At 31.1% G+C, this 60,948-nt stretch overlaps 1 protein-coding gene across 1 annotated transcript; it reads right to left on the bottom strand.

Annotated features, from left to right (window-relative positions):
• Window positions 1-1,080: 1,080 nt before the first annotated feature.
• On the bottom strand, window positions 1,081-40,378 carry LOC130894941 (uncharacterized). The gene is made up of 6 exons (XM_057801994.1): window positions 39,984-40,378; window positions 31,184-31,407; window positions 17,419-17,531; window positions 8,249-8,426; window positions 3,133-3,402; window positions 1,081-3,069 (listed from the first exon to the last, which is right to left on the bottom strand). Exons 2-6 carry the CDS (start codon window positions 31,385-31,387, stop codon window positions 2,650-2,652), a joined length of 1,185 nt encoding a protein of 394 aa, XP_057657977.1. The 5' UTR covers window positions 31,388-31,407; window positions 39,984-40,378; the 3' UTR covers window positions 1,081-2,649.
• Between the last annotated feature and the right edge of the window lie 20,570 nt (window positions 40,379-60,948).

Genomic DNA, 60,948 nt, shown 5'->3' with positions numbered 1-60,948 from the left:
TGTATAAGTTGAGTGGTGAACCAATTCTTGAATTTTATCAATTGAAGTTTTAGAAGCTTATGGAAAAGCATTTCTTTTTGTTTCAAATAAGGACGCTTATTTGTGATTTCTACCAATAAGCTTAATAATTTGTCCTATTGAACCATTTTGGTTGATCCGGTTGTATATTTATGTTGTGTGTGAATATTAATACAATATTCTTTTACCAATTTTAAGGACACTTATACTATATTATAGATGTTAAAATAAAAAAAAAATGTTTTTTATTAAATTTATTTTCAAAATTGTGAAATGAAAACAATAACAACATAATGTAATGGCGTGATGACGTTTGAAACAAAAATCAAATGTAATTTAATTTTTACATATTTATTGGACTAGAATATTACAAACACTGATTGGTATTTTATCTATTTTTGAGTAAAACAGATCTACTTTATTTTAATTACGATTATTAAGTACAGTGGCGTATAACCCCAGCTACGCCACTGGTTAAATTCATGACCACAGCACAATAAACACAAGTATTCAAGTAAAAATCGATTCGACAACCAGCATTACAGATTGTAATGGGTATTGCCTGTATATCAGTGATTTCAATGAAATTGTAATAAGAAAAGTAATTAAATTTTCTTTTTTATATATTTTTCAGCATTTAAGTAGTTTGTATAAGATTTTGAAAGTTTTTTCTACCTTTTTTTTATCAAAATTTACAACTAGATGTCGTGGAATGATGAAATCATTGATTCCAGAAGTATATTAAAAACTTTTTTTGATAAAGGCAGTAATAAAATATTTAAAAAACTATATAAAAATTAGTGTTAAGCTAATATTGGACAATATGAATGAGCCGAAGAAACTAAAAATATATTTATTCATTATACTATGTGTTTTTTATACAGTGGTCGTTAATGTAATTATAAATAGTGCAAATACAGGGTTATTCAGAAAAAATGAGCATAAACTCCTATACTAATTATGTATAAGATGATAAATTGTGAAATTCAGTGTTTGGGAAACTTACAAATAAATAAATTTGAATTTGTTCCGATTGGTTATATATATATATATATATATATATATATATATATATATATATATATATTATATACAATAATAAATAAAAAATAGTCTATAAACATAATTTACAATATGATACAGTTTTTAGGAGAGATGATATAAAAATTTTTAATTGGATTCTAGAAAATTTTGGTTGGCCAAAAGTGTCCCGAAATATACATAAACTATTTACAAGTTTCTACAAAAGTTTTACTAAAGGTCATTTCAGGATGACGTCACAACCAGCCGCCATATTGTCTCGGCAATATGGCCGACGTTTCATGTTACACGAAATGACTTATTGAAAAATATCAGGGTAGTCATGAAACAATTTTATTCAATATTTGTGTGTGTGAGTGTTCATACTGCCACTGCTCTTCGCTAAAAAAGGTTTTATATCTTAAATATTTCAAATTTCCATTTTCAATTGTAAAATATAAAGACGATAAAGATTATTTCTTTGAATATATGAATACCCTGATATTTGTTAAACGCTTATTGTTAAACACAGAAAATATAGGAGAATTCGGTTCGATATTTCAAATGGAATGTTGCTTTATATTTATATGGTTTACTGCTAGTAGATAAACGTATATTTTGAATGAAAATATATAATGATAAAACTTGTAACGTGCTAGATCCTCTATTTCTTCTATTACCCACATTTTTGCAGATATGGTATGGAATAATTAAGCAAACAATTTATTGATATATAAATTGATAATTATTGTATATTAATCATAATATTCAGATTTGAAAATAATAAAATAACGATTTATACACTTTGGTAAACTATAATTTCATACGGTAATACGACATGATGTTTCTAATAGTGGAATTATTTGAATTAGTAATAAAACGTGGAATGCTGGTTGCCTAGCCAGTAGGTATTTCTGATAATATAATAAAAAACAAGATTTTGACAGCAAACGATAAAAAAAGAAGACACATAATATAATATTTTTTAAAATTGTTTTTGTTATTTTATATTAATCCTGTTTAATTATATTATATTATTTATTCATCTATAATGTTATTTCAAATAAAAAATATCGGAAATTCTCGAAACAAATGTTTTTTTTACCTATAATTTAATGTACAGGGTGAAATACTTTCGTATTGTGAAGTTACCACATTTTTTTACAGATTTCTCTTGTGTTGATTACAAAAATGTTACTTGAGGTACAGGTGTTAGTACTAATTTTGCAAAACTCAATATATTAGCTGAAGCTCAATGTTACCCTTGCTTTTACTCACTATTGTGGCAAGTAGGGTTAAAATAATGGCGAATAGTTACAGTTAAATATGGCAGTGACTTTTACAGCAGAATTTATAGGAAAAAAAAATTGTTTCGGGAATTTTAAATATCAATTTAATTACGCATTTATTTGAGGACGTACTGTATAAAGATGTGTGTGTGTGTGTGTGTGTGTGTGTGTGTGTGTGTGTGTGTGTGTGTGTGTGTGTGTGTGTAAGACAACCCAAACAGAAAGAAATGGCATCAAATGGCGAAATAACAAAATGTATAGGAAATAATTGCACTATATTAAAATTGCCATTGTCGATCGCAAAACCGATACAAACCCCTTATTAAGTCAAAGCTAATTCGGCGCTTAGTTGCGATAAACGCCTCGGATCCCTTCTACCCCTATTCGAACTTCTGATACTCGTATGATTGCTATAACCCGAATCCGAACCTAAAGCGGAATCTTGCGAATAAGGTTTCGGAACGGGTCTGAACGTGGCTAAATGTCCAATCACCGGCACCGTTTCGTAAGGACCGGGCGTCATACACTGTATCCTTTGAGTTATACTGGGTATTTGTCGTCCTCGAGTCGGAGGATGTTCGACACTTCCTACTCTGGGATAGAGTTGAAGTAGAGCGTCTAACAACATACCTTCGTGGAATTCTTGACGTCGTCTATCGAGACTTCTGTGACGTTTATTACCCGGTACGGGCGGGAGAGGTTCGTGTGGACGTCGAAATCTTGGTATATCTCGACGTATACACTGAAAAAACAATTTAAAATATATTAGTTATATTTATTTAAAAATAAATTCGTTACGACTTACCGTTTCGGGTCGATATGGCGGCGGGGGTATATCAAGTCTTCTTCGTTCCATTTCGCCAGCAAGGGATAATTCGTCCTCGGCGAATTCGTCTTCGCTGTGAGGGGCTGGTGTTAATTCACTTTCCGGATCACTCAATTCTTCGTATACTGGATTATATATGTCCTGCGAACAATACGGATCAGGTCCTGGTGAAGAACATAAAAAAACCGGCGGGTGTTGTGATATGGGATAGCCGCTAGGATAGTGAATATTATTTTTAACGTCGATCATCTGAAAAGACGCAAAAAAATAAATATTCGGTTTTACGAAAGATGTCGTTAGTTAATTGGGAATAAATATACTATTTAAATCGAGAAAACGTCATATTTCACCTTTTAAAACTTACAATTTATCCGAATAAGCATTAAATCATTATATCGAAAACATATTTTCGATTTAAATTGATTTATAAATTAGAATTAACCGCCACCTGTCAAAAACCGAACTTATCGTTATTTAGATCGTATCTTTGAAGGGTTTAAAAGATATTGTGAAAGAAAACATCATTCAAAATATCTCTCAATGATATTAGCAATCAATTAGACAACGTGCAGTTCACAATTTCCAAAAAAATTACTGAAAAAACCTCTACCAAACGTTAAATCCAAATTTGGGTTAATTCGCACGTGGGATGCCCATACAAAACAAAAAGTTAACATTTTAATCAATTTATTGTTCAAAAGCATTTTACTTTTTTCAGTATTCATATATTTTTTTCTTTTAAATTAAATATCAAAACGTAGAGAAATATTCATAAGTACGCCACTGCTTATTATATAATTTATAAACAACATGCTTTTTGAGGTCATTTCTTTTACTTATGAATTAACCATTCAAAATTTTTTTGTTCATTGATTATACCATTGATTAATATATCGTTCTATTAGATAAAAATTTAAAAATATTGTAAATTTTAATTAATTTATTCATAAATTAGTCATACACTTGTTTTTATTATATTTCAAATGTAATGGTCCTACTAATTAGCGCCAGTAGATATGCAATCAGTGTTACATACGAACTAATTATCAAAATTTTATTATTTTAAATATGTCAGAATACAATAATATTGAATTTCTATGTAGAAATTGATTTCAAAAATATTTTTCTTTATTTTATACTTTCAGCAATAAGTTAAAAAACGGTACTTTTGCTTTTAGGAAGAAAATACCCTGTGCAACTGTTAATTTTAATATAAACCAAAAGAACTTGAACTATATTGGTCTGTGATTATTTTTATAATTATGTTTATTGAAAATAACGAATTATATATACATCAATATATATATACAAGGAGTATTAAATAAAGAAAAACAAAAATATATATCTGTGATCTGTAGTTTATCAATTACCAGATTACTTATTAAAACTAGATTGTAATTTTATACAAAATAAAAAAATAAAACTCGAGTTTAAATTCCAAAGATTCCATTTTTAATTTATTTATTAGAGATTTATTGTTTAAATAATCTGAACTAAACAATTGGGTCAACAAGCCCCAATACTTATGCAACTAACAGTATGCGATAAAAATTTGAAAATGCATTATAAATTATAAAACTACTTAAAAAGTAACAATATATGATAAATTTTACTTATTATTAATAAAATAATGAAGAAATTGAGTGATAAATTATTAAAAATGATAAATAATCTATTTTCTTATTGTTACTAAGGGACCATGGAGCAGACATTTTTCCAGAAAATTAAATATGTCTACTTTCCACGGTAGTTTAGTATGTGGTTGTTTGAGTCGTGTCTGGACAAGTTTAGAGTGATGGCGATGTGTGTGAACTATTGTTTAATTTTTTATTAATTTATATCTATTCATCTTAATCATTTAGTGTTTTATTATTAAAAATTGTATTTATGTGCAGTGAAAGTGTTGTGAATAAAAGTGTTTGGATTATAATTAACATGAATTTCGGCGAGTTCCATTTTCTTTGAAAACAAATAAACATTCGCAAACTTAATAAATAATTTTAGCAAAAACTTTCTATTAAAAATCTAGTTTACAATTTTTATATGATTCAAAATGATATATCAATATATATAAACGTTTTTAATAGAAAAATTTAAATAAATTGTCTAAAATATAGGTTAGATTTCGCATGGGTAACCCTATCGTACAAATATTACTTGATAATAATCCAATGGCAGGTTTTAATTGCACAAAGAACGAAGCACACATAAAACACAAAAAGCAGTATAGATTATTATTAAATTAAAATGAATTGTATGTACTTATGAGTTCAGTTTCCTCTATAACGTTTTTATATTCTTCGTCCTTTCTTCTACAAGAATCCATTGGCTCACTATACAAGGTGTTTATTGTTACCAGCGGATGACACTAACAACAAAATATTACCAGTTAGCTTAGCTGTAGTCTAGCTATAATTTACCACAAATACCTGGCTTTTAAATTTATCGCGTAGGTGTCTTTGGACGATTAGATAATTTTATATAAGATGGAGTTTTTGTGGATTCAATGAAAAATAATTATACGTACTGATAAACGATGCAAATATTTCTAATTTTCTTTTATTCTATTATATAGATTCTATATCTATTTATATACTAAAATCTTTACTTTCAAATATTTCCCTACATTTTGAACGTATTTCAACTTATTCAAAATAACTTTATAATTTCTCTCATTTCTTTTTTTATCCTACTCTATGTCTACAGTTTCTTTCTCATTTTTTTACAGATTTTAACGTTATTTGTGTCGAGGATATAGCGTGTTGCCTAAAAGGTAGGTGATTGTTGTAATGAATGTCAAAAATAGAATATAAACGTTTGATTTTCAATTTTTTATCATGGCAGGAATAGATTCAATAATATTTTCAATGCTTAAAAAAAAGATAATTTTATACGAATTACAGTATATTTTCATATATAAGAGAAAAATTAATTTTAGATTTTAGTTATATTATTATAAAATTAAAAATATCTCACTTTTTTCAATATTCTATTTTTGTTATTCATTGAAATGTTGTCATATTTAGATTTTCTCTTTCAGTTATATTTTTTGCAGTTTATAGGTTAGGACACGTAAAAATTGTCATGTTTTATTAATTTTCGTCTATACGAAGGTAGTACGACAACTTATTCGTTTTGAATACAATATTTTCGAGTCTAAATTTTAAATATATTCATATTATTTATAAAAATACGAACAGTAGTGTGAATTTTGATGATATAGTAGTTTATATTGCATTATTTGAGTTTGTAAGATATATATATATATATATATATATATATATATATATATATATATATATATATATATATATATATATAACGTTTTTTCAATAATATAACATTTATTTTACTTGTCATATGTCATATTTTTTATTAGGGTCAAGATTTAGGCGAAAATAAATTTCTTTCATTACCTAACAGTGATTAGAAGTGATTATTCTTGATGTAGGAAATGAATTATCCATTGATAGTCATGATATCAGGTGTGCACGTCCTTAAATATTTTTGAACGGTTCAAAATAAACCAAAACGTCCTTATTGCGATGATTAGGCTCAAGATTTATGCGATAATAAATGTCTTTTAGGACATAACATTAATTAGAAGTGATTATTCTTGATGTAGGAAATGAATTATCCATTGGTAGTCATGATTTTAGGTGTCTAGGTCCTAAAATATTTTTGAACGGTTCAAAATAAACCAAAACGTCCTTATTGCGATGATTAGGGTCGAAATTTAGGCGAAAATAAATGTCTTTTATGACATAACGGTGATTACAAGTGATTATTCTTGATGTAGGAAATTAATTATCCATTTATAGTCATGATTTTAGGTGTCTATGTTCTAAAATATTTTGATACTGTTCAAAATAAACCGAAACGTCATTTTTTACGTTTTTTTTTGAAATTAAATTGATCAAAATAAAAATAAAAACGTTTAAAATGTAATGACTTGAAGAAATTAATTTTACTGTAAAAATTCTTCATTGAATGAGTAAGTTAGATCGAAAATTACAACTGATCTTGTCGTAACTGATAGTTACGAGGCGAAAAAAAAAACAAATAACAATGTTTTCTTCAATAATATAGCATTTATATTCATGAAAAACATGACAATCATTTCGTATTCCATTTGACGGAGAGAGAAATTGAATTTTTATTAAAAAAATAAATTTTGAATCGAAATTACGATGATTAGGGTCTTGATTTAATTAAAAATAAACATTTTATATTACATAACAGTAATTGGAAAGTGTCGTAAGTCTCAAAATTCTTTTATCAAATCCGAAATAGTTCGAAACGTCAATTTTTACGTGTGCTCTGAATTCGAATTTATCAAAAAAAAACATACTAAGAAGTAAAAACTTGTTTTTGAATTGTAATGAATTTTTGATTTAGACTGTTCATGAAAGAAAAAATTAAAATATTTTCAATATATTCTACAATGGTGTCCATTACTGGTCTGGAGGAAAAATGAAAACAAAAAAATTTTGAATAATAATAATAAAATATTAACGAATAGTTTCGATTAGAAAATTAATTTTTGTGTGCGATATTCTAAATCTGATCACATATCTATCTCTCGGGACAATAAAGACTCGTAATTTTTTGAAAATCTTTCTCAAATTCAATATTTCAATACGAACAGTTTTCACAAGATTTTTTTTTAATTACGAGGACAAGGCTGTCGGGTTGCGCTTTTTTCTTCATAATAATCGATTCAAATCGATTATTACGGGAAATTAGTTACTCTATAAACACAGATACTAAACTTGGGGTTGCTCTAACGTAGTGGACTTTCAAGTTTGTATCATGGGGATAGTTTATGTGATTTGTGAGTTAATGTAAGTGATAAATGTGGTAAAGGCAACCGCTCGCCGCGAAAATGGTTCGATACGGTTCGCGATTTTAGTGAAAATGGTTGAAAACATGGTGCAGACCCATTGGATTATGGTGCGGATGATGATTATATCTAGAGGTAAGTTTTTACTTCATCTACGTACGATACGTACAATTTCAATAGTTTTTATGAAAATTTTTCGAAATTGTTGACTTTTTCGTAAAATTATATTTGATTTTTATTGTTTTTACTTACCTCTATCGATGGGGCGACGATATGTCTTCCTGCTAGTTGGGGATGATGGTGGTGGGTGGGTGTAGGCCTCGGTATAACATCGTGAAGATCCTCGTAGATACCGGCAGCCGCGTTCACATCACAGTTATTTCTAGGGGAATTTTTACAAGGGAGAAAATTTTGTACTTTCCTTTTGTGTCTGTAAAAAATTTTAATTAATAATACAAGATTATTATTTTGTTTTTGAATTGAAGCAGTGGAAAGATATACTAGTGAATTTGGAATGTGTACAACCCCCATTAAATTGAATCTAAACTTTTCATGTCACACTTTTTAGAAACGATTCTCATCTTCAGAGTACGAAGATTTCTGATAGACAATCAGATTAATATGAAAGAATTTTTATACAACGCCCTTAAATATTTTATCTTATATCTTTTAACTCGATCTTCAGCTTTGCGAACAAAAAATAGTCGGATAGGTCTAGATCAGGGATATATGGTGGGGAAAGACGTTCTTTGGTAGCTGATTCCACAGGCTTGCACTCCGCCAAAAGAAGCAACGTCTATCTGTCGAGTGGGTTTTGCACCGAGAATCTGTAGAACTAGTACAGATAAAACAAAATTAAGTCGGCGACCTCCTTTCTATGCTTCAAGTTTCCGGTCAACTTTGTATCGCTTATAAATCGAATTGTTTTCTTCTGTATTAAGTCGAGCGCCTTTCGAGGTATGCTTGGAAGTTGAGCTCCCAATGTGCAAGCAATATTGACGAATTTGGACCTTGTAGAGGATTAGAAGCTGTAGATTTTTGGTCTTGAAGAGGGCTCCAAGTTTTCGTGAAGTTGCCTTGGCTAAATCGTCCACGTGACTTTTCCAGAACATTTTTCTTACAGCCTGGTTCTTTGATCAGACTGTTTCCTCCCCATTGGTGATGATCTGTTACTGCCTACGGTTTTAGGTAGTAGCCGGGTCGAGTCCTTGATGTACAAGAGAAACAGAGTATATGACAAGATTTATCCCTGGGGGATGCCTCGTTAAGCTCAAACCTTTATGAGGTGTGTCCATCCATAACGACTTGAATGGATCGGATTGATCCCAAGCAGCTTTTCAAAACCTTTTTTATATGATAGAGAAAAGAATTTTGCATAGCAGACTTGTTAGTTCAGCAGCGGAATTCTTCAATACGATTGGTGGTATTCCATCTGGGGCAATAGTTTTATTGATGTTCAAGCCTTTGATAAGTTTTGCCACATCTATTTCTGGGATAGATTTGGGTTCTTGACGGGCTTTTCTAACTCGGATTTAAGGGTTTATTTTCATAAATGTCTTCAACCAAGAATGTCCAGCCTTTTTGTAAGGATTGCACTTTCTGGTTCTTGGGTTTTGCGACCCTTATCAGCGTTAACAATCTTAGGCTAATTCTTGGTGGATTGGAAGTGAAATTGACTACTTTTGTTATGTGTAATCTTTAGAATACTTGTTTTGGAAATGGCGGTCTTTGTTGCAATACCTTTTGTTTTTAGAATAATTTTTTCCTCTAATTTGATGATTTCTTGAGGACCTCACGCACGTGTATCATCTTCTAATGATTCTATGATTCTCGTTCCCACCGAATCAAGTCTGTTGGTGATGAAGTAGCTTATTGAGACTTAGATAACGACGTATATATATTAAAAGGTCTAATAGTGAAAAATTTTTGATTGAAACGATAAAATCCATGTGCTAAAATAGTAATTACGTACGTTCCGGTTCATTATCATTAAAAGTATCTATTACCACCCCCCAGGAAGTCATTAAGCCGTCGGAAAAGCTAATGGCTCTTCTCGCTACTACCAGGATTATCATGGCTGTTAGAAATTGTGGAAGTTGCGTTTTCCTAACTTTCCCCGACTAATCCCGCACTCCGATGTGCATTGTATTCAGAATTCGTTCAGTTTCCACACACATACAACACAAAAATTTTTCTAGTGTCCAATTTAACGAAATTTATAGGGCTTTTTGTCGTTTTTGTTTATCATTGTTTTCTGTCGTTTTTTTTTTTCATCTCTATAACATTCAAGATGTTCTGCTAACTCAGTAGGCGTTTAGACATAATTCAAACTAACGTTCCGAATACAAAACTTCTAATTCCGTTAAATATTTCAAATGTGTTTACTAGAATTTTTCTTTGTTCTCAAAAATAAGAGAACGGCTTTTCCTTCAGAGATTTTCATTCACATAATTCAAAATTACTACCAAAAGTTTAGTTATATTCTTACAGTATATTTCTCGATATATTTTGATAGTTAATACGAGATGATGACGGGCCCGAGATGAATTTAGAAGTGTTTCTTGTTTTGTTACAAAAGGTCTAATCTTTTTTTTTAAATATATACTTATTGAAATCATGCTGTGGCTATGTAATCTTCAGTACACGGTAATTTTGGCCTGTCCAAACCTTGTATTACCTCAGGTATACGAGCATGGACCCAGAAGTACCGGGCCTCACCTAGAGATGGTGGTAATTGCTTTAAAAGTACCATTGTATTAGAAAGTACACAATCTGTACAGAAGACACCACGTTCTTTAGTATTGGTTTGGCAGCCATCAATAGTTTTCAGTGGTCATCGTTACGTGGCCTCAGCCCAACCAATATAAAAGCTGCACTTGATTCTACTCTGGGTGATATTGCTATTTATCTGTGGAAATATTCATAATTATTGTTACTGTTGTTACAAAAACGCCTGGACAGGAGTGCTGTCCAGGTCCTGCTTCACTACGCTTCTACCGAGTCGTAATCTTCTTTTTGAGCGTATAGATCCTGGTGGATCGCTTTTTAGATGATGAAGCTTTACATAAAATTTGATCGCGTATTGTTACGATTCTCCACGACGTGGCGTTTCGACAAGACTTGACTTAGATGAGCAAAAAGCAAAGTTTGAACTAACACAGTACGTGTATCACCCTCTAAAAAATCATATATTCTTGAAGGAATCATCGTTCTTTCAGTAACTTATAAATGCCCGCCTCCCTGTAGACGTTTAGAATTACTTTCTGAGAATGTTCGCTCCATAAATCATACCTGCCGATCCCGGATGAAATTCGAAACCTTAAACGTGGACGAAATCGTAAACATCCGCTTGTCTTTTGCAAAGATGTGATACCCACACCATTAACATAAGAAAAAAACTCCGCTCGGTGTGTTGGGAGAAATAAAACACTGGCCTTCCTCAAGATCGTCTTACAAAAATATTTTGTACCTTGTCAGATACATTACAATGCCCGTCGGGAGTTACTCGACTGAATAATCGTTGCGAAATGATTGATCGAGGTGTAGATTTCATGTATCGAGGGGGTATTTTTCGCATCCGATTGTGTTTAAAGACGTTTTTTTTAATCTTATTTTAGTTGGTATTATTTTTATTATGATGAGGATTAAATTTGAAGCTCAGCTGGGTGAATTATTATTTAAAATGTCACAACACGGGTGCGACTACTTGTCATATTTCGAGGTATATTTAGTTTTAAGATTAGAGTTCTATTAGAAGTTACTCATTAGAATTCCAAGCGGGAAAAAACGTCGAAACGAATGATGATATTATAAGTTAAGTTGACATTTAGTTATAATTCCTAAGGGGGAATTTATGACGTCTGAATGGTTATAGTGTGGCGGATTTATTACTTAAAAAGATCGAGCAACAAGAAATTTGGTTTAACACTCATCCCGTATAACAACGGCCAAAATTAATGATTTAGAGTTCGAAAATCTAACGCACCCGCCATTTTCGACTGATTTAACCCCCTCGGATTATTTTTTGTACCCAGACTTGAAAAAATAATCGGTGGTCAAAGATTTTCCAACAATGGATAAGAAATGATACATTTTTTTCCAAATTTTAATGTTTTCTTTGTTGCGCCAGGTACTTTAGTTAAATTTTTCAAAATTTGTACAAAATATCTTTCATTGCGACCACCCTATGGTACAACTCCTTATTTTCAATTACCAATAAGGTATAATGAATACCAAAATTCAATTCTTTGACCAACCAAATTGGTAAGTGTCTAAAAACTTTTCGCAAGTCTCTCATTCCGTCATTATCGCTGTGTCGATGAAAGTTTATATTTTTGGAAAATATCTTATTATTGAAGAAAAAAAAAATAAAATAAAAAAAGTTTCAAATTTTCTTAATCTTAAATAACCAAAATAAAAGTGGAATCCAATTGTCTCTTGAACTAAATACTGTTCGCAGAAATTAACAAAGTTTTATTTCGAGAGTATCCAGAAAATTAAATCCCAAGTAAAAAAAATCTCAACTCAACATCTCATTTCCATCTAAGAAAAAAGAATTAAAAAGTTCGTTTAATTCGGTCCTCGGATACTTGTTATAATCACAAACTGAGGAAATTCAATTTTCAGACAAAAAGATAAGTCCCCATCCTTCGCAAAAGGAAAATTAGGTTTGCAAATAGATTCATAACCCTCGTGATCAAATTATCAAACTCTCTAAATGCAAATCTCATAATTTCGTCACCTAGAGCCTGATCAGGTGACTTAGTTCTCGACAGTAATCCCCAAATTATCGGACTTAGAGTATAATTATTTAAGGATAAACGCCAATAATATCCTTGAAATTTCACAACCATTTTTATAAGTTTTTATTCGTTTCACCTGTATATTTGTTAAAACAGCTACCGAGCTGCAACTGTAGAAATATTTAACGAAGTAAATAAATGGTCAGTGAATCGCCGTCAATAATTATATCTGCTGCCGTCTTCCTTTTGGATCCTAATGGATAGATTGGTTGTTAAGTCAAAAATAAATAGATTTCTCACTAGGGTTGCAGCTTACACGCAATAACACGCGAAAACAACGATAATGTTGCCAGTGCAAGATCTTGCATGAAACATAAATTCATCTACTTATGCTTTTGAGCAAGAAATATTGCGTTTTGCAAAGCATTGCACGTTGTATTGCATCGTGTCAAGCGACTTTTAGCTGAACTTCATCTGTGCACGTTTTTGAACATGAAATATTGCGTCTTGCAATTTAATGCACGTTGTATTGCATCATACCAAACGGCCTTTAGCAGAACTTCATCTACTTATGCTTTTGAGCAAGAAATATTGCATCTTGCTTTGCATTACACATTGTCTTGCATAATGTCAAGCGACTATTAGCTGAACTTCATCTGTGTACGTTTTTGAAAAAAAAAATATTGCGTCTTGCATTGCAATGCATGTTATCTTGCATCATGCAAAGCGGCCGTTAGCTGAACTTCGTCTGCATAAGTTTTTGAGCAAGAAATATTGCGTTTTGCAAAGCATTGCACGTTGTGTTGCATCATACCTTTAGCAGAACCTCATCTACTTATGCTTTTGAGCAAGAAATATCGCGTTTTGCATTGCATTGCACGTTGTTTTGCATCTTGCCAAGCGATCTTTAGCTGAACTTCATCTGCACAAGCTTTTGAGTAAGAAATATTGCATCTTGCATTGTATTGCACGTTGTCTTGCATCATGTGGTATCAAGAACACGTTCGATTTTCTTTGAACCCAGTATCATTTCTCAAAAAAATCAATTTCTAAATTTATTTCCACATTTTCGTCTTTATTATTTTTGATAAATAGCACCGGTGGGCCAGTTAGCTGGTATTAAATATATTTGACTTAATCGTTTTAAGACCACCAGATATCTTGTATTCTACAGAATTGGATTAAAATATTATAAAACGTGACATTCTGACTGTCTCCCAACAGCTGGTTTTCGTTTATAGATCGTCAACGTTTATACCAGAAGTTATATACATTCGACAGAACCGTATTCGAAAAAATTATATCAAGAAATAACTTTATTGAAGTAAATTTAAGTATTTTGTCATTTGTACTATCCCTGTATTTATATACACAAATCTTAAATTCATTAATAAAATCTAGTATGGTATACACAGAAAATTAAAGATGAAGAAGAAAATGGATACGAGACGGAAAAAATATCAGAAATCAGAAAAATTTGTAAGATAGTAAAGTAAAAGAGGTTGATGCAATAAATAAAGAATTAATAAAAAAGAAGAACAAGTCTGAAGGAAATTGTTGTTCAAAATAGTTCAAAAATTCGTATTGATTATAACGAAATTAATATTTTGAAAATTTATGACCAGGACTATATACTAAGTGTTTTTCCATGGCGCGAATTATGATGCACATCTCCGTTTTCGAAATTTTATGCGAGTTCGAAAAATTTAAGACCAGATATAAAAGTCGGGAATTCATGGATAAAGTGGTAAAGTTAATAGTTGTTGGATTTTGAAGGGTTCTTGGGATAGAGCGTGTTTGTGGCCGTAACTCTACTCAAAAGAGAACGAAATTTATGATCCAAAGTTTAGAGGAAACAATTAAAACGTTTTACGAAAATCCGAAAGTTTGCTGAAGAATTTTCACAGTTTTTCAAGTATTTTCCCAACTCGAAAAGAATCGGATCGTTTATCATCACTTTTATTTCAAAAATTTCCTAATTGTCTAGAAAATCTGTATAATTTTCATATATTTTTTTTCAAATCAGTCAGTTTATAATAAATATTAACGAATACAAGAGTAACTTGAGGTAATCCGATACGATACGTTACTGGAGGGTGAAATAAGGGACACTTTGTATCGCTTAATCAGATGATTGATGGTTCCCATCAAGAGAACTGAGATAATTAGTTGCAACCCTCGTAGTTGTATAATAAAATTTTGTGAATTCAACTGCCCGAAATTTTACAGTCGTAAATTATAATACAGAGTGATATTTCATTAGCGTGGGTTTATTGCCTTTCAAAAACAAACTGCTCGATACTTAATTTTTTCCTTTTTCGAAAAATTTTCACATTAGCCGTCCAAATGGTTGAAATTTTCAGAATAAGATTGAAAATTTAGTACAACTCTTGTATATTGAAAATCAATTGTAAAAATTATCAATTCTATAATTATTTCGTAACGTCAACTTGCATTTGTAATTATAAAAATTCGTGTTTCCGTATAAAAAAATTTTTATGCAGTTACGATTTATTCGGATTCAGTCTCATATTAAATATAATTTTTTCATTTAAAGTAACCGCGCCATCATTGTTCAGACAACAATGAAAAATATAATAGAATTTTCAGGAGTGACTGGATATTGGACTGGTACAGTAGATATTTCCGCATGAATGAACGCATTGTGTGACATTTGCGAATCAATTCTACATGTTTAATGAAATTTGAAAACTCTTTCTATTTTATTTTGTTTATTATTCTCTAATGTACGAGGTTGATCCCAGATATACCTGGCCCACACGTAATCTCCTTTTAACTTTCCCCAGCTACTCAAAATAGCAATTAATTACTAACATCACCATATCGTCGATGAAAAATCTTCTATCATCAAGTTTCGGAACAGAAAATAATACGAGGGAAGTAAATCTAGCGAATAGGGTGCATGGGGTATCAAATCAAACTTTAATTCATTCATTTTGACTATTGTAATAACGGATGTTTGAAACAACACTTTTTTCTTAGCCAAAAAAAGACCGATTTAGCTTAATTTCTCCTCTTAAACGTTCCAATAAGTTCGTATGATACTCGCAATTGATAATTAATGAAAATTATCCCACGCAGATCCCAATAAATCCACTCCTTGCAGATGGAACGGTCTTTGTAGTCTTCGGAGCTGATTCCGTTTTTTTTAGTCCATTGTTTTGATTGTTTTCATGTTTCGAGTATGAAGTGATGGATCCACGTTGTGAGCAAATGCGGCACCCATATTGAGCACAGCTTTTTCATGTCAAAATTTTCAATTGATATGCGATGTACCGTACTTTTTGAAATATCAACTATGTCTGCTAGCTCGCGCAATTTCAGTGCGCTTTGTGGATTTCGTCGTCACCTCATTCGGTCGTCCACTGCGATGCTGGTCCTTTACGGCCTTGTCTCAACCAGAGTAGAATCTAGTTAAGTTTCTATATTGGTTGTGCCTTTCAAATAAAAGTATGATATCACATAACGATGACCAATTTCTTTCAACGTGGCGTCTTCAAACTTTAAACAATTTTTCTAGGTCAGGCCGGGTACTTCTTGAACCACCCTCGTTTGATTTGATATTGTGGTATTATATTTCTAGGACAAAGTGTATGAAAAATTTTTCAGAAAATGTTTATAAAGATGCTATCAACCGTAAAAGATCTTTCCGTTTTTCAGCTCAACGACAAAAAAATGACAGCACCAGAGATGACCTAAATCAATTAAAATTTAAAATTAACGATAAAAAATAATCTGAAAAAATTCGAGTTTTAGTGCCTTCCCGGCATCGTTTAGGTGGTCTTTGACGGCCTCGAGTGGCATACTTTAGATAAAAAATCCCTTAACTTGTTTTGGTTTTTGTCAAATTTACTAAGTAGCTTGTTTGCTCTAATTCTTAGATAAACTTGTTCCACCGATACATTTTTTTATATTCCAACTCCATAGTACAGGAAATGTTGTCTCGAAAAACATGTAAGTCCGGGAAATATATGATTTTATCAACTAAATTCCGCATATTATAACTGAAGCTTTTCACACATCAAAATTCAGCTCATGAAAAACTTTATTGGCATTGATTAATAAATGAGTCGAAGAAATCTGCCGTCTCACGTCATAAAAGCAAAAAATTTTGATCGACAGTGTTTAAAATTTGGAAATTTGGAAAACACATAAATTTAGAACAAAATCAATCATAATATGAAGGAAATTTTTCTTTTTACAAATTTGGAGAACCTCACAAATATTTTTTCGTAAAAATGTGGTTTATCTAACTTCCCCGAACTATCTTTTAATGATTAAATTAGTTAATATATTCTGTTCATCCCTTTGATGTCGATAATATTAAATATAGTCCTTGTTTGGTTAGAATTTACAATCGATATAGAAGAACCATAAGGCGAAGGAAATGTAGTTAATACTTTTTCTTCTTTCGGGAACCGGATGGAACGGGGAGTTGCTATAGCGATAACTAATTAGAGAGACTCGTTTTATAAAGATACATTTACCCCGCCGCCGCCGCCGTCGTCGGTGTCATGCTCCATCATGAAAACGTTCTTTGACGCATATCAGATCATAAGAAGGAATCGACAAATTTTTAGTCTTTGCATTTTTTTTTTATAAAAAATACAAAAGCTTTCTACGTTAAATAAATTTAATAACGACACACCCTATACTTACTTCCAAATTAATATAACTGCTATAAATACAAGAAGTCCAAGAAGTACGGAACATAAAACTATCACAGCCGATGTCTGGAGAGAAGGACTACTTCTATAACTAGCGTCGATTAACTGGAACAAAAAAAATAATAATAAATACATAATTAGAGAAAAATACACTACATATCAATATTAAGAACTTGTACATAACCTGGAACCAATATTCAATCAGACCACGTCCTTTCCACAACAGAATCCAACATGAAGATCACTGATAGGAAAAAACGAAAAGCAGAACCAACAAAAAGTTAACGATTTTGGTCATATCACGACCAGCTGATCAAACACATGTAGAAATAATTGTAAATAAAGCAAAAGAAGAAATAGGATCCAAACAAAAAGATCAAAAAGAACAAGAGCAACCTATTTGCAAATGAAAGACCACAATTACAAAAAAAAGGAATTACCAGAGCAAAAGATATCTCAAAAGATAAGAAAACTAATGAGCAAGATCGAGTACCTGGTTGAACTGCTAAAATTATCAAACAACGAGGGTATCAAGAGGTTTCAAAAGCTTTTTAACTAAATTTAGATCACAGGAAACTTCCCACATCTCTATTGGTTCACCCCGATTTAGATTAGGTACGAAAGAGGCACTAGTTGCAGCCCAAGTACTGGTTCAGAACTGCTACGATCCGAGGATATGTGTAGTTATGTATTTTATAGATTAAAAAAAGCTTTTGACAGGGAGTCAAAACTCCCATAAACTCCCATAAACTCGTTCAAAAACTGTATACTTATATTGGAACCAATCAGCTGCACTTAAAGTTAGTAACAAAGTTCCTCTTCCCTTTCTGTTTAATCTTTGGTTGGAAGACATCTTCGAAGGTCAATAATCCTGATAGCAGATAACATGTATGACCTCCTAAGGCTCCTGGAAGTAGTTGGAATACACAGTCGGCTTATGGGAATCAATATCAACAAAGTTGAGTTCCAGAATGGGATCTTGGTTATGTGAAGACTGGCCGCCAGACGTAGAGATCAAGTGCCGGATGAAAAAAGCAAAGAGCTCGTTCATGGAATTCAAAAACGTGAATATTGACCTCTACCTCAGAATAATCTTGTTATATTGTACGGCATGGAAAGATGGTTAACACATGAAGAAGGCGTTCTTCCTTTTATTTTATGCGAATCATTTTTTTTTTTTGGTTAATAAAATTTGTTTATGACGCATTAATTTTAAATTATATTATATAAAAATTTTAGTACTTCAATAATAACCATCATAACCATAAATATTTCTACTATAATAATGGCGTTTATCAACGTAGTATAATATACTCTGTATTATTTATTAAACGAGGTTATGTAAGCCATAATCTATCGGTAATAATTAAATTCATAATAATTTGATCAAATTTGACCCGGATTAATATATTAAAACTGGTTTTTTACGAAAATCTACTTTATCGCGATTTTTAATATTTGAAAAGCACAAAACATTCAGTAAAGTCGTCGCGACGATAACAGCAAAACATTGAGGAAATGATGCTCTAAATTCTCAGAGGGTCTCGAAATCTTTTATGGATTAGTTCGTACTAAAAGAATTGAATCTTTCGTCTTAACCGCATTTGTGAATATACGCCGTCTCATTCCAGTATAACAAGATCGTTGTTCAACCACAGTATTCTCCAGATTTAGCTGCATGTGATTTTTTTCTCTTCGAAAATCAATGAAACCATAAAACACGAATAGCTTAAGGTATATAAGTCCATCCTAGCCGAGGTTTACTATGCATAAAAAATTTGATCCAGCTTGAAAGTAGGCTAATGAAAATTTGTATGAAAATAAATGGAAATGTTGTTTTTCTTTGGTCAGTATGCGACAAATATGTCGTCTGGTTGCAAAACTCTTCATAATTGCAGGAAAGCCGATTATCTGACATATTAAAGAAAATTGAGATCCACATATCTTGTAGTTGAGTTATCACTAGTCATTATTAACCAGAGATAATCGTTGCCGGCAACGTATCGTGTGCTGTTATAATACAGCTTTCATTTATTAGTTAAGTATAAATAAAATATTTTTCTATATATAAGAATAAAGTGAAAAAACCTTTTATAGGTTAAATTGTCCCATTATTACTTAATCACGGAAAATATTAAAAGCGTAATAAACTTAAATACGATAAAATAAGTTAAATTTCAATATTATATACATAAAAATGAGACACAGCAGTGTAATCGTGAGTGTTGGTGTAGTGGTACCATAAACAGTATTTTTGTTGTATATTCGAATTTTTTGGCATCATAAAAAACTTTATCAGACGTTTCTAACTACAATTTTTCGTATTATTCAAAGTTTAAGTTCATTTTAGGATAACCGAATCACTTTGTATCATTTGTTCAGTGTTTATTTTATACCTATGACGTCACGTAATATGGCAACCTTACTGAAACGTTTAAACTACCTACAAAATGTTTGAATTTTGAATAATTTTTTCTCAAACCGAGCAATTATCCTATTGTTGGGTTTAAAGATCTAAAGATATTATATTAATTTTTGCGATTAATTTCAAATAATCTTTATATAACGATTCTACGACGTTAGAAACTGACTGACAAACTTGTTTTGAAGTTATAACAAACTCCCTAATCTAATTAAGTTGATTAGATTTTGTACGGATGTGAATATAATCTTTAAACAAGTTACCGAAGTTCAATATCGCTCTAATCTGATGCAGAAACTAATACAGCAGCTTTGCCTTTTAATCTAAAGTCTTTGTTTGAAACTCGACGACGGAACTTTACGAGATTTGCGCTATTTCATATTATCAACTGTTTATCAACAAACTATTTATAATAAATACTAAATAAAATAAGTAACTCGTGGTTAATTATTAGAAGTTTGTGTCTATAAAGAATTCAACGTTAAAGTAACGGTTTCATCTCTATTCGTAACGGTGCGTTCTCCCTTACAGATCTCATTAGTAGTCGGGCGTCGTGTAACTCCCAAACTCCTAAATCATAGCGAAATTAATTACGTTTTCATGCCCGTTATCAAGTAATACACAAATCACGTCTATCTGTTATCTGTTACTGCTAGATTACGATTGGAATAACTGGTCTTATCAACAGTTAGAGCGGCCCTTATACCGCGTATCTACCTCGTGACAGTTACAAATTTCGAATATTTATTATCGTTGATTAAACGTATTTGACGAGATGAAAACCATGACATGTAAATATACAGAAAAAGAAAATAAAATACGAAGGGTTTTCATAATTAAAAGGCTTGGATAGCTTTCGCTATATGATATTGAGCTTGTAGAAGACTTCCTGCTACAATTAAAAAACATGGGGTACAAAATGTGATTTCTCCAAGTCACATTGACAGGAAAATTCAAGAAATTTGATTGAAAAGCAGGGAGAGCGACATGGAAAAGCTCTAGCAGGGTTTAAAGGCATTAAAACGTTTTTTAGAATTCAATTACTAGTTTTTTAAACGATTTTTTCGTTTTTTTTAACTAATTTCTAAAAAGGTCTATATATTTATTTGTTTAATTTCTAGAATTTTCGAGAAATTCGTTTTGGATATATAAACGTGCATGCTTTTGATCAAAGTTAATTCGAATGCAATTAAAATGTTTATAATTAATATTAATTCAGTCAGTCAATCAGTATGCGATTTAATAGAATTAGATGAAATTTTTTTGTTGAAAAATGATGTAAAACATCAGTTTATTCCTATTAGAACCCAACGTTTAATATTAATATTATTATTATTATTATTATCGGTCGCAATAGTTCATTAATATTTAATTTCCTCATGTTGGATTTCCCTTGGGTCACAATAACGTTTGGTATGTAAATATCCCGTTTTAAAACACAATAAACCGTTAGATTTTAGTTGGGAAGGGGGCGGTAATCCAATTTTAAATTTTGTATTACTAATTTCGCTCTAACGACGCCATCATCGTCGAATTGATGTTTATAATATTGATTCAGAATGTAATTTGCGGTGAGTTTTAGCTTTTGTATTAATTAACTTTTGAATTCACTTCTATAATATAAGTTAATGAAGTTAAATCGTATAACAATTTTTCGAGGATAATATATTCTCTTAGTATTTTTAATTATCAATTTCTAATTTAATAATCAACAAAACTATGTCCCGTAAACTAAATTTACGCACTTTCATGTTTTAAATAAAATTTTACAGCTGTCATTTGTCAATTAAATTTCCACATGTTATGTCATTGTTTTCTATATATAAAGACGCGACATCGAGTAGCAGCTGTTTAGTTATTTTTTTTTTAAATATCTTTTAACCAGACATTGGTCATAAAGTGTCAGATTTAAAACTTCTAGGCGAATTCAAATATTCCCATAACTTTGAAAATGAGTTCGACGCCAATGGATGGCAGCACTTCAAGTCTGAATATTCGGAACTGTCATAACATGCTTTTCAACTTTATCAAAGTCATCATATTTCTCGTTCCACGAGGCCGTTTAAAACAAATTAAATTTTTAAATTGAATTTTAATCCTGACGTGCGAAGACATCTTAATTGTTTTTAAAAAGAGCAGGAAGTCCATTCAGATTTTAATTACTAAATGTATTTCCTGTTATTCCACAAAAACTACTTCTAAATCGTGCGTTTTTGTATAATTTTACGCTCGTCAGTCTTTCTATTGTGTAGGGAAAGGTCTCTTACATATGTTTAGGGTATTCGGACAATCAGAAAAACGTTCTACCTGCTTTTGTATTTCCCTTAAATACCAACTATTGTCACCATCCATGTAACCAACAAATGTTACACAATACCTACCAATTCATTGGGGTCACTTCGACGCAGTAGTATCAAAATGTAACAGTTTTAATAAAAATATAGTATCAAGTTAAAATTACATTTTACTAAATCAAAATTTTCATTTTTTAATACTGTGGATTAATTGAGTCGGATAATGACAAATAGACAATTTCTCATGAAAATTACGGTTGTTTTTTGAAGAAGCTTAGATAGCAACAAAGGAAATGTATATCGTAACAAAGCGGAGCTCTTGAATGGAGCTAAAGCTCTTGAATAAATTGGGGAATAGGAAAAAGTTTTTATATGATGGAACATTAAACCTATTTGCAGTAGAACTCGAGTACGGGGATGATTATTTCGAAGTTTTTGCTTTCAAGTGAAATTTTACAATTCCAAGTAGTAAGGAAATTAGGAAAATTGCCCGGTTCAGGTAAAATGAGATTTTGTTTTGTTGTACAAGGAAGGAAACTATATAATTTTCAACTATCTGAAAACATTTGCTTCGTTGGGTTTTTAAGTAATTTGTTCGTTCGTATTCAAGTCTGAAAAATTATTGTTTATGATAAAATTTCAAAAAAATATTCAAAAATTTTGAAGAAACAATCAAAATTCATGTGAAATTGTTTAAATTTTATATTGCTGTGATATGAAACATATCGAAGAATTACGATTTATTATAAATAAAGACATTTTTGGATTCAGCACGTCAAAAAAATGAAAAAACTAATATCCCACGAATTTATTTTGTGATTTTTCTATTATCCACGAGGGTTACTTCTTAATTTTTGTGATATGATGCGAATCTGTCAAATTTAACATTGCCATCATTAAATTTGGTTGGACATTTGACATTTGACATTTTTAATGGCGATCGTACTCAGAACGTGTTGTCATACGAAGGGTATTTGGGTTGTTGTAAATTAAAAAGTGTTTTTCGTGGAAAATACGCAATTTTTTGATTATTTTGAACCTAACACCTAAAATAAACTCATTATTAAAAAGAAGAACCCAACCTAATCTAACCTAAACGAAAATTCACTCATTCTTAGAAAAAAAAATCAATTTTTGTTTGATATTTTATATAATATTGAACATTTGCTCATTTTGGAAAATCTTAGATGTTGCTGACGGTTTTTGATTTTTAGTTTTGTCTTAATGATTATTCAAAAGTTTTCTAAATGTGCCTGTGCGCTTTTCGCACCTTACCCTTAAGTAGCAGCCCTCGTATAGGATTATTTAGGATCTGAATTTACATATCGACTATCCCAAAAAAAAAAACAAAGGTTTATAAGGAAATATCCAATCTGGAATAGGAAAAATCTCTGTTATGATTATCCTTGGAAATCGAGGGGAATTTTTAAATACTTTAAATAAATTAATGATTTTGAAATAAGAATTATTAAATATAGAAAATGACGATAATTAAGAGCAGTTCAACTAAATGGAAATTACGTTTTCTTATATAGCCGGCTGGTGCCAATTAAGACATGAAAAATGCTTTAACGAAGCTCGTCCGTCGAATGTTGACCATTTTAATTAAGTACAATTTAATAATTCTTTATTAGGTTCTAATTTTCCTTTAATTACGACTATATAATACGAGGTATGAACAAAATGAGCGTTTATATAAATACCATAAAGCTATTAGGTAAAAGTTACTTATTGTTATTTCTTTCAGTCGGGTATTTCTCTCGTTACATGAATGGACTATAATGTAATTTCCATACTAATAAAAAATAATGTCGCGTAGATTGTTTAGTAAAAAATTCGTGCCCTATTACAAAAATATATCATCCAGTGAAATTGCGACACTTTTTTTATTTCGTTCGTGAGGAAAAAAGTTTTCAATTCGATTCAAAATGAAATCGCTGAAAGTTTTAATTTTAAAGAATTGAAAAAGTTGCTAGAACCTTTTACCAATTTAGTCGAATTTCACTTGAAATATTAAAAATTGTTTCCGGTTCTCTTTGCGAGCGTTTTCGCTGACATATAGGGTAGTATTTTAGAATAATTTCCATTATTAGAAACGGTATTGAAATAATTTGATGATAAAGGTCAACACAAAATTCGAATTCAACTTTAAAAAAAAATAATCTATATCTTATATCCTAATTGGACCAAAAATTATATAAAAAACTTTAGTTTCTGTTGGTATTTCATCTACACTATTCTTCATTAATTTTTTTTCTTCCACGCTCGTTTTTTTTCAGTGGTTCATAGGACCTAATAAGTTTTCGTTGAAGCACATTGTATATCCCGTGAAAATTTAAAATTAACGATGTCGTTAAGGTGGAAAGAATTCGAAAGTTTTGACTCAATTCTCGAAATATTAAATTTACGGCTCATAATGAGGGTCGTAAAAGTATCAAATAAAATGAGAAATTTGTCTACAATTTTATGAATAGTTATCTAAAACTTATGATTCTCAAATAGCAATTTAGGTGATAGCTAAATGTTACTATACAGTGACGTAACGAGATTTTTTATCATTGTCTCAAAATCTTGAATTCTATATAAAATGTAATTCCAATTGTGCCTGTAGTGTGGAGATATCTTTATATATTGATCTTGAACTTCTGTAGGTTGTAGTATTCGGTCTTGGTAGTCGCACTTCTCCTAAAAGACTTCCTGGGCATCTGCACGCGAATCCATTGTTCATGAGCTAAGTTTTCTCTTGCAAATACTCCTCTAGGTGTAAAAGTGACTTCTATGCTCAAAGCTCTCCAAGTTTCTGGATCGCCTATAAGTCGAATTGCTTTCTTCTGTATGCTTGGAAACCGAACTCCAGGAGATGTCTTGGGATATTGATCTTCAACTTATATAGGTTGTAGTATTCGGGAAAGACGTGCCTTGGTAGTCGCACAGCTCGGAAGCGTCAAAACCAAATCCTGACCTTCCAGTTTTCGATGTATTAAACTCAATCAAAATTGCTTTCACTCCACACCAAAAAGCTCTCGATATTGGTATTGATGATGATGGTCTGTTGAGATCTACAGATTTGGGTGTTAGTTGAGTTTATTGAAGCCACGACACCAATATGCAGGTTGTATCCTCGGGGGAGCACAAGCGTTAACTTCAGACCATTCTGAGATGTGATAGCAACCTCGATGGATCGGTCTTTGAGGAAGCTACTAAGAAAATCGATAAGTAACCATGTAACCCCTACCAAATCAACTGCTTTTCCTCCATATGTTTTTTTCTCTTTGGAATCTTGAAATTTGATGAGTTCTTTACACGCTTTCATTATTTCTGTGAAATATGGGTCAGTTTTAGAGGACGTTCCGAGCTGTGATAAATTTCCAATGAAATTCCAGTAATTTTTTCACATTTTTATTATTTATTATTATCCTGTCATTCATTTAATTGGAATTTGACTAAATTCCAAAACCCTTTAGAAAAATACGTAAACGGGACAATTTAAAAATAATATTCACGTAACTTTTAGTCGGTTTCTGTAATCAGAGCTATAATAATGAAATAAAAACATTTTTTTGTGACATAAAGTTTTTCTTTATTTTGATTGGATAATTAACAATGAAGTAGTGTAAATCCAGAAAGCTAGTATAGAATACGACCGCAAATCATCTGTTTAACAAGTCGAGTTATTAATAATTTTGTATACATATGTTCTCTCCGCGTTGTCAAAAGCAGAACGAAGAAGACGCATCATATAGCAGACATGCTGCAATAAAATTTAATGTGGACAAATATTAACATAGCTAACGTTTCGGTATACATACAGGCTTAATATAGACGCCACTAACAAGTACACTTTCTTTGTCTTTACGAAAATATTTCAATGTAAACAAATATTTGATTTAAACACTCCTATTTCGTTAATTTTATATGATTTATTGAAAAAACAAAACCGGTAGCTTGTTTAATGATATCATAACTTCGTATTTCGTAAAAAAATTGTACAATAATGAACTAAAACACGCGTCAATAGGGTGTCTAGGAGCTTTGAGAATCGGGGAAAACCGTGGTTTCCACGCGAATTTTTAGTAATTTGAGTGAGACACCCATGAATAGCAAACATGTTGAAAAACATGTTGAACGTCCCTCGTAACTGCACTCTTACGGGCTCACGTATCTATGGTTACTTAACTTGAAGCATGTTTCAATTTTTTCAGTTCTTCTAGATGAGGAATATTCTTTTCTGATTGCCCTGCGTTCCTTTCGAAATTCTGCCTATAAGTCGAATTGTTTTCTTTTGTATTCAGTTTAGTATCCGCAGAGCTAGAGCCATTCCTTGGATCTCTTTATGAAGACTGAATAACTTAATGAGGCTTAATAAGGCACTCAAGAAAGTGCAAGATATCGATTTAGGGTATAAGGTCAAAGATTGCAAGGGTTGTAAGAACTGCTTGATGTATACATTTGGAAAACTGCCCTTTAGCATTCAAATTAACTAAAACTATAAGTTACCTTAATCCCAATTAAGAATAAAAACGATTGGCAACTGATGTCTGAAGCATTTGACAGCATCATAGCTATAGATGTTCCGAAATGATAAAATTAACTGAAATGTGGTCCCGTTGGTCAAATAAACGTTATAAGTCATCGATCAACAGTAAATGACAATAGACATGATAATTGGCTTCACAGAGACACCTTTCAATTGTGATTTTCACCCAATTATTCAATATAATTGTCTAAGTTTGATTCCGAGTTGTATTCTTCACATCAAGAGGTGATTATTCCAAAGAGTCTTCCATCTAGAAGCATTCAAAGATTTTTTGTTTTCTCGTCTCTTTGTGAAGATCACGTGACTGTATTAGACTCGAAATAGCAAAGCCAACTACGCTGCTCCTTGAGATTTAGGCACGCGCGACTTAGCTCAGTTTCACGCGATATATTTTTCTGTATATTGTTTTGTTAATGTTTATATGGTAAGTTTAAATGATTATCAAACTTTGTTTATTGTGCCACATCTTTTTTCATCATTTTTCATTAATCGAATCTCAATTATTTTCCAATTTTCTTGGATTGTGCATCTTCTATTTGAACTGAAGTTGGTGAAAAGGTTAGGTTAGGTTATGTATCGTAATTTGCAGGATAATCTCGTATTGAAACCTTGTGATATCCGAGACGGTCCTGTCATATAAAATAGAATAAATGGCGCATTGCGACATTATATAAATATCTGTTGATCTAGGGTAAGATAAGAAAAGTTGAGATATTCTACATTTTGTGTATTATCGAATTCTAACATATTTTGTGTTGGAAAATATGCGAGTCCCTGCCGGTGTATATCTATATATATCACATCTAGTAATTTGATATAGTGGCTTTTTCCTTAATGCCCGGTCGAACGTTCCTGCCAAAAACCGTATATTCCAAAAATTTATTTGCGAATTTATTACTTTCTGGTCGCAGTTTATATCCGGATAGAGAGTAATGAAATTTTTATTAACGATATTACGTACGAAACTTTCGATCTTTCGTCGTAAATAAGTCACGTGTTTATTTTTCAAATTTAAAATTAGATATCTACCCTTATCGATTATATTTTAAAATAATTATAAAACAATAAATATTTGTATGGAAAAAAATCTCCCATTATTTCCTAGATGGGCGAATTATAATTTTAACGAAATCTACTTCTTACAGAATGAAAATCAAACGATTAACTGTCGAAATCAAGATTTACAATCAGATCTGGTAAAAAAACAAGATTCAAATCCAGGCTGCGTGTAGGCAAGTCTAAAGCGATATTTGGACCTATTTTTATATAAGATTGACAACTAAGTACTTTCGCTTTTTACTGATAGAGAGCGTTGCTTTATTTTTTGAATAACTTATGTTAGAGTTGTACCGTTTGTCACGTGATACTTGTCATATTGACGTAACTTTAGAAGCAGGTAGTGCGTGATTTTTATTGAGGCTATTAGTTGTGGGTTAATTTTAAATGGAGTGCAGAAACAAACATTATCGGCATATTTTACTGTTTTATTTCCATAAATTAACAGAGAGAACGTTCCAGAATTGTTATGATCTTCATATAACTGTTCGAGAGGTTGCGAAGAGGCTACATGTCTTGGGCTAGTTCAGAAGCTTGTAATTTGGGTACCTCACGAATTGAAAGAAATTCATTTAACACAAAGAATCAACATTTTGCGATATGCACTTTAAACGAAATGAAACGAATCCTTTCTTGAAAAGAATCATCACTGGTGATGAAAGATTGGTCATGTACAGTAACATAGTTCGAAAAAATCAAGGAGCAAACACGATGAATCACATCGAATGCTGGAAAACAACAAAAAAAGCTCATGCTGTCTGTTTGGTGGGACTACGAAGATGTTGTGTTTTTTTTGAGCTGCTTTCAAGGATCCAAACGATCAATATTTGCACCTTAAATGAATTGGAACGCATCCTTTCTTGAAAAGAATCATCACTGGTGATGAAAGATTGGTCATGTACAGTAACATAGTTCGAAAAAATCAAGGAGCAAACACGATGAATCACATCGAAAGCTGGAAAACAACAAAAAAAGCTCATGCTGTCTGTTTGGTGGAACTACGAAGATGTTGTGTTTTTTTTTTGAGCTACTTCCATGGATCCAAACGATCAATTCTGATGTTATCTATTAATAAGTAATGGAACTGGATCAAACAATGAAAGAAAAACTGCCAGAATTGTCAAATCGGAAAGGTTTAGTGATCCACCTCACACATCTTCAGCAACTCGTTGAAAACTATTGGAGTTTGGCTGGGAAGTGATGCCACATCCCCCATACAGCACTGATCTGACACCATCTGATTAGTTGCTCGCACTATCATAAATTCCACTAAGGATGCTTTTATAAGCAATGTTGCAATTTTTATAGGTGATGCTATATATTTTTTTGGGGGGGGGATTGTATGAGAATTTTATCGAAATAAATTTTAAAATAGCTATGGACAGTACTAGGAAGGTAATTAATGTAATTGGGAAAAAATATTGGTCGTTTTTTGACATGAAAAACTTTTATTTTCATCTCTTTCTGTAGCACGGTCATAAATTACGACAAGGTCCATTTAACGTGGTTCATATTCCACGGTCGATTATGTAAACAGTATTTAAATTATTTTTATTTGAGCCCAGGTTTGTTAGTAACGCCTTTTAGTAATTTATATACCCAAATTGCATATCCTGCAAACTTCACTTTCAAACGTAGGTATTTTTGTCGTGAAAAATTTTTTTTACATTTAACTACAGGGAAAATTTCCGAGAAAATCCATTGAATACGTTGAAAGGTCTCGTAACTTTCCACCGAATAGTTTCAAAGTAAATCGACTTTGAAATAGTGTAAACACCATTTTTTTTTTCATTCAAACATTACTACACAAACAATATCTCTTTTTGATGTTGCTTTCCATTAAGGAAACATCAGAGAAAACACAGGGTTACGAGCCCTTTATTATCAACTACACAAATCCATTGATATTTTCGTTTATTATTCTCCAACAAACAGCGAAGCTGTCTTCCAATTAATCAACCCGAATCAAGGGTGGAACACAAATTATTTATAACGGGAACTCGTTACAGTTTTTTTGCACGTTCTAAAAATTTCATAGAACAATAGATCTGGCTAATAAAGTGGCTACGGAAGCATTAATAGTAGAATCACGATCCACCCAAGTGGAATTAACTCCTTATGGAATCATCTTTTTCACTTCAGACTCATACGAGCTTATTTTGTTCTCGGTTCATTTGGTGTTAGCCGTTGTTGATTTTGGTGATTCTGGACATGGAAAACTGATGATTAGATAAAGAACTCTTTCCAAATAAAGATAGAAATATCCAAGTTTGGTTAACCTCACCGTTATAACACTATCCATTCAGATCCATGGCTAAAATCTTGTCTATGAAAACTTTGGATACGATTTTCTGCATCTAAGCTCAAAGAATAGTTCTACCAAGATTTCAAAGAGCTTGTTGAAACCATAGAATACGATATTTCTAATATTAAGGCTGTTAAAGGGAACTCTGGATATCGACATTATTCATGAGCCACCCTATATAATTATTCCATTTCTTTTTGAATTACTTTTTCTTTGGTATCCTTCTCTTCTATTATTTGCTTTCTATTGTTTCTCTAAAGTTGTCTTTATTGATGCAAATCTCAGTTTTATTTGTTTCTTTATGTAATACTGATTTTATATTTTATATTCCATCATAATTTCTCGTATTTTTATATATTTTTTACATGCTTATACCAGTTTCACGGCTTATTTAATAAAAATTAAGCACTTCGATAACCGTACCAACTACACCGTTATGGCTCGATACAAGTTTCGACGAGATGTAGGTATATAGTAGTGGTAGTTTAAAAAAACTGAAAAATACCCTTTCAAAGCACATGAAACTAAAAAGTTGAAGCGTGAGGCGTTTCTTTTTTCATATTTGTCGTACAACTTTTTAGTTCGATGTGCTTTAAAAACGTAGTTTTTAGTTTTTTTAACCATACGTGTCTCTAAATGATAACATTTAGCTCAACGCGATTTCGATACTTTCTCTATAATGTTAAAAATTGAGAACGCCACGATATAGTAAGCAATTACTTTGAAAGAAATTAAAAGCTTTACTTCGAAAATATAAAAAAAATACCTCCTGCTTAGTGAATTAACGAAAAAAGATTTTCTAGCGCTATTAAATTGAAATCTTGGTGCTTATAAACAACCCGACTGGCTGTAGTTCAAAGATTCTTAAAACAAACAAGTGAAAATCTAAATAAACACGTTTTTTTCCTTTCGGCTTTTTTCCCGTTTTCTTGAAAGCTCTCCAGTGTTTCGGAAGACCGTTTATTAACAAAGCAAAAATAGAATTAAATTACTTATTTTTTCTACGAAAGGATTTGTTTCTATGTACATATATCAGCTTCCATTTTATTTTGTTTTCTCAGTCGGAGCGTTGCACTCAATTTATTTATAAAACTTTGTTTTTATGTATACAGAGAGTAAAAAAAAGTTAAGTTTTTAACTTACCGGTAAAGCGTCGCAGGTTTCTATCGGTAACGGATCTTCGGAGCAGTAAGTAGGATCTGCTGGTTGTATGATAGGCGGTCGAGGCGGTGGAGGTAGTAAAAATTCCGGTGGCGGTCCCGGACAATCGCAATCCGCGCCGGTGGTGGCGTCCATGCTCCACATGTTATCTGATGGAGGATCCTCGTAATCTGCAGGTCTTGCCATAAGACCTTGCGCCGCCGTTACTATAAAAAATATATTTTTTCAATGAAAACGTTTTGAATTTTTAACACATTGTATATATGTTTGGCGTTTGATCAAGAAGATTTCTTATACTAGAATGATCCCAGCTTCGTGAAGATGTTTCCATCGAGTGTTTGACAATGTTTCATTACCATGGATAAAACGTGGGTCTATCACTTCACACCCGAAGAAAAAGAACAATCAAAACAATGGACTGAAGAGGGAGGACCAGGTCCAAACAAGGCAAAGACCTTTCTATCTACAGGGAAGGTCATAGCGTCGGTTTTTTGGGATGCGCGTGCGTTAATTCTCGTCGTCTATCATTGATAAAGGAAAAAATATCAACGGCGATTATTATGCGAACTTATTGCAACGTTTGAACATAGAAATCAAACAAAAACGGCCGCATTTGGCTAAGAAGAAGTTTAAATTGCTACTGATCAAACTTATGCAGTTAGTAGATATAAATATCGATGTACGGATCAAATAATCCGCGTGGATAAGACTTTTTGGGTGAATATTGGCCTGCTAGATTCCCGGACCTTACATTAAATGATTTTTTTATGGATAAATATAAAAAAAACATATCCTGAATGATATTATAATAAAAATTGGAAATTACAATTGATATCGAAAGTTGATATATAACTTTTATTTATATTTGCCACTAAAAAAACATTTTACTGTACAGAAAAACTGACTTTTTAAAAAATATCCGAAGCAAACTTAATTTTTTATAGTAAAAACCCGTATTAGAGGGAGAGCGACACATATTTAAGTATCAAAATGAATTATATAGAGCAACGCACAGTGATTAAAAATGGTGCTACAACGGAAATTACAAAATATAAGTTAAATATGAAATATCACATGATGTAGTGAAAATATTATGTCTTGAGTATAATATGGTATTGAATAGTAACATATCAATAAGTTTTTGTCATGTTAATATACGGGAACTAACCAAAAAGTTGTAATAAATTGAAATTAGAAATTAATTTCATTATTTATATTTTATGGACACACTGTATACGTATATCAATATAGTGATATCGAATTTCTGCAATGAGATATTATCAACAAATTTGCTGTATTTCTATCTTTAGTAACATGCTAATATCCCCAGGGAAAAATTAAATTTAAAAATAAAATCTGAGGAAAATTCAATCATGAAACTTACAAAATTACAGCTGGTAACATTTGAGTCGCTCTTGTTTATATACTGATTAATTTCGATTAGTATGAATAAGAAACTTGATCCATACGACAAATTGTTTCGAATCATTCGTAATGATGATGACAACGATAATATTTTTTAATTAACGTGTCGTACGTCGCGGATATCGAATTTATACTCATTCGGTAAATCATTAATCATTTATATCATGGTGAATGTTATGGCGTTTCGCGTCTCCTATAAATCTATCAAATAAATTTGAATCAACATTACATGTACCTAATGCGACACGTAAATTCCATTGAACTACCAAAGTAAATATTTAATTATACGTCAAATGGACGATGAATTTGTTTGGATTTACAACAGATAAATTTTTATTTTGGAATTATCAATTTATTATTCTCGATATCATAAAATTATAACTGAAATAGTTAACCAACACAATGAACTCGTCCGATGATATAGACCGCGAAGCCGGTTCTGTTTTAACGTGTTAATGAAAGTTGAAGTTTGTTAAATGCGACTTTATCGTAGCGACTAATTTTTTATATTTTTTTGTGAGCTGCTTACATCATGTTGAGATTGTTTTTATAGAGACAATTTCTAATAAAAACCTTTTCGTTTATTTACGGCAAATTAGAGATTTCCAGGATATCTAATATTCCGGAAAGTGATGATAGTGTATAAAAAACGAGTTTTAAATAAATTAGATGTTAAGTGTTAGGGAAAAGTCTAGTGTGTGAGTGATATTCAATAATTAGTGTTTTGAACTAGTTCAAGCGTCCCTTCAACTCTTCATCGTGATCATTTTTAAATTTAATTAACCTTTTCCATTGCATGGTGTTTATTGATTTTTGAAAATTTGTTGTTGTAATGATAATTTCGGAGTGTACATCGTATTTTAAATAAATGTACGTTTCGAAATGTACATCGTTTTATTTTAAAATAATTACGGTATTAAAACAAAGCGCGGAGACAATAAAATAGTGGATGCCACATTTTCCTATTAACTTGATTAACGTTTGATTAAATAAATTATAGTCGGTTTGATAACTTTATTTACGATGAGATAAGACAAAGTTTATGTGCTTCATAAAATTTGTTTTTCCCATGAACTATTCGTCATTTTTTTTTAATTTATTTTACGTGTTTATCGATTTTTTTATGTTGTCAAGTATATTGCGCCAAGTTTGATAACAGATTGCGTCCTAATATTTCAGTATAGTAATTCTTTTTTTATTTCTATGAGTAATAAGTCCGGAATTAAAATTTTCGGTTTTCGAAAATTATTTTTAAAAATTTATTTTACAATAATTGAACGAATATATAAAAGTGTGTTTAGTATATATAAGATTACTGGTTCCTACATTAATGGGTAATAATAAGTTATTTACTTTTGTAATTGTTATGTCTTCTGTTTTAGTTGTCTTGTACAGTAGTAGTAATACCAATACTGTCGTCAGCTTCATTATTAGCTATCTGAAGTACTGAAGTTCCTCGTTCAACACGTAGATCTAGTGCTGCTGTACTGAAGTACTAAGTCGGAATTTTTTATCGCACTTTGCGTGAAAAATCGCGACCGCACTAATCCGAATGACTGCGCCAATTGTAATTTTCGGTTTTCGAAAAAATTTATTTTACAATAATTGAATGAATACATTAATCTCAACCTAACCTAACTAATATTCATTGAATGAACTATATATTCAAGAGCGATACATAAATTCATTGCCAAGTTGTATTTATAATGAAATAATTGCTGATGAAGTGTTTATGATATACAATTGCGTTTTATATAAATGTCCTTCTAGAATTTTCTCCATGTAACTCCGGTAGTAGGGCCCATTTTAAAAAAATGTAATATTCTTCGTAAAAAGTACAGTTTTCTGGAAAAAATTTAGGAATTTATGGTTTTTGGATTTTTTATTAGCAAAAAAGGTTTTGAAATATTGTTTTCCAAGCTTAGGTTTCATTTGGCATCGAAAAAATTTACAAATTTATTGACATTCAATATGTGAATTTTTATTTTCAAACTCTTGACTGACTTCTTCAAATGATCGCTAAAAAAATCATCCCACAAAAATTTAAATAATTAACCAAATTGAGAAGAAGAAGAATATAAATAATAGAGTGAATGCTTTCAGATAATCAAACGTCTTTTTTTTTATCTGAACCTACAAGTTCTTTTGCGGAATTTTCAGCTCTTACCAGCAGTTACTAAGATCACACAAACTAGTAAAATTATCTACTTTTGTACGAACCGTACAGCATTAGAATGTAATTCCTAATAATGCATACAACCCTAATTTTTTCCAAACTAATCGTTTTTTTTTCTTCCATTACTTAAGAGAAGTTCATTTTTATAGAACGGATTCATTTCTGCGTTCAACTTTAATCAGATTCGGATTAACTTTCGCTGGAAATACTCACAAAATATAATTGAAAAGCTGATTAATTTTTTCATATAATTCCCAGAATGGATTTTTTCCAGAGGAAATGCTTTATTTGATTATTGTAAAAATATGTGGAAATTTATTAACTATATAGCACCATCCAATTCTGTTAAAATAAATTCCTTAGATAATAAAGACATAACCCTTATTCAAATCTAAACTACCTATAATCGTAAGTAATTAAAATAGTAAATTGTAAGGTTAAACGCATTACATTGATCGAGTGGAGTATGAAGCTTCACTTTCGCTTTCAATTTGTTTCCTTCTTATAAATACTATGGCCTTATTATATGCTAGATGTTGATGTACCTGAAGTTCGAAACGTTCTTGTACCAAATCGGTTGAAAAGTAGGAGGTAGAAAAAAATATTAAGACTATACCATGATTAGGGATGTACCAGGGGTGGTATGGTCTTATTATGTTTTCTATCTTTCTTATGTCCTCGTTGGTGATTTCTAAAAATTTCAGATTGATGCTCGACTTTGGTTAATTTTTTTAATCATTTGTCAACAGGTGCGTGAGTGGTAAATTAATTAAACGTTTCGAACTTAGGTGGGTCCATAAAAATTGATATTTATTTACAGAAATTAAACCCTGAGTTTTTTAACCACTTTCTCTTGGTATGACGTCTTGAGCTAAATTGAAGAGGGTTGTGGATATCGGGTCTCATTGTCCTAACACTTTTTGTTCGGTTTTATTTCTTTATTTTTTCAAAGCTTACTTACATTGTTCATTAAACCACTAATATTTTATCTTTACCTTTGGGCTTTGTACCTTAAATTTTTATTTATTATTATTAATTTTATGTTATAAGTGATTTACAGAGACTCAATCCTTCATTTATCCAATATTTACTGTCTTGTTTAATTTTTGGTAGCATATTTTGTATCATGTCACTCCTACATGTTTCCTGAAACATGACTAAGTCACGTCAATAACCAATATTACTTGTGAATATTGTTTTGGTCGAAGATTTGACAGTTCTTGATAGAACTTTGATGTTGATGTCGTCGTCTATGTCTTCTGAAAAGGCAATTGATTTGACTAAGTCACGTCAATAACCAAATTTCTTGTGGATATTCTTATGATCGAATATTTGACAGTTCTTGATAGAACTTTGATGTTGATGTCGTCATCTATGTCTTCTGAAAAGGCAATTGATTTGACTAAGTCATATCAATAAACAAATTTCTTGTGGATATTCTTATGATCGAATATTTGACAGTTCTTGATAGAACTTTGATGTTGAAGTCGTCATCTATGTCTTCTGAAAAGGCAATTGATTTGACTAAGTCACGTCAATAACCAAATTTCTTGTGGATATTCTTATGATCGAATATTTGACAGTTCTTGATAGAACTTTGATGTTGATGTCGTCATCTATGTCTTCTGAAAAGGCAATTGATTTGACTAAGTCATATCAATAAACAAATTTCTTGTGGATATTCTTATGATCGAATATTGGACAGTTCTTGATAGAACTTTGATGTTGATGTCGTCATCTATGTCTTCTGAAAAGGCAATTGATTTGACTAAGTCATATCAATAAACAAATTTCTTGTGGATATTCTTATGATCGAATATTTGACAGTTCTTGATAGAACCTTGATGTTGATGTCGTCATCTATGTCTTCTGAAAAGGCAATTGATTTGACTAAGTCATATCAATAAACAAATTTCTTGTGGATATTCTTATGATCGAATATTTGACAGTTCTTGATAGAACCTTGATGTTGATGTCGTCATCTATGTCTTCTGAAAAGGCAATTGATTTGACTAAGTCATATCAATAAACAAATTTCTTGTGGATATTCTTATGATCGAATATTTGACAGTTCTTGATAGAACCTTGATGTTGATGTCGTCATCTATGTCTTCTGAAAAGGCAATTGATTTGACTAAGTCATATCAATAAACAAATTTCTTGTGGATATTCTTATGATCGAATATTTGACAGTTCTTGATAGAACCTTGATGTTGATGTCGTCATCTATGTCTTCTGAAAAGGCAATTGATTTGACTAAGTCATATCAATAAACAAATTTCTTGTGGATATTCTTATGATCGAATATTTGACAGTTCTTGATAGAACTTTGATGTTGATGTCGTCATCTATGTCTTCTGAAAAGGCAATTGATTTGACTAAGTCATATCAATAAACAAATTTCTTGTGGATATTCTTATGATCGAATATTTGACAGTTCTTGATAGAACTTTGATGTTGATGTCGTCATCTATGTCTTCTGAAAAGGCAATTGATTTGACTAAGTCATATCAATAAACAAATTTCTTGTGGATATTCTTATGATCGAATATTTGACAGTTCTTGATAGAACTTTGATGTTGATGTCGTCATCTATGTCTTCTGAAAAGGCAATTGATTTGACTAAGTCATATCAATAAACAAATTTCTTGTGGATATTCTTATGATCGAATATTTGACAGTTCTTGATAGAACTTTGATGTTGATGTCGTCATCTATGTCTTCTGAAAAGGCAATTGATTTGACTAAGTCACGTCGATAACCAATTTTTCTTGTGGATATTCTTTTGGTCGAATATTTGACAGTTCTTGATAGAACTTTTATGTTGATGTCGTCGTCTATGTCTTCTGAAAAGGCAATTGATTTGACTAAGTCACGTCAATAACCAAATTTCTTGTGGATATTCTTATGGTCGAATATTTGATAGTTCTTGACAGAACATTGGCGTCTTCGACTTTTGAATAGACATGTGCTTTGCCTAAAGTCATTTTTCTGTACTTTCCTTAGATACTCTCTCAAAATTTATATTTGCTCAACATTTTATTTAAATTTGAAAAGTTATTTTGCGTAAGAATGGACAAATAGTGAATTCAAGTAAAATTATTTAAATATGTTACTGCTATAACTTTTAGGTTTAAATATGACACATTTATAAATATTTGCCGAATGTTTAATTACCATAAGAACCAACTAGTTCTAATATAGTAAGTGGTGGTATTCAATTCTGTTTAAAATATAATTTTTTATGAGTAGCTATATCTTTTTCAAAAGATCTCCATCAGAGACGAATGTCTGGGGACAAAGTTAAAACAGTCATAAACTGACTTTATAACAGACGGTTATTTTTATTTGGATCTTAGATCATCTGTTTTATAAGCTTTCATCATGTTTCGGTGAGAAGGAAGATGAAAATACATGTTTACAGATTGACCAAAACAAGGACTGGTATTTTGAAAGACAGACTTTTAACTTTAAAGTAGATAATCGTTTTCGTATGGTCGAGATCTGTATATACTTCTATGTTATAGTCAGTTTAAGTAAATAATACAAACTGTTTTGATACTTTTAACAATATATCTTGTGTTCTACATATAAACTTTTTAGGAGGGATATAAAATTTTACGACGCACTATTTTTTTTCTTAATTGGTATAAAAATGTAATTACGTCGAGTACTTTCAAATTAGAAAGAAATTCAACTTTTATAGTGCGTTCGTTTAAAAAGAAAAACAAATTACTTGAGTGATAACAAGGTTAGATAATTTTATTTTTCTTATTTGAAAGAATTTGGATCACAACATTGGTGTACCAAAACGAGTTTTAAGTTGGCGCTTATAATACAAAGTCGTACGAAAAAATTTTACTAATTAGTAATCACAGTGAAAAATCAAAGTATATCGAAAGAACCGAAAGTAATCAGATCAAAAAGACGATTGATTATTTCATATAATACATAATAATAATAGTGATAATGCAGCAGGTAAAAACACCTGAAGCCACTTTAGAGGACTCACACACAGATAACAAAATTGATCTATGCTCTATAGATTTAGAGAAAACTGTGGATGTGTACTGTATGAGACATTTTCAGGTCGTATAGTCTCTCGTTTTGATGATCGGTATTGACCTCCCAGATCGTGTGATTTGACATCATTAGATTTCTTTTTATGGGGTTATTTAGAATCACATCTCTACGTCAACAAGTCCACAACAACGTGGACGAGATTCAACGTTGTATCAACGAAATTCATCCATATTTATGCAGGATGATCATAAACACTTTTCATATAAACCTTATCCTATATACATTACGATTCAGAGAAAAAATTACCATGAAAAGTCTAAAAACTATGATTTATATTTATTTCTAATCTTGTGTTAATTTTGGGATTCCCATTATTTTATGAAATTGATGTGGTTTCGACAAGACTGCCCCACATTCTATTCAACCCATGAATCATTTCAATTACTGTATGATACAGTTCCAGGTTGTGTAGTTTCTCGTTTTGGTGATCGGAATTGACTTCCTACTTTTCATAAATAACCTTATCCTATATACATTATGATTCAGAGAAAAAATTACCATGAAAAAACTAAAAACTGTGATTTATATATATTTCAAGTCTTGGAATTTCGATTATTTAAGATATTGAAGTGGTTTCGACAAGACTGCGCTCAAATACTGTATAAAACAGTTCCAGGTCGTGTATTTAAAAACCAGACAACTCGAGTACTTGCCACCGACAATGATTCAACTAAATCATCTATTTTGAGAGTTTTGAATAAAGAAAAATACCACTTTTAGAAAGTTCAGGTGGTTCAGGAGTTAAACGAAGATGATCCTGATAGAAGACAAGAACAAAACAGTTTTTCCTTTTCATTTAAACGGAACGGTTAACAAACAAAACTATAGATATTGGAGCAGAGAAAATCATCATTGGATGTGTGAGGCTCACACTCAATGTCCTAAAAAAAGGAAACGTTTGGGCTGGTATCATGATCGATCTATTTACTATCAACCAGACGGAGCTCCGCCGCATTTTGCAGTTATGGTTTATGATTTAAACGAGGTTTTTCGTGATACGTGGATTGGAAGACGTGGAACGATCGGGGACCTATTTTTGTTAAACATCCCGTACTTCATTATCGGAAAACTTTTTGAAATGATACAAGATACACGTACCTTCGAATCCATTTATGAAAATTGACTACTAAGCTGTCATCTTCATCACTTTACACACATACACAATACACAACAAAAAATATATTTTTCTTTTTCAAACAAATCAAAATAATCCAAACGAAAACACAGAATCACTTCCGCAAACAATAATAAACAATCCAAAATCCAATTCGCGCGTAACGTAGAACGAAATATGTATAAATTTTACGACTAGCGACCCAAACATCCACGTTTTTCGAATTCAGCGGTAACGTACATATCCACTCGTCGGAAGTTGAGGACGAACTGAGCATTTGAGCAACGCGTTCTCTCACCGCTAGACGGAGCCGAGTCAACAACGCCAGACTTGATTCAGTTGATCCTCAGACAGCTGTATGTTTACACCTATGACTTGCACCCCCACTATGTCGATATGACCAATGGAATCCCGATTTCGAAGTAGGGATAATAATGTCATTATTTTGTAATTTACAGTTGGCCATGTTGATAGTCAGGTAGGCCGAGGGAAATGCGGTCGTGGGGATGTCGATATTAGTCTCGCTTGGATGAATCTTGCGGTTTCATAATAAACATAATAAAAGATTTTACTTTCGATTCAAAGGTATAACGAAACCATTATTCTAATTTCCAAAAATTGTATACAAAAATAGAAGAAAGAGTTTTTGTTGTTACAAAATTTGTGTTAATTGTATTATGTACAATCTTCTTAGAAAAAGCTGAAAGATGGTCCACAGGAATTCTTCAATAAATAAACTTTGAACCTTAAACTAAGAAATAAACATTCAAATAACTAAATAAAATCTAAATATAAAGTAAACACAAGAAAGCTACAATCGATAACAAAATTAACTATACAACAATCTTAAAATATGTAATTATTAGATAAGGTACTTTGCCCTCAAATTATTGGGAAATGCGGGAAAAGATCTGATTCCAATTGTCAAATGATTGTGCATTTTTTTGGATTGTAAAGTATTGAGCCCTAAACTAATTCTTAACGTGGAGTAGATAGATAAAGGTAGTCGTCCGCGTTCCTAAATAGATAGCAGTACAAAAATTGAAGAAGCGTGCTTACGAATTATATAAAAGATTATGAAAAATACTGAGGAAAAGAAGCGCAATGTTAAATAAAAATAAAAGACAATTGCGGATGAATAAGATAACGATAGATGCAGACGTGGAATCATTTTAAAAATAGATTAAGAGGAAATGATTTGAAATCAGTAAGACCAGATGAGAACGTCAACGAATAGGCTACACCAGTTCCTAGATATAGTCTTCCAAAATGCCAGATGGATGGAATGGTGGAGCCAAAGGAAAGGAAACCCAAAAATGTGTTCTAATCACAGATCCGTTACGATCTACAAGATTTCCACTTCCATCTTTAATACCAGATTAAAAATTTTACTGTAATTGCTGGTTATTATCATTCATATCATCATAGATCTTTTTACATGCTTGGTCTTGTTTGGACGCCATCACCGTGGCATAGTTACGTGGCCGAATTAGCTAAGGCAACTTTACAACAATTTGGAGCCTTCTCTAAGACCTTCTGATCATCTACAAGAACCAGATTTGTCAATTTTGTGGAGTATTCGGAGCTTCAAACCAAACTCAATACAGAAGAAAACAATTCGATTTATAGTCGACTCAGTGTTGACCGGAACTTGGATAGCTTGAAGCTGTTTTATCTATACTACTAGGTCAGATAGTATAATACTACCTAGAACAGTTTTTGCGAGATCTTCCTTTGGAGAAGTGCAGCTAGTAAGATACATTTTTCCCAACACTACAACCTGCAGAAGTTCCAGATCAAAACCTACAGGTATATAAAAAAATTGCTAATGTTTTCACATGTGAAGCTTCAATCAAGTGTTTCTACACAGTTTTTTGGACTTTTTTTTTGAGAATCGATTCACTTTTTACGTGTTTTATGTACTTTCCCAAATTCAGAAGAATTTATAACATCCTTGTTAATGTATTACTTAGAAAATTCTTTAACAGAAGAAAGAAATAAGCATCGGAATGTTTTCAATAGAAAAAACGTCGTATTTAGATAAAGTATACAACTATAAAGTAAAGGCTGGTGTCGACATTTTTAACATTGTTTAATTTTCGTCTGGTAGAAATTACAGGTAATGGCGCCATCCTAAAACATAATAATTTACGATGTGTCCTTTTAGAATTCATAAAACTGGAATGCTTACTTGACCACCGATACCTAAAATAAAAATAATGCGTCAATAATTTGTATTTTTGCTCCAACTTAATAGATTCTTCAGTAAAATTGATTTTTTTTTCAAGAAAATTAGTAAATATTGACGATTAATTCTAGATCTTTCTAAACGATCCAATGTAATCAAATTTGACTCTTACATACCAAAAAAAAAAAAAAATACTTTCACGTATTTTAATAATCTCAATTTAATTATTTTTAACGATTTAACGCGGATAGGTAATTCTGAAAACAGGAAAAGTCACAGGGAGTCAAATCTTGCGAATACGGTAGCTGAGCGATGATTTCTTCACGTTATGAGCTTTTTAATCATCTGGAATTAATTAATAATGAACTATATGATGGTAATCTTATGATACGATGAGTACAGAGCGCTGTTGAATAAGTTATAGGTTAGATTGAACACTAGTAATGACAAGATTGATGAACGTATAAAAAAATCTCATATTACTACAGTCGGATTGAAAACAGTGTTTTTTTCTAAAAAAACTTTGATATTTTTAACAGTTCCGGTATTCACAGCTATTTTTGTATCGTCTTTATATCATATAACAAGTAATTGAGCACATTTGGGCATTGATTACTTTTTATGTCGTCAATGGACTCATCAAACGTTCCCTGAAACGAATTTTTTAGTTTCAAAAATAGGAAAAAATCATAGGGGGACAAATTAGTTCAATTTGATAGCTAAGGGATGTTTTGGGCGAAAAAATCAGTCTCAATTATACTTGAATGTAACAACGCAATCGTTTGCTTACAAATTGCTTAACGTAGACGCCTTATTGACTGTTTAATCTTTTGGAACGAATTTATAGTGAACCACAACTATTAGAACTTTGATAACCTTAATTTTCGATCGACTTTGACGTGGTTTTCTCGATTTAGAGCTGAATTGATCAGATTATTGGTCAATTTTATTGTAAAATTCATAAACTCACGCTTAGTCACCAGTAACGATGCGTTAGTTGATAATAAGGTCCTCAAGTTCTCTTACGAAATGAAATTTTTCCAAAAGGAAAGTTGTTTACCTTTTTTAAAACTTGAACTCATCCTGGCATAACTCGGTACCACCTGCATGAGTTTTAACCAATTGTCGAGGCGTTTTTTCCATTCTGATTCAGATATCTCCAAAATATGTGATTTGAAAGCATCAACAAGCATCAACCGCTTCTTCAGGTGTAGAAAAACGTTGATCTCAAAATTTATTTCTGATCTGCGGGAATAGAAAGAAATCATTGGGTGACAAACCAGGACTGTAGGGTGGATGACCCATCAATCCGACGTTTTTATTTGGATTTGGTCGTGTTGGATAACGATTCGTCTTTTGCGATTGATTTCCTCGATTTTTTCGAACCACGACCACGATTGAAATCCATAAACCAGCGATCGGGACAACGCTAGAACCAAAAAATTTAAAAAGAAAAAAAACCTTGGAAACGAAAAAAACGAGGTACAGAAAAAAATGAACTATTTGTGGCTAAACTTTATCAGTTGTAACATAAATTCATTAATGAAGGCACAAATTCATTAATTGATACAAAAATTTATCAATTCAGACCTAATATCATTAATTAATTCTCAAGATCATTGGGACCGAAATTTATCAATTAATTTATTAATTAGTACTGGAATTTATTAATCAAGGTAGAAGTCCATCAATTAAGAGAGATATTTATTAATTGATGCACAATTCATTAATTGATATAAAAATTCATTGATAGAGGCACAAAATCATATATTCTGGCACTAAAGTATCAATTGAGACACATATTTATTAATAGGGACCGAAATTTATTAATTAAGGTACCAATTTATTAATTGGAACTGGAATTTATTAATCAAGTTACAAATTGTTCAATTTCAATAGAACCTCATCAAATTGATATAAAAATTTATTGAGACACAAATTCGTGGCGTGGATTTAGTTACAAAAGTATGTTTTGAGAAAAAAATTTATTAATTGAAACCGAAATTTATTAATTGATGCACAATTTCATCAATCCATATAGAAATTCATTAATTGAGGTACAAATTGCTCAATTGATATAATAATTTATTGATTGGGATTCAATCTTATTAATTAATAGGGAATAGAAAGAAATCACTGAGTGACAAACCAGGATTGTAGGGCGAATGACCCATTAATCCGACGTTTTTGTTTGGATTGGTTAGGTTGGAGAATGATTCGTCTTCTGCGATTGATTTTCTTGATTTTTTCGATCCACGACCACGATTGAAATCCAAAAACCAGCGGGACACGTTGACTAGAGATGGCGCCTCAGCACCAAAAGTCGAAGCGAGTTAATCAGTACACCGTTCGATAGAAAAATTCCATTATTCAAATCAATGTTGCCATATCTCAAAACTTAAGTAACAACCCTCGTATTGATGGCTAAAAAATAGTTGAATAATTAATATATAATTTAATAGGAATAGATAAACATTGACTTCAACGTATATGGTTAGTTAAATATCGAATACCAATGTCAGAATCAATAAAGTTGATTAACCTAGATTGGGATCTGATATATGATATCTTTCTTGACTTGTTTACCTTACATCTAAGAGATTTTATATATCTAGATAGATCATATCGTCATCCGGCATTTTTTAAAAGGAAAACTCTTGTTTTTTCGAAAATATAAATTCCTCTTCTCTAATATTATGTCGGGAACGGTTGTGTCCATCAAGATCACAATAATATAAATTGCAGGTAGACTGGTTTTCTTTACCTGTGGGTAAGTAAAGCGACCATACGTCCTAGCCTTGGTTAACTTTTTTGTATATTTTCTGAAAGAACTAGTTTAAGTTTATTATTGTTAAATGATGCGTGAACAACTTGATTCGTTCCCTTCGGTTGGCATGATGATATTAACCCTTTTTTTTAATACTTAATTTGAGTTCGAAGGTAGTATTTGTATGTAAATACTCTACCGGTTTTACGAGATAATCGCAGAGCTGATTATCAGATTCTATATACACAGGGGTACCAATTTTACGACAAACTTCGATATATGAGTTATTTTTTGAGAAGCCCCGTATATAATGTCTCAAAATTACCGTAACTAATTTAGAAACTTTATAACTGTTTTCTCGGCATGTTAAATTTGATTCTAATTTTGTCTTATTTGTTACAGGTGAGTCGCCAATTGTTAAATTAGAAAAGTAGTTTATGGCTGTGACGTACAAAAGGTAAATCTTTATTTTTTTCATCTCTGATTCGTTTTGCACCACAATTCCATGTAGGATATAAATTATTTCAACAGATTTCCACTTAAAAGTACTAAAAATACTATAATTTACAAAAAAATAAGTGGTTGCAAGGTATTTATTTGTTTACGAACCACGAACAACTTGACAAGTGTTCTGTTGTTTTATTGGCAGAAAATAAGGTCTAAATCATCTATTCCATCGTTTAGTAATTGACTTGGACATCGCATAACAGCTCCATGATCCCTTTCTTGGGGAATTGCTACCTCATGCACAATATTCGCCAGATTTAGCCCCGTCGGATCATTTTCTATTCCTAGACTTGAAAAAATAGCTCGGTGATAAAAGATTTTTCAACTAGGAATAGATGATGTCGGCTAGTTTGAAGAATTTGACGATTCTTTATTATAAAAAGTGTTTTGTGTGTTGGGTAAGGTACTTTTGGGATCATTTTCGTAATTCATCGCACGGTTTTCTTTCACAAAAATTTCATTTTAAGACGCATAGGCAGAGGAGGACTAACCGCGTGTCTAGCTCGGTCATCGGGATTATCAAAGACGTTAAAACATGTACAAATGTTGAAAAACGATATTCAAAAATAGAACATTTTTCGAAAAGTTTAACAAAATAGAAAATTCTATAATCATAATCTATTCATATACTTAAAATAGAACGAATATTCTCTTTCTCAGAAACACATTTCGAACTGAAATTAATGTTTGTAGTAATGGGAATGCCAACGTTACTTAAAACATGACAGACAGCCATTTGACACCTAATATATCTTTTTGTTTAGATTTACATTTCGAGTCATTTAAAAGCTGTTCCGATGATTACATCATTGAAAATATCATTTAGATTCGTTTTTTTTTCTAAACTACGAGTCACTGGTTAAAGATATTGCACGTAAATTTCGAGAAAAACAGCGCCACTTAATTCGTCATTATAAAGTGGTAAAATTGGTCAAATGGTTCCATAGAAACCGTTCAAGTTTTTGATATAAAAGTACATCGAGACGCTGAATATTCCAAAGGAACGTGTTGGGCATATTTAGCGAAAGCTCTTTTCAAAGTGACGAAAGTAACAAATTGATGATTCTATGTCCAATTTTTGCTTCGATTTGACACATAGTTCAATTATTTCACACCAGACTTCATTGAACAATCTGCCGAGTGGATTGCACTTGATGAATCGACTCCAACACGTGGAAAGTCCGCTGGAAAGGTTATAAACAACGATTTTTTTCCAAAATTTTCATTATTGGGACAGGTATTTCTGTGACCACCCTTGTACATCGTCAGCATAGGTATTTGAAATAAAAATACTTCATCATTCATATTTTCTAAGAATTATATTTATAGAAGCACTGACATAATCCTGTCTACTTCTATCCATTATCCAAGTCCTCAACAATCATCAGGACAATTTTTTGTGGCTGACATTTTTAATTAAGATAAATGGAATCAGATATATGTATCATATTTAGTGATTAATAGTTTCTAATGCACACATGTGCATTGTTTAATTATTTAAAAAAATATTTCATGATTAGAATGAATTCTAGTACTAGAATGAATTTGATAAAGTATATATGTTGTGACACCACGAAAATTATGTATTATAAAGACCGAGTCGTTAAATTTTTAAAGAGAGCGTGACTGCAATATGGTCTAGAACATTCCTTATTATTTTCGTACATGTCAGAGGATCTAATTGGCTAAACGCTACACTTATTTTCCGAGCAAATCAAATAAAAAGTTCTGGCATCTATGATGTTACCTCCTATTTCTTGTGAAATTTATCATGGTACCAGTTTTATTAATACAATCTCGCTCTACACATCTGGCACTACTCATCAAAACATTGGCGGATTAAGAACAAACGATAAAAAAGGATTCCAAATATTATAATTGTTGATAAATTCATGAGGGTTATTCAGAAAGAAAAAAAAAAGACTATTTGTGGCTAAACTTTATCAATTGTAACATAAATTCATCAATGAAGGCGCAAATTCATTAATTGTGGCACAAATTCATTAAGTTATACTAAAATTAATCAATTGAGACCTAATTTCATTAATTAATTATCAAGTTCATTAATTGATATACAAATTCGTATATTGTGGCACTAAAGTATCAATTGAGACACACATTTAATAAATGGGACCGAAATTTATTAATTAAGGTACGAATTTATTAATTGGATATGGAATTTTTTAATCAAACTACAAATCCATCAAATTCGTATATTGCGGCACTAAAGTATCAATTGAGACACATATTTATTAATTGGGTCCGAAATTTATTAATGAAGGTACCATTTTATTAATTGGAACTGGAATTTATTAATCAAATTTATTGATTGAGGCACAAATTCATCATTTAAGACACAAGTTCTTTGATTGAGACACAAATTCGTAGCGTGGATTGAGATACAAAAGTATGAATTGAGAAAAAAATTTATTAATAGGGACTGAAATTTATTAATTGATTCACAATTTCATCAATTCTGATAGAAATTCATTAATTGAGGCGTAAATTACACAATTGATACAAAAATTTATTGATTGGGATTCAATTTTATTAATTAATCCTGAAGTTCATTAACTGAGATATAAATTCGTTGTTCGAGGCACAAATGCAGTAATTAAGACCCAAATGTATGGATTGTGATACACATTCATAAGTTGGGACTCAAACTTCTTAATTGGGACTTTAATGTATTAATTAGGTTAGAAATTCATCAATTAGGATACAAGTTCTTTGATTAAGACTCAAATTCGTGAATTTAGGTGCAAAAGTATAAATTGAGAAACAAATTAATCAATTGGGACTGAAGTCAAAAATTAATTGATTGAGACAGAAATTCATTAAACGATTCTCAAATTCATTGATTTAATTAAAGATTTATAGTAGCGCAAGTTCATTAATAGACGCAAAAATTAGACACAAATTCATTAATAGAGGTATACATTCGCAAATAATTGAGATAAAAATTCATTTAATTAAATAACTGAGACAAAAATTTATTGATCAAGACACAAGTTTAGTAACTGAGACACAAGATCTTCAATTGAGACACTCATTTATTAATGGAGGCCACAAATTATTTATGTGAGAAACAAATTTATCTACCGTGGTACAAATTTATCAATTCAGAACTAAATTCATCAAGAAAAACAAAATTTCATAGTCTTACTCAAACCTCTGTGTTCTGGTTATTTCTTCATTCTCGAAATCAAAAGAAAATCACTAGGTGCAAGTTCAGGACTATAGGAGAATGAGTATAAACTTTTGAATGAGTTATGGAATTATTGCGGTTATAAATCATGCACTTACAAATTGCCTAAAGTCTCTTTTATTCTCCTAAATAATTAATAACAAATTTTTGTCCATAATGTTTTCATTTCAAGTTACAAACTTTTCTACACGATATAACATTTACGAAAAAAAATTTTGTAATAACTACAAGATATATAATATATTTCTTGTGTTAATATCGATATGAGTTAAATCTGGAACAAATGAGGACTCTCTTTGATCCTCTTCTATTCCCTTATTCAGTAATTTTCTCATGAATTAGAAGCTTGAAGCAATCGATTATTCCTTATTTCCCTAATATCGCATAATTAAATCCACTTTAAATAAAACTTAAAATATGCTACTCGATCAAATTATTGTATGATCGATTTATTTAATGTGCGTCATAATATAAAAGCTGCTCGCCGCCGCCGGTAGCCTGTTGGGAACTAATGAAGATGTCACAAATTCTGGATGACGACGGGGGGGTTTAAGAGAAAAGGAAGCACGTGACGCCGCGACGGGCCGTAGCTAATTACGTCTGGCATTAAGTTACGCTACGAGTCATCTGACGGCGGACAGAGATGCCGAATACGCGACTTTCTCTCTTATTTTTCAACGATCTAATTCATTCACTGAATTCTATTTTAATTGTCGTTATAATGTGGTCGGTTTTTGATAAAATGAGAATCATTTATTACCGAATATGACGAAGTTACGTACTTAACTTGTTTGCGGCTAAAAACAAAATTATTTCCGTGCCTATAATATAAGTAAATAGATATTTGAGTGCCCTGATATAGGATTCTGCTCCTCTGCAAGGCTTGAGTTTGGATATTTTTTGGTTTACACAAAATATTATAAATGGAAAAAAGAATCGACTACATTATTCCCTATTTTTGGTCACCTGCTTCACTATTCCCTATCTGTAAAGAACTAGTTCAGCAGGTCACTGGAAAACCGTAGGATACTGGCAACACCGACGAGATTTTTTAAGGGGCTGATATGATTGCGATAAGGAAGAAACTATTAGAAAAATTCACCCTCTTGAATTAACTTCTTTTTTGGCTTTATTGTATATTAGATGCTAGTTTTACTTTAGACACCGTGTATATTAATCGAACCGCGTTTTCTATATAACAAACACGGAAACTGTTGAACGTTTAAAATAAATACAATAACGTTGAAGTTTGTTTAATCTACCCTTGATTTTGTGACTAAATTGTGTTTAATGAAAGTGCTAGAGGACGTACAATTAAATACCCGCCCTTGCTAATATATTCAGGCGGGATAGGATGATGATAGGACAAACAATTTTGTGAGAGACTGGAAAATTCTCGCCTGATGATTTTCTTCGAGTGCGCCACTTTGTATTAAAAGGGTTCAGATATTGCATTCATTAACATTTTAGACCGTTAAAAGGTTGCGTTTTCTTGTAGGACGTATAGGTATTCGTATCAAATATTTTGTTGATTACATTCCTTTTATTATAGCGAGAAACGCCCTCTAATTCGAAAAATGGTAAATCGAATATTCAATCTAACTTTCCCAAGAATTACACATCAGCAATGTCTTTTACGTGTCTGGTGGCTTTTGTTCGAAAATATCGATTTCTCTTTTTCTAGTATTGTGCAGACTCTTCCGGTGAACTTTTCCGCCCTTTTTTAGGCGGTTTCGCGAACTACACACAGACGTATTCACTGTACTTTCGTCCTCAAAAAAAAAATAAACCTTAGTTTTGACGAAATTTGAGCGAATAGAGTTAAAATTGCTCTTATTATAACATTTACGTGCTTTAAAATCGAAATGAATATGAATGGATGGACACAAGAATTTTTCTACTGCTTTTTCGTGGTTTGCATTCAAATGAGGGAATATTTCACGAAGGATGCACCTGCAGATAACATCAATGAAAGCCGCCGACCAATAAACGATAATTTTTTACTTTTATATTTTCGCTTGTTATAATACAAAGTCGAAAAATGCCGAATTTTGATTTGAATTAAGAAATCGATTTCCCAACATTATTTTCGAATTTAATTTGGACTATTATTGCTTTTTGGCATTTGATATCGTCAGAAATGAATTTTTTTATTCAATTTGGACTGGTCGGAACAAAAATTTATTAAAAACTAGCTTTTCCTATTCAAAGTTTGTTGCAAAAATGGTTTACAAACTCAAATTTGTCGAAAAATGGACTTTTCAATTATTTTTTGGACCGATAATGAACAGTTTGATATTCAATTTTCTTAAAAAAATGTCTTAATGTAGACAGAAATTAAATTTCCAGTTTTAATTTGATGATAAAGTCAAAAAAGTCAATTTTGTTAGAAAATGACTTTTCCCAATTGAAATCAAGTAATAATGGTTTTTAAAATTTTCATATCGCTTTTCCAAGAATATGTCGGACAAAAACTGACACTTCCAAATTCAATTTTTGTTAGAAATGGACTTTTCCGTCCAAAATTTTTTTTATTATATAGCATTTAAACTCGAATATTGTTATAAATCGGTTATTCCAATTTGAAACTTGCTAGAAAATGGCTTTTCCTATCCAATTTTGTCGGGCTTTTGTAGCCTAAATTTCGATATAAATGGTCAATTTTCTTATAATACGAGTATTCAAATTTATATCTTATTAGAAAATGTGATTTCCTGTACAAATTTGCTTTTCGAATTCAAAATTTTCCACAATATGGCTATTTCAATTTAAATTTTGCGAGGAAAAGGCTACTTTCAATAAATTGGGTTAGAAAATGACGTTTCCTGTCCAATGTGGGCCAAAATGGTTTTTCCAATAAAAATTTTCAAAGAAATTAGCTTTTCCAATTCATTTTCTTTCATAAAATGGTTTTTTCGATGCAATGCAATGCAATGCAATTCATTTTCTACTTGGAATTTTGTTATAAAGCTTTTCCAATTCACATTTTACCACAATATGACTATTTTATTTTGAATCTTCTGAGAATATGGATATTTGAAATCAAATATTGTTAAAAAATGTCATTTTCAGTACAAATTTGCTTTTCGAATTAAACATTTCCCACAATAAGGCTATTTCAATTTAAATTTTGCGAGGAAACGGCTACTTTCAATAAATTGGGTTAGAAAATGACGTTTCCTGTCCAATGTTGTTGGAAAATGACTTCTGTCATTCAAGTTTTTGTCATAAAATGGCTTTTCCAATAAAAAATTTCAAAGAAATTAGCTTTTCCAATTCATTTTCTTTCATAAAATGGTTTTTTCAATGCAAATATTTTCAATCCATATTTCTCTATAAAATTCATTTTCTACTTGGAATTTTGGTATACAGCTTTTCCAATTCACATTTTTCCACAATATGACTATTTTATTTTGAATTTTCTGAGTATATGGATATTTGAAATCAAATATTGTTAAAAAATGTCATTTTCAGTACAAATTTGCTTTTCGAATTAAACATTTCCCACAATAAGGCTATTTCAATTTAAATTTTGCGAGGAAACGGCTACTTTCAATAAATTGGGTTGGAAAATGACGTTTCCTGTCCAATGTTGTTGGAAAATGACTTCTGTTATTCAAGTTTTTGTCATAAAATGGCTTTTCCAATAAAAATTTTCAAAGAAATTAGCTTTTCCAATTCATTTTCTTTCATAAAATGGTTTTTTCGATGCAAATATTTTCAAACAGGCCTTTCCAATACATATTCCTCTATAAAATTCATTTTCTACTCGGAATTTTGTTATAAAGCTTTTCCAATTCACATTTTTCCACAATATGACTATTTTATTTTGAATTTTCTGAGTATATGGATATTTGAAATCAAATATTGTTAAAAAATGTCATTTTCAGTACAAATTTGCTTTTCGAATTAAACATTTCCCACAATAAGGCTATTTCAATTTAAATTTTGCGAGGAAACGGCTACTTTCAATAAATTGGGTTAGAAAATGACGTTTCCTGTCCAATGTTGTTGGAAAATGACTTCTGTCATTCAAGTTTTTGTCATAAAATGGCTTTTCCAATAAAAAATTTCAAAGAAATTAGCTTTTCCAATTCATTTTCTTTCATAAAATGGTTTTTTCAATGCAAATATTTTCAATCCATATTTCTCTATAAAATTCATTTTCTACTTGGAATTTTGGTATACAGCTTTTCCAATTCACATTTTTCCACAATATGACTATTTTATTTTGAATTTTCTGAGTATATTTCAAATCAAATATTGTTAGAAAATACATTTTCCATAAAAAAATTTATAATAAACTCAAAAAACTTTCATTTTGACGAATGATCTTTCGTTTTGGACAAAAACTTATTTTTCCGAACTAAAAATGACTTTTCCAATCTCAAAATAGACATAGATGATGCTTTTTAGTTAAAAATGGCTTTTCCAGATACAATTCAGATACAAAACAATTATTTCCATCCATATAACAAACACTTTATCAATAGAAATATTTACACAAATCGAAAACATTCATACTAGATGTTGATTAATCTTCGGAATCGATACGTCTTTGAGACAACTTTCAATGCTTCATCTTCTCCACAACATTTATATTCCAAGAGAGTGCGTAAAGGGTAACCTGTTGTCGAAGATCCCTTTGATTCATCAAAAGCTATTGTAACTGGAAATTGAATACTACGAAGTGGAAATTCAGGATTTTAGCTACCGGAGATGTAACAAGAGATCGTAATTATTAGCTGGTAATGGAAATTCGTTCTCATTGCCCGATACGACGTCGTCCTTGATTAATATTTTTTTCAATACTTTCGTTAATCTAATAATAACACTAAGAAAAAAGAAAAAATTTCCAGCTTTACTACCGAACAAAAGGGAAAGTTATTTCTAAGCTCGCGTTAAGTTATTTATCGTTTCTGTTACATATGTTACTGTTAAATGGTTGCCACTGGGTGTTTAATCATCAATTTATATCGGAGACGCGCCGGAAACCGTTTACTGGGAATTATTTATTGTTACTGCGTTGTTGTTGTTGTTTTTTCCTTCTTTTTCCATTGATATAAATAAGAATATATTGAAAGTAATCTGCCGAATGTTTTCAACACTTCTTGTAACATTAAACGTTAAGTAATTAATTTATTAACTCAACCATATGTTTATACATTAGATTTAATGTTAAAGATACGAGGATTGTCCCAAAAGTCCATTTCTATACACTTTTTTTCCCAGAGATGTTCAATAAGTTCGAACACCTCTTTTAAAAATAATAATCGTCAATTATATATATCAAAAAAGCCATTAATTGCCGACATCACCTCTTCATTGTTGGAGAATCTTTGCGGAACAGTAAATAATTCTGCTAAGGGAGCTAAATCTGGTAAATAGGGCGCAAACTTTAATTCATTCGTATCCCAAAAAACCGACGCCATGACCTTGTCTGCAAATGGTCATCTTTAGATCCGGTTCTTCCTTTTCGTCACTTGGTCGACCACTGCGATGCTGGTCCTGTACGGCTTTGTCTCGCCCAGAGTAGAATCTAGTTCAGTTTTTATATTGGTTGTGCTAACGCCTTTCAAACTTGAAACATACAAACAACTACCGCCATCTCTAGCCCTGAAATCACCTTTCTAAAATATTGATTTGATACATATACATTTTGAAAAAAAAAACGTCGTACCAGTTTTTATGAGAACTTTTGAGGAACTTCCAATTATAAATTTGTTTAAAACGATACTACAAATCATCGCGATTGATAAGTCGTCAACCCTGTATATATTTTATTTTGAAATAATTTTTTTTATAAATTTAAATCAATTTCGGTGTTTTGCGGTTAGAGTTTTCGCTCCTGCATTTTTTAATTACCTCGGTTACATTTAATTTCATTTTTTTTCCATTAACGGATCCAATTAACTAGACCCCGATTTTTAGCTTTCCAAGTTTAATTAACAAAATTGATCGTTTTTTTTTCCAAACGGAAATTTCGAAAGGAAGATTCCAGCTGTCGATAACAGACATCCAGACTAAGAAGACAGAAGTGTATATCTAATATCCAGAATCTTCCATAGAACTCAAGGAAACTGCGACGCGATGGAGGATGAGGACCTGTTGAAATGACAGGGGGTCGTGGATGCTTAGAGGGACGGGATTTAAAACGCGCGTGTGCAACCCTGTAAAGAACTATCGTCTTCATTAGGTAATGAAAGACATAATAACATCCTGGTTAACGAATCTTCGTCAATCATCTAAGATCTTGGTAGACGTGAATTTATTCGGAAATTTGTATTAAAATTATACTATCAGAAGACAAGGTCAGATACGACGTTCTCTATTGATATTTTGAGTAAATTTTTGCAACTTTGTGTGATGAGAAAATATAGTTTTGAAGTAAGTAATAAAATTTTTGTTGGTTTTTGATTGGATGATCGAACGGTTTTACGAGGCTTGTCTTCGTTGGTTATTTACGTTGAAAATCTATTAAATTTTCAGGTATGTTATTGAGAAACGCTTAGCAAGCCACTATTTACGACTCTGAATTATAAATACATTGTATTACATGAAAAATTCAAAGGAAATGCCATTTGTACCGGGTGTACCAATAAGAATGGCTCTCGGCCATATCTCGGGAACCGTTTATAGTATAACTTGGAAAAAAAAAATTTATAACAAAAGTGATCTCGAGAAAAACCTGAAAATTATTTACAGAGTTGTAGTTGTCCATCGCCAGAGGGCGTAATTAAATACCAAAAATTATAAAATGCATAATTTATAAATTTTGCCCAATTAAGATGCATTTAAACTATGATTATCGTATTCTTCAAGAAATTCAGCGTATATTTGATTTTGCAAGTTTTAGTCTATCTCTTCAAATAATAGTTGGGGGAAAGCGGGAACTCTATTATATAAAAACGCCGGTAAGTCCCGTTCTACTTAACCTATCTATGCAAATTTATTTTTTTTTGAAGAGAGCTTCTTTCTACCAATGTAAGAGTTATGATTTCGAAACAACCTAATGAGTAACGTATACGCTAGAGGGCGCTATTTATTTATTTTTTTAAATCTAGCTATCCTTGGAAAATGGTGAATGGAAACATGCAGTTTTAATTGAGGAATATAAGTGTAGACCAAGTTAGGAACAGAATAGCGAAAACCGCATGTCGATATCGTTTTTGTATTACGAGATATCTTAAGAATTGTGTAAATTTTAAGCATTTTCCTTTAAACATAAATTACTCCGGTTTGATTGAACGGATTTTAACATTTTTTGACTCCTCAAAATTGTCTTTCCTTCTTCTATTAATAATAGTTCCAATATTACTTTTGCTGCCATAACTGCGTTATGGAAGTTAAAATGGAAATATAACTTAAGATACCTCGCTAGTGACGATCTAAATGTTCAAATTGTCGCCCATCATTTTCGATACAAGCGTTTATTCTTTGAAGAGTAGATTGAACAGCAGTCTCGAAATACTCTGAATGGCGTTTCGTATTCTCTCGATCATGTTATATCTAGTAGTGACTCTAATTGCACAAACAAGGTTTTTAATCCGGCCCCAGAGATAGAAATCTAAGACGGTTAAGTCTGGTGACTTGGCTGGCCAAAAAAATAGGCTTCCACGTCCTATCCACCTATCAGGGTAAGCATTATCTAAAAATTCTCTAACTTGTCTGGAGGAGAAACGCGCCGGACACCAATCGTGCTGAAACAACATAGACCTACGAGTGGCTAGTGATATATCTTCTAGAAGAAGTGCTAATTCATCCATTATAAAATTTAGGTAGCGTTGTCAAAAATAAAAGGTCCAATTATCTGATCGTCTACAATACCATTCACCGACCATCGCCCCTGATACTGAACTTCTTCCATCCAGCGTGGATTATTATGTGACCAATAGTACATATTATGCCGGTTAACCGTACCATCACTGCTAAATGTAGCTTCGTCTGACCACAAAATACGTGACAGTAATTGAGGGTCGTCATATACCATATGTAGTAACCTTCTGTCGTAATCACGATCAACCAATTGTTGATGCAGTACTATATAATATGGATGAAATATAAAAGAAATATAATGTTCTATTAAATATCTTTCCGGAATGATAAATAAATTATTATGTTAACATAGAACCATGCCCACAAATAATATTATGCGGGTATATTTTGTTTTTACATCATAATTTACCTGTGTCCCGTCAAAATACGTTTAACTGTGGTTCTGCTTATTCCCAAGTCTCTATTTATTGCTCTGATACTTAAATGCGGGTTAAATTGCACATATGCCAAAACGACCTCTGCCGCGTCTTCTAAATACAGGAAGATTTATATTTCCAGTCGTTCTTAAACGGTGTATGAGTCGACGAAAAACTCTGCTACCTGGATGACGTCTTTGGGGTATCTTTGGGTCTTTATTGTATGGCATATAGCCTAGCCGCAACAGTTGCATTTCTCATACATTCAAAGTAGAATGCCTATCATATCAAATGCTTCTTCGTTTTTAAGAATCATTTTAGATATAACTTTTAAGTAAATTTTCTATCGAATTTAATGCACACAAATGGCAATGACACGTAAATGAACAAATTACTAGGTTTATTAATTTGACACAAGACATATCTTTTTGTTTTGTTTTTATCATGGCCCCACTACTTGTTTTTATATTTTAACATTTTAACTTCCATAACGCAGTTTCGCGGTGACAGCAAAAAGTAATATTGACATAATAATTGGAACTATTATTAATAGAAGAAGGAAAGACAATTTTGAGGAGTCAAAAAATGTTAAAATCCGTTCAATCAAACCGGAGTAATTTATGTTTAAAGGAAAATTTAAACAAAATTTACACAATTCTTAAGATATCTCGTAATACAAAAACGATATCGACATGCGGTTTTCGCTATTCTGTTCCTAACTTGGTCTACACTTATATTCCTCAATTAAAACTGCATGTTTCCATTCACCATTTTTCAAGGATAGCTAGATTTAAAAAAATAAATAAATAGCGCCCTCTAGCGTATACGTTACTCATTAGGTTGTTTCGAAATTATAACTCTTACATTGGTAGAAAGGAGCTCTCTTCAAAAAGAATAAGTTTGCATAGATAGGTTAAGTAGAACTGGACTTACCGGCGTTTTTATATAATAGAGTTCCCGTTTTCCCCCAACTATTATTTGAAGAGATAGACTAAAACTTGCAAAATCAAATATACGCTGAATTTCTTGAAGAATACGATAATCATAGTTTAAATGCATCTTAATTGGGCAAAATTTATAAATTATTCATTTTATAATTTTTGGTATTTATTTACGCCCTCTGGCGATGGACCTACAACTCTGTAAATAATTTCCAGGCTTTTATCGAGGTCACTTTTGTCATATTTTTTTTCCTGTATAGCTGTATTATAAACGGTTCCCAAGATATGGCCGAGAGCCATTCTTATTAGGACACCCCGTACATGTTTTTTTATCATAATGTAACATTCGAGATTTTTCTATATTTTCTTATTAAAATAATGAATTTTCAGGTTTTTTTTATTCATCTTCAGTTCAAAAGAATATTTTTCTCTTAAAAATTTGTTAGAAAATGTCTTTTCCAAAGCTAATTTCATTGAAAAATGACATTTTCCGTTCAATTTTTTTAGATAATGGCTTTTCTTGTCCCAATTTTGTTAATAAACATCTTTTCTAATCAAGATTTACTCAGCAAATGGCTTTTCCCATAAGAATTTTGTTAGGTTATGACTTTTCCAAGCAAATTTTATTGAAAAATGACACTTACCATTTGTCTCATCCTTAGCAAATGACTATTTCCTTTCAAATTTTGTTAGATAATTGCCTTTCCAAAACAAAAATCATTAGATGACGACTTTTTCAAATTTTTCTTAGAAAATGCCCTGTTTTGTCATAATTTTGTTAATAAATAGTTTTTCCAATCAAGATTTACTCAGCAAATGGTTTTTCCCATGAAAATTTTGTTAGATTATGGCTTTTCCAAAGTAAATTTCATTAAAATGACACTTTCCATTAATTTTTTTCTACAAAATCATTTATCTCATCCTAATTTTGTTAAAAAATGGTTTTTTCGGAGGAAACTTCTTTATTAAATGTCATTTTTCATTCAATTTCTATTAGAAAATGGCTTTTCTTATCCTAATTTTGTTATTAATAGCTTTTCCAATAAAAATTTTCAAAGCAAATGACTTTTCCCATGAAAATTTTGTTAGATTATGGTTTTTCCAAAGCAAATTTTATTAGATGACTACTTTTTGATTGTGGTTTTGTTAGAAAATGGATTTCCCGAAGCAAATTTCATTAGAAAATGACAAGTTGCATCAAATTTTTCTTAGAAAATGCCTTTTCTTGTCCGAATTTTGTTAAAAAATAGCTTTTCCAATTCAAATTTTCTTAACAAATGACTATTTCCATTCAAATTTTCTCAGCAAATGACTATTTTCATTCAAATTTTCTTAGAAAATGGCTTTACTTGTCCCAATTTTGTTAATAAATGTCTTTTCCAATCAAGATTTACTCAGCAAATGGCTTTTCCCATAAGAATTTTGTTAGGTTATGACTTTTCCAAAGCAAATTTCATCGAAAAATGACACTTTTCATTCAACTTTTTTTATAAAATAATTTGTCTCATCCTAATTTTCTTAAAAAATGCTTTTCCAATTCAATTTTTCTTAGCAAATGACTATTTCCATTCAAATTTTCTCAGCAAATGACTATTTTCATTCAAATTTTCTTAGAAAATGGCTTTACTTGTCCCAATTTTGTTAATAAATGTCTTTTCCAATCAAGATTTACTCAGCAAATGGCTTTTCCCATAAGAATTTTGTTAGATTATGACTTTTCCAAAGCAAATTTCATCGAAAAATGACACTTTCCATTCAACTTTTTTTATAAAATAATTTGTCTCATCCTAATTTTCTTAAAAAATGCTTTTCCAATTCAAATTTTCTTAGCAAATGACTATTTCCATTCAAATTTTCTCAGCAAATGACTATTTTCATTCAAATTTTCTTAGAAAATGGCTTTACTTGTCCCAATTTTGTTAATAAATGTCTTTTCCAATCAAGATTTACTCAGCAAATGGCTTTTCCCATAAGAATTTTGTTAGATTATGACTTTTCCAAAGCAAATTTCATCGAAAAATGACACTTTCCATTCAACTTTTTTTATAAAATAATTTGTCTCATCCTAATTTTCTTAAAAAATGCTTTTCCAATTCAAATTTTCTTAGCAAATGACTATTTCCATTCAAATTTTCTCAGCAAATGACTATTTTCATTCAAATTTTCTTAGAAAATGGCTTCACTTGTCCCAATTTTGTTAATAAATGTCTTTTCCAATCAAGATTTACTCAGCAAATGGCGTTTCCCATAAGAATTTTGTTAGATTATGACTTTTCCAAAGCAAATTTCATCGAAAAATGACACTTTCCATTCAACTTTTTTTATAAAATAATTTGTCTCATCCTAATTTTCTTAAAAAATGCTTTTCCAATTCAAATTTTCTTAGCAAATGACTATTTCCATTCAAATTTTCTCAGCAAATGACTATTTTCATTCAAATTTTTTTAGAAAATGGCTTTACTTGTCCCAATTTTGTTAATAAATGTCTTTTCCAATCAAGATTTACTCAGCAAATGGCTTTTCCCATAAGAATTTTGTTAGATTATGACTTTTCCAAAGCATATTTCATCGAAAAATGACACTTTCCATTCAACTTTTTTTATAAAATAATTTGTCTCATCCTAATTTTCTTAAAAAATGCTTTTCCAATTCAAATTTTCTTAGCAAATGACTATTTCCATTCAAATTTTCTCAGCAAATGACTATTTTCATTCAAATTTTCTTAGAAAATGGCTTTACTTGTCCCAATTTTGTTAATAAATGTCTTTTCCAATCAAGATTTACTCAGCAAATGGCTTTTCCCATAAGAATTTTGTTAGATTATGACTTTTCCAAAGCATATTTCATCGAAAAATGACACTTTCCATTCAACTTTTTTTATAAAATAATTTGTCTCATCCTAATTTTCTTAAAAAATGCTTTTCCAATTCAAATTTTCTTAGCAAATGACTATTTCCATTCAAATTTTCTCAGCAAATGACTATTTTCATTCAAATTTTCTTAGAAAATGGCTTTACTTGTCCCAATTTTGTTAATAAATGTCTTTTCCAATCAAGATTTACTCAGCAAATGGCGTTTCCCATAAGAATTTTGTTAGATTATGACTTTTCCAAAGCAAATTTCATCGAAAAATGACACTTTCCATT

Source organism: Diorhabda carinulata, chromosome 6, assembly GCF_026250575.1.
Source record: "Diorhabda carinulata isolate Delta chromosome 6, icDioCari1.1, whole genome shotgun sequence".
Lineage (NCBI taxonomy): Eukaryota > Metazoa > Arthropoda > Insecta > Coleoptera > Chrysomelidae > Diorhabda > Diorhabda carinulata.
Note: the sequence above shows the minus strand (reverse complement) of the source record. Positions and strands in the feature narration are given on the sequence as shown.

Coding starts and splice junctions, on each gene's coding strand:
- LOC130894941 (XM_057801994.1), bottom strand. CDS start 31,387: ATGGCAAGACCTGCAGATTACGAGGATCCTCCATCAGATAACATGTGG. Junction 17,532..31,183: donor AAACCTGCGACGCTTTACCG/GTAAGTTAAAAA, acceptor TTTTTGTTCCAG/TTAATCGACGCTAGTTATAG. Junction 8,427..17,418: donor GCAGTTATATTAATTTGGAA/GTAAGTATAGGG, acceptor AATTTTTTACAG/ACACAAAAGGAAAGTACAAA.